Here is a 62,216-nt window from a genome sequence, read left to right as displayed (position 1 = left end):
GGGCATAAAACCCGAGACCCGAAACCCGGACCCGTTTTACCCGGACCCGGACCCGTTCTACCCGGACCCGACAGGCTTCGGGCTTCCCTCGGGTGGGCGAGCTAAATACCCGAAATTATATTGGGCTGCTCGGGTTTCACTGCCGGGTACCCGTTTAGCCCGAGCAACCCGATATATTATCCCAGCGTGACTTGAGCCTTGAGGAGTTGAGGCCCAGTGATCAATACGATTGATCAGCCCAGCCCAAAAAAGAATCCTCCCGAAGTAGAAAACCCTAGCCGAATTTCCCCCACTCTCTTTCGTGCCCAATTTCCCCCAAGCTCCTTCGTGCCGCCGAACCCTAGCTGCCAGCCCGCTACCGCCACTGCCAGTCCACTGCGCAGCGCCCAGCCGCCCACCACCATGTCCGTCGCCGTCGCCGTACCTTAGCCGCCTCACCGTGGCGCCACCCACTTCCAGTCTTCCACTCTCAGTTCTCTCATGATGGCGAGTTGGCGACGGCGCGAGGACGACAAGTGACCAGCTCCTCAGGACGAGAGGACGGCCGAGTCGCCGACGGCCCGACGCCATTCCTCCACGCCGACGACCCGACGCTAGTCCTCCACGCCGACGGACCAACGCGATGCAGTTCGCAGTCACGCTGTTCGTCAGCCACGGCTTCTTCTTCTACGACTGGAACTGAGGGATCCACTTCACGAGTGAGATCCCGTACAGCTGCAGTAACTGTGAGTTCTTCTCATTCTGGTGACCCTGAAATTTGTTAGTCTAACTCTGTTAGTTGTTAATTGTTGGCCTCGGTTACCAAATGCTAAACTGTTAGTGTTATTGTGTTATATTGTTATTGTTATTGTGTTAGACTGTGCCAAACTGCCAATGTGCCAATGTATTAGAAGGTTTGCTGTTAGTCTATCTCTGTTAGCCAATGTGCCAAACTGCCAATGTATCAATGGCCTTTGTTGTTAGTCTATCTCTGTTAGGTTTGATGTTAGTCTATCTCATGCTTTCACGCCACCTAGCGGTCCGCATATAGGAGAAATGAGGAAAGTGAACATAAAGTTGTAACAATTATTAACAGTGGCTAGATTTCTCTTTGTTCTTTCCTTGTATTTGAACTCATAGTAGGAGTGATCCTATCCTACATTCCTACTGTTATTGTCTAATTATTAACACCTCATCATATGCTTTTGGTAGATCTTTGGATGAGTACTATTCTTAATGCGCATAGTATAATGGATTAATGGTGTTGTGTTAATGTGCAATTGTGCATAGATAGTACAATGATGCTGCTGTCTAATTGTCTTGTAGATGTCGGAAGCTGAGGCTGACACTAGCATTGAAGATATGGATGCTGATTATACACCAATAGGTTCACATCCATCAGTTGGTGTTTCTTCACATGTGTCAACCAAAGAAGCAGCAGATGAAGATGAACCTAAGGCGCAGTAGCAAGCAAGTGCAAAGGATGTGATTGCTTTGGAGAAGGAGCCTGCTGCTAAAGCAAGGAAGGTCATGACATCACGGTCTGATATATGGGGGCATTTTGCGCAGGTGAAGAATGACGCCAATGTTGTCATTCATGGTACATGCAACTACTGCATGCGGTCAATCAAGGCTGATACGAGAAAGCATGGTACTTCATCATCGAAGAAGCACTTCTTGGCATGCAAGCGCAACCCTCATAGGAATGAGAAAGACCCAACTCAAGCCTTGCTGCAAACAACTCCGGGAGAAGCCCCTGGATATCATAAGTGGGACCCTGAAGCTGTTAGGCAAGCATTCACTGATGCCAAAACAGACTAGACAAGTATCTTGCTGAGGTATGCGAAGAGGCAGAAGTAAAGTTCGACATTCTTGGATGGTGGAAGCTCAACGCTCATCGTTTTCCGGTATTGGCTTCCTTGGCGCGTGATGTCCTTGCCATACCAATCACTTCAGTAGCTTCGGAGTCTGCTTTCAGCACTGGTGGCCGTATATTGGATGACTTCCGAACCTCACTTACTCCTTTCATGTTGGAAGCTCTTGTGTGCACACAAGATTGGCTTAGGAGGACTACTCCTATTGACATCCAAGAGAACATGGAGGAACTAGCTAAGATGGAAAAGGGTAAATAAAATGCTTCTTTGTATTTAGTTTGTTTCATTTCCATGCCAAAGTTGCCTACATTGTCGAATTGTCCACATAGTTTTAAAACCCGACCGGCGATCGAACCGGTAAAGCTATTGGTTTAGGTTTTTACTGGTCGGACCAGTGGTTCACCGGTTCAGTGTCTGGTTTTTTAGATATAAATTAATATATTTTTACTTATTTTGCATAAATAAATAATTATGTATAAGAAAATTATTTTACACAAGTCATTTGACATAATGGTTCACTTAATGATACAGCAGAGGAGTCAACCGCTGATCCACAAGGTTGTAACTTGTCACGTGCAACACTCATAGGCTCCCAGTTCTAAAACATAGCAAACATTTAAGCTATGATTTTTTTGTACAGAATGGAGCCAAGTATGTATAAGTGGTATGCAATGTGTTGGCAAGCAGCAAGCTAGCGATAGCAAATGATACCGTGTGTCAGTGTGTACATCAAGCAGCAAAGGTGAACAAAAAAGCAACAGCCGATCAAAATTTCATCCAAATGATAACGCGCAGATGATATATAAATACGTATCTCCATTCTCCACATACGTGAACGGCTGGCAGCTCAGTTGGCCTTCGTGCCGTGCGGCAAGCAAGCAATGTGCATGGTTCGAATCACTCCGGCAGCAAAACAATAATTTTTACAACTGAGTTGTCAATTCAGCTGCACCTGGAAAAGCACTAGTAAAAGGGGTGATGTGAAAGCAGCAGTAATATAAGAGCAATAGTAACAGTAACACAACATCAGTAGCAGTAACACAGAAGCAATGGCACCAGAAAATAGTTGATACTACTTCTAACGACATATAGGACCGAGTGAGTATTTGATGATGAAAGATGGACCGGGGTTCCCAGCTATCTACACTAGTGGTACCTCTCCAATAACAAGTGACAAATGTTGGGTGAACAAATTACAGTTGGACAATTGATAGGATTGAAATAGCATTAAGACAGAATATCAAGCTTATTAATCAAGTAGGCATGTTTTCCATATATAGTCATACGTGCTCGCAATGAGAAACTTGCATAACATCTTTTGTCCTACCACCCGGTGGCAGCCGGACCTCAAGGGAATCTACTGGTAATTAAGGTACTCCTTTTAATAGAGCACCGGAGCAAAGCATTAACACTTGGTGAAAACATGTGATCCTCATATCTAAGCCTCCCCCTCCAGTTACTCCAGTTGCTGTCACTCTGGGGCCTCGGGTTCCGTACATAGACATGTGCAAACAACTTGTAGATACAATCTAAGCAATAATTATAGAGCTTAAATCTAAGATCATGCTACTCGTGCACTATTGGCAAGCATTAAACACAACAAGATTGCAGCAACAATAAATTCACAAACTTTATAGATAGACTGATCATAATGTAACAATTCATCGGATCCCAACAAACACAACACCGATTACATCAGATGGATCTCAATTATGTAAGGCAGCTCATGAGATCATTGTATTGAAGTACATGGGAGAGAGAGAGTACCAACTAGCTATAGCTAGAACCCGTAGTCCATGGGGGAACTACTCACGGAGAATGATGGAGGCGGTGGCGTCGATGGAGAAGACTTCCGGGGGCACTTCCCCGTCCCGGCGGCGTGCGGAACGGAGATTCCGTCCCCGAAACGGAGTTTCGCGATGGCGGCGGCGCCCCTGGAGTCTTTCTGGAGTATGATTGATTCGTATAGGGTTTTCGCGTCGCGAGGAATATATAGGCGAAAGGGCGGCGCGAGGGGGTGCCTGGGGGGGCCACCCCATAGGGCGGCGCCCCCCCCTCTTGGCCGCGCCGGCCTGTGGTCTGGAGGCCGTGGGCCTCCCCCTGACTTTCCCTTCTGGCTCCGTGTGTCCCTCGGAGAAATAGGAGGTTTGGCTTTTGTTTCGTCGAATTCCGAGAATATTGTCCGAACAGCTTTTCTGGAACCAAAAACAGCAGAAAACAGGAACTGGCACCTTGGCATCTCGTTAACAGGTTAGTGCCGGAAAATGCATAAAATCATTATAAAGTGTGAGCAAAACATGTTGGTATTGTCATAAAACTAGCATGGAACATCAGAAATTATAGATACGTTGGAGACGTATCAAGCATCCCCAAGCTTAGTTCCTACTCGCCCTCGAGTAGGTAAACGATAAATTTTTTTTTTCTGAAGTGACATGCTACTAACATAATCTTGATCATACTATTGTAAAGCATATGAGATGAATGAAGTGACTCAAGGCAATGATCTATAGTTTGCTAACAAATAGATAACATATAGCAAAAACTTTTCATGAATAGTACTTTCAAGACAAGTGATACGTCCCAAACGTATCTATAATTTCTTATGTTCCATGTTAGTTTTATGACAATACTCACATGTTTTATATACACTTTATATCATTTATATGCATTTTCTGGCACTAACCTATTAACGAGATGTCGAAGCGCCAGTTCCTGTTTTGTGCTGTTTTTGGTTTCGAAATCCTACACAGAAATATTCTCGGAATTGGACGAAACGAACGCCCGTGGTCTTATTTTTCCACGGAGCTTCCAGAAGACCGAAGAGGATACGAAGTGGGGCCACGAGGCGCCCTAACCATAGGGCGGCGCGGCCAAGGAGGGGCCCGCGCCGGCCTATGGTGTGGGGCCCCCGTGCCTCCTCCAACTCTGCCCTTCCGCCTACTTAAACTCTCCGTCGCGAAAACCCTATTACCGAGAGCTACGATACGGAAAAAGTTCCACAGACGCCGCCGCCAATCCCATCTTGGGGGGTTCAGGAGATCGCCTCCGGCACCCTACCGGAGAGGGGAATCATCACCCGGAGGACTCTACATCACCATGATCGCCTCCGGACTGATGTGTGAGTAGTTCATCCTTGGACTATGGGTCCATAGCAGTAGCTAGATGGTTGTCTTCTCCTCATTGTGCTATCATGTTAGATCTTGTGAGCTGCCTATCATGATCAAGATCGTCTATTTGTAATGCTACATGTTGTGTTTGTTGGGATCCGATGAATATGGAATACTATGTCAAGTTGATTATTGATCTATCATATATGTGTTGTTTATGATCTTGCATGCTCTCCGTTGCTAGTAGAGGCTCTGGCCAAGTTGATACTTGTGACTCCAAGAGGGAGTATTTATGCTCGATAGTGGGTTCATGCCTCCATTGAATCTGGAACAGTGACAGAAAGTTCTAAGGTTATAGATGTGCTGTTGCCACTAGGGATAAAACATCAATGCTTTGTCTAAGGATATTTGTGTTGATTACATTGCACACCATACTTAATGCAATTGTCTGTTGTTTGCAACTTAATACTGGAAGGGGTGCGGATGCTAACCCGAAGGTGGACTTTTTAGGCATAGATGCATGCTAGATAGCGGTCTATGTACTTTGTCGTAATGCCCTAAGTAAATCTCATATTAGTCATCATGATATGTATGTGCATTGTTATGCCCTCTCTATTTGTCAATTTCCCAACTGTAGTTTGTTCACCCAACATGCTATTTATCTTATTGGAGAGACACCACTAGTGAACTGTGGACCCCGATCCATTATTTTACATCTGAAATACAATCTACTACAATCTCTGTTCTCTGTTGTTCTTCGCTAGCAAACATCATTCTCCACACCATACATTTAATCCTTTGTTTTCAGCAAGCCGGTGAGATTGACAACCTCACTGTTAAGTTGGGGCAAAGTATTTTGATTGTGTTGTGCAGGTTCCACGTTGGCGCCGGAATCCTTGGTGTTGCGCCGCACTACACTCCTTCACCAACAACCTTCACGTGGCATTCATCTCCTACTGGTTCGACAACCTTGGTTTCTTACTGAGGGAAACTTGCTGCTGTACGCATCACACCTTCCACTTGGGGTTCCCAACGGGCGTGTGCTTTACGCGTCAACAAGCTAAATTTCTGGCGCCGTTGCCGGGGAGATCAAGACACGCTGCAAGGGGAGTCTCCCACATCCAATCTCTTTACTTTGTTTATTGTCTTGCTTTACTTTACTTTATTTTCTGTTTTGTTTGCTTTCTTTATATCAAAAACACAAAAAAATTAGTTACTTGTTTTACTTTACTTACTCCCTCCGATTCATATTAATTGACTTCAATATGGATGTATCTAGACACATTTTAGTTCTAGATACATCCATATTAGAGTCAATTAATATGAACCGGAGGGAGTAATTTAGTTTGCTTTACTTGTTTTTATTACTGTTAAAATAAATACTCCTGAGAACACTAAGTTGTGTGATTTCACTAGCACCAATAATAATGATTTTATATGCACTCCTATTGCTCCACCTGCTACTACAGCAGAATTTTATGAAATTAAACCTGCTTTACTAAATCTTGTTATGAGAGAGCAATTTTCCGGTGTTAGTTCGATGATGTCTGCTGCCCATATTAATAATTTTGTTGAACTTTGTGAAATGAAAAATTATAAGGATGTAGATGGTGACATTATAAAATTGAAATTGTTTCCTTTCTCCCTAAGAGGAAGAGCTAAAGATTGGTTGCTATCTTTGCCTAAGAATAGTATTGATTCATGGACTAAATGTAAAGATGCTTTCATTGGTAGATATTATCCTCCCGCTAAAATTATATCTCTGAGAAGTAGTATAATGAATTTTAAGCAATTGGATAATGAACATGTTGCTCAATCATGGGAAAGAATGAAATTTTTGGTAAAGAATTACCCCACCCATGGACTAACTACTTGGATGATAATCCAAACCTTTTATGCAGGATTGAATTTTTCTTCACGGAACCTATTGGATTCAGCTGCTGGAGGTACTTTTATGTCCATCACTTTGGGTGCTGCAACAAAGCTTCTTGATGATATGATGATCAACTACTCTGAATGGCACACTGAAAGGACTCCTCAAGGTAAGAAGGTAAATTCTGTTGAAGAAACCTCTTCTTTGAGTGATAAGATTGATGTTATTATGTCCATGCTTGTTAATGGTAGATCGAATGTTGATCCTAATAATGTTCCTTTAGCTTCATTGGTTGCCCAAGAAGAACATGTTGATGTGAACTTCATTAAAAATAATAATTTCAACAACAATGCTTATAGGAATAATTCTGGTAACAACTATAGGCCATATCCTTCTAACAATAGTAATGGTTATGGTAATTCTTATGGTAATTCTTACAACAATAATAGGAGTGTACCCTCTGGTATTGAAGCCATGCTTAAAGAATTTATTAGTACACAAACTGCTTTTAACAAATCTGTTGAGGAAAAGCTTGGTAAAATTAATGTTCTTGCTTCTAAGGTTGATAATCTTGCTGCTGATGTTGATCTTTTAAAATTGAAAGTTATGCCTAATGAAGATAAAGATATTAAGTCATTTGCTACAGCAAACGCCATACAAGTTCGAATTAATGAAAATATTAGATTGATGGTTGAATTGCATGCTAGGTGGGAAAGAGAAGAAAAACTAGCTAAAGAGGATAATGTAGCTAAAGTTTGGACTACGAATGAAGCCCGGTGATCAGGGGGGTACGTGAGCACCCCCTAGCTGCTCAACACGTGTCTCACGCCGTGTGTTTGCCCGTTGGGCTGTGTACCTCCGCTCCTTGCCTGGCCGACAGCTTACATGTGGGTAGGCATGCCTCGATCAGTAAATGTACGATCGCTAGAGACAAAACATGTGCAGGCTAGACTGCATAAGATAGGAATATCCAGGTAGATTGCATACGACAGTAGTCTCACAGAGCATCAATATCATATATCCATCCACAGTAGTCTCACGACATATCAGTATTAGGGAGTACTAGTACTTTGTATAAATAATGTATCTCCCTCAGGAGTACTACTAGTACAGTTGCTTAAGGTCCCGAAACTCTCTTGGCTCTTGACCTCTCCAGCTCTTCCCCTAGCCTTGGACTGCGCCCCGGAATGGCTTCTTGATCTGCTCGATCCTCTATTCTCCAGCCTATCTAACATCAACCTTAAGTAGAGACCGGCTAATCACTTCCTTATCTATCTTTAGCTAGCTAATCATCCGTCGACCATGGTCGCTGTGAACAACTGGCTGGGATTCTCCCTCTCCCAGCAAGAGCTCCCGCCCTCCGGCACCGTCTCCGGTGACGTCTCGGGCGCCGACGTCTGCTTCAATATCCCCCAAGGTAAATACATATATACACAGAGTCACAGATGGTTAACTGCATCAAAGAGTAGTACTTGACTACTGGTGAAGTGGTAAGCGGAATATGAAATCTTGTGCTTGATTTGATGTGCAGATTGGAACATGAGGGGATCGGAGCTATCCGCGCTGGTGTCGTCGGAGCCGAAGCTGGAGGACTTCCTCGGCGGCATCTCCTACTCCGACTACCACCATCACCAGCACAAGGCCACGACCGGCAACATGGTCGTTCCCGCAGGTAGCGGCAACGCCAGCGGCGCTAGCTACGCCAACTCCGGCGGCAGTAGCGTCAGCTATCTGTACCACCCCAGCTCCGCCTCTCTCCAGTTCGCTGACTCCGTAATGGTGGCCTCATCCCCCGGCGTCCACTACAACGGCTTTGGCGTCATGGAGAACGCCACAGCCAACAATAGCAATGGTGACGGCATAGGGTTGTCCATGATCAAGAGCTGGTTGCGGAGCCAGCCGGCGCCAGTGCAGCAGAGGGTGGAGATGGCGGCCGAGGGCGCGCAGGCGGCGGCGCAGGGGCTTTCTCTGTTCATGAACATGGCGGCAGGGATGCCGCAAAATCTCGGCGGAGAGCGAGGTGTGTTGGAGAGCGTGTCCACGTCGATGCAGGGAGGGATGGCTGCTCGGAAGGAAGACGCCATCGGTGCCAGCAGCACTGGTTCCGGCGCCGTGGTATCCGGGTGCTGATAGCACAGGCGGCAGCGGTGGCACAGCGATGGCACAGTGGTGGCACAGGAAGAGTCGCGTGGCGCCGATCCACCGGATGAACACAAGCATTTTCCTTTTTTATTCTGTCTCCACACGACGTGAGCATCACACTGCCACACACAGCAGCAAAACGATAAGGTGGCAGATTTGACGGCGTTTCATTGCTGTTTATGAAGTCACAATCTTGAAACAAATCCAACGGTAGAGAGAGGGTGCACACGTATCCCCCTGATCACCAAATCCACTCTCGTTTGGACTATTACCACCACTAGTAATAATGATGCTTCACATGTTGCTAAACCTCCTACTATCAATGGTAAAATAATTGGTGTTGGCAATGTTTCTACTTCTAGTGCAAAGCGTGCAAAATTGCCTGAAACTGCTGAAACTGCTGAAACTGTTTGTGATAAAAGTGATGAATTTTTTCAGAATATTGGGGGCATCGATCCCATTGCTTTAGATCATAATGGTTTAGATTTTGATGATTGTCATATCTCTGAAGTTATTAAGTTCTTGCAAAAACTTGCTAGAAGTCCTAATGCTAGTGCTATAAATTTGGCCTTTACAAAACATATTACAAATGCTCTCATTAAAGCTAGAGAAGAGAAATTAAAACTTGAAACTTCTATTCCTAGGAAGTTAGAAGATGGTTGGGAGCCCATCATTAAAATGTGGGTCAATGATTTTGATTGTAATGCTTTATGTGATCTTGATGCAAGTATTTCTGTTATGCCTAAGAAACTCTATGATATGCTTGACTTGCCACCATTGAAAAATTGTTATTTGGATGTTAATCTTGCTGATAATTCTATAAAGAAACCTTTGGGGAGGATTGATAATGTTCACATTACGGTTAACAATAACCTTGTCCCCGTTGATTTTGTTGTCTTGGATATTGAATGCAATGCATCTTGTCCCATTATTTTGGGAAGACCCTTTCTTTGAACTGTTGGTGCTATTATTGATATGAAGGAAGGAAATATTAAATATCAATTCCCGCTCAAGAAAGGTATGGAACACTTCCCTAGAAAGAGAATGAAGTTACCTTTTGATTCTATTATTAGAACAAATTATGATGTTGATGCTTCATCTCTCGATAATACTTGATTTGCACTTTCTGCGCCTAGCTGAAAGGCGTTAAAGAAAAACGCTTATGGGAGACAACCCATTATTTTACTACAGCAATTTTGTTTTATATTTGAGTCTTGGAAGTTGTTACTACTGTAGCAACCTCTCCTTATCTTTATTTTACTGCATTGTTGTGCCAAGTAAAGTCTTTGATAGTAAGGTTAATACTAGATTTGGATTACTGCGCAGAAACAGATTTCTTGCTGTCACGAATTTGAGTGGGCCTCTCTGTAGGTAACTCAGAAAAATCTGCCAAAGTTCGTGTGTGATCCTCAGATATGTACGCAACTTTAATTCAATTTGAGCTTTTTCATCTGAGCAAGTTAAGTGCCCCTAAAAAATTTGTCTTTACGGATTGTTCTGTTTTGACAGATTCTGCCTTTTTATTTCGCATTGCCTCTTTTGCTATGGTGAATGGATTTCTTTGTTCCATTAACTTTCAGTAGCTTTGGGCAATGTCCAGAAGTGTTAAGAATGATTATGTCACCTCTGAATATGTGAATTTTTGATTATGCACTAACCCTCTAATGAGTTTGTTTTGAGTTTGGTGTGGAGGAAGTTTTCAAGGATCAAGAGAGGAGGATGATACAATATGATCAAGAAGAGTGAAAAGTCTAAGCTTGGGGATGCCCCCGTGGTTCATCCCTGCATATTTCAAGAAGACTCAAGCATCTAAGCTTGGGGATGCCCAAGGAATCCCCTTCTTCATCGACAACTTATCAGGTCACCTCCAGTGAAACTATATTTTTATTCCGTCACATCTTATGTGCTTTACTTGGAGCGTCTGTATGTTTTTGTTTTTGTTTGTGTTTGAATAAAATCGGATCCTAGCATTCTTTATGTGGGAGAGAGACACGCTCCGCTCGTTCATATGAACACTGGTGTTCTTAGCTTTACTTTTAATGTTCATGGCGAAGGTTGAAACTGCTTCGTTCATTGTTATTTGGTTGGAAACAGAAAATGCTTCATGTGGTAATTGGTATATTGTCTTGAATAATTTGATACTTGGCAATTGTTTTGCTCAATAGATCATGTTTAAGCTCTTGCATCATGTACTTTGCACCTATTAATGAAGAACTACCATAGAGCTTGTTGAAATTTGGTTTGCATGATTGGTCTCTCTAAAGTCTAGATATTTTCTCGGTGAAGTGTTTGAACAACAAGGAAGACAAGTGTAGAGTCTTATAATGCTTGCAATATGTTCTTATGTAAGTTTTGTCTGTATCGGTTCATACTTGTGTTTGCTTCAAACAACCTTGCTAGCCAAAGCCTTGTACTGAGAGGGAATACTTCTCGTGCATCCAAATCCTTGAGCCAAAACCTATGCCATTTGTGTCCACCATACCTACTGATAACGCGTGAAGCACACGTCCGTTGGGAACCCCAAGAGGAAGGTGTGATGCGTACAGCAGCAAGTTTTCCCTCAGTAAGAAACCAAGGTTATCGAACCAGTAGGAGTCAAGGGCCACGTGAAGGTTGTTGGTGACGGAGTGTAGTGCGGCGCAACACCAGGGATTCCGGTGCCAACGTGGAGCCTGCACAACACAATCAAAATACTTTGCCCCAACATAACAGTGAGGCTGTCAATCTCACCGGCTTGCTGTAAACAAAATATTAAACGTATGGTGTGGAGAATGATATTTGTTTGCGAAGAACAACAGAGAACAGAGTTAGCAGTAGATTGTATTTCAGATGTAAAAGAATGGACCGGGGTCCACAGTCACTAGTGGTTTTTCTCCAATAAGAAATAGCATGTTGGGTGAACAAATTACAGTTGGGCAATTGACAAATAAAGAGGGCATAACAATGCACATACATATCACGATGACTAATATGAGATTTAATTATGGCATTACGACAAAGTACATAGACCGCTATCCAAGCATGCATCTATGCCTAAAAAGTCCACCTTCAGAGTTAGCATCCGCACCCCTTCCAAGTATTAAGTTGCAAACAACGGACAATTGCATTAAGTATGGTGCGTAATGTAATCAACACAAATATCCTTAGACAAAGCATTGATGTTTTATCCCTAGTGGCAACAGCACATCCACAACCTTAGAACTTTCCGTCACTCGTCCCGCATTCAATGGAGGCATGAACCCACTATCGAGCATAAATACCCCCTCTTGGAGTCACAAGTATCAACTTGGCCGAGCCTCTACTAGCAACGGAGAGCATGCAAGAACATAAACAACACATATATGATAGATCAATAATCAACTTGACATTGTATTCCATATTCATCGGATCCCAACAAACACAACATGTAGCATTACAAATAGACGATCTTGATCATGATAGGAAGCTCACAAGATCTAACATGATAGCACAAGAGGAGAAGACAACCATCTAGCTACTGATATGGACCCATAGTCCAAGGATGAATGATACACGTACAGCACGCGTCCGTTGGGAACCCCAAGTGGAAGGTGTGATGCGTACAGCAGCAAGTTTCCCTCAGTTAGAAACCAAGGTTTATCGAACCAGTAGGAGTCAAGAAGCACGTTGAAGGTTGATGGCGGCGAGATGTAGTGCGGCGCAACACCAGAGATTCCGGCGCCAACGTGGAACCTCGCACAACACAACCAAAGTACTTTGCCCCAACGAAACAGTGAGGTTGTCAATCTCACCGGCTTGCTGTAACAAAGGATTAGATGTATAGTGTGGATGATGATTGTTTGCGTAAAACAAGTAGAACAAGTATTGCAGTAGATTGTATTTGATGTAAAAGAATGGACCGGGGTCCACAGTTCACTAGAGGTGTCTCTCCCATAAGATAAATAGCATGTTGGGTGAACAAATTACAGTCGGGCAATTGACAAATAAAGAGAGCATAACAATGCACATACATGATACGATGAGTATTGTGAGATTTAATTGGGCATTACGACAAAGTACATAGACCGCTATCCAGCATGCATCTATGCCTAAAAAGTCCACCTTCGAGGTTATCATCCGAACCCCTTCCAGTATTAAGTTGCAAAACAACAGACAATTGCATTAAGTATGGTGCGTAATGTAATCAATAACTACATCATCGGACATAGCATCAATGTTTTATCTCTAGTGGCAACAGCACATCCACAACCTTAGAAATTTCTGTCACTGTCGCAGATTTAATGGAGGCATGAACCCACTATCGAGCATAAATACTCCCTCTTGGAGTTAAGAGTAAAAACTTGGCCAGAGCCTCTACTAATAACGGAGAGCATGCAAGATCATAAACAACACATAGGTAATAGATTGATAATCAACATAACATAGTATTCTCTATCCAACGGATCCCGACAAACACAACATATAGAATTACAGATAGATGATCTTGATCATGTTAGGCAGCTCACAAGATCCGACAATGAAGCACATGAGGAGAAGACAACCATCTAGCTACCGCTATGGACCCATAGTCCAGGGGTGAACTACTCACTCATCACTCCGGAGGCGACCATGGCGGTGAAGAGTCCTCCGGGAGATGAATCCCCTCTCCGGCGAGGTGCCGGAGGTGATCTCCGGAATCCCCCGAGATGGGATTGGCGGTGGCGGCGTCTCGCAAGGTTTTCCGTATCGTGGCTCTCGGTACTGGGGGTTTCGCGACGAAGGCTTTAAGTAGGCGGAAGGGCAACGCGGGGGCCACACGAGGGCCCCACACGCCGGGGCCGCGCGGCCGGGGCCCGAGCCGCGCCGCCCTGTTGTGTCGGCGCCTCGTGGCCCCACTTCCTTTCCCCTCGGTCTTCCGGATGCTTCGTGCAAAAATAGGACCCCGGGCGTTGATTTCGTCCAATTCCGAGAATATTTCCTTTGTAGGATTTCGAAACCAAAAACAGCAGAAAACAACGAATCGGCTCTTCGGCATCTCGTTAATAGGTTAGTGTCGGAAAATGCATAAATACGACATATAATGTGTATAAAACATGTAGATATCATTAATAATGTGGCATGGAACATAAGAAATTATCGATACGTCGGAGACGTATCGGCATCCCCAAGCTTAGTTCTGCTCGTCCCGAGCGAGTAAACGATAACAAAGATAATTTCCGGAGTGACATGCCATCATAACCTTGATCATACTATTGTAAACATATGTAATGAATGCAGCGATCAAAACAATGGTAATGACATGAGTAAACAAATGAATCATAAAGCAAAGACTTTTCATGAATAGTACTTTCAAGACAAGCATCAATAAGTCTTGCATAAGATTTAACTCATAAAGCAATAAATCAAAGTAAAGGTATTGAAGCAACACAAGGGAAGATTAAGTTTCAGCGGTTGCTTTCAACTTATAACATGTATATCTCATGGATAATTGTCAACATAGAGTAAAATAACAAGTGCAATATGCAAGTATGTAGGAATCAATGCACAGTTCACACAAGTGTTTGCTTCTTGAGGTGGAGAGAAATAGGTGAACTGACTCAACATAAAAGTAAAAGAAAGTTCCTTCGCAGAGGAAAGCATCGATTGCTATATTTGTGCTAGAGCATTTATTTTGAAAACAAGAAACAATTTTGTCAACGGTAGTAATAAAGCATATGTATCATGTAAATTATATCTCACAAGTTGCAAGCCTCATGCATAGTATACTAATAGTGCCCGCACCTTGTCCTAATTAGCTTGGACTACCGGGATCATCGCAATACACATGTTTTAACCAAGTGTCACATAGGGGTACCTCCATGCCGCCTGTACAAAGGTCTAAGGAGAAAGCTCGCATTTTGGATTTCTCGCTTTTGATTATTCTCAACTTAGACATCCATACCGGGACAACATGGACAACGAGATAATGGACTCCTCTTTAATGCATAAGCATGTAGCAACAATTAGTATTCTCATATGAGATTGAGGATATATGTCCAAAACTGAAACTTCCACCATGATTCATGGCTTTAGTTAGCGGCCCAATGTTCTTCTCTAACAATATGCATGCTCTAACCATTAAAGTGGTAGATCTCCCTTACTTCAGAAAAGACAGACATGCATAGCAACTCACATGACATTCAACAAAGAGTAGTTGATGGCATCCCCAGAAAACATGGTTATCGCACAACAAGCAACTTAATAAGAGATAAAGTGCATAAGTACATATTCAATACCACAATAGTTTTTAAGCTATTTGTCCTATGAGCTATATATTGCAAAGGTAGAGAATGGAAATTTTAAAGGTAGCACTCAAGCAATTTACTTTGGAATGACGGAGAAATACCATGTAGTACGTAGGTATGGTGGACACAAATGGCATAGTGGTTGGCTCAAGGATTTTGGATGCATGAGAAGTATTCCCTCTCGATACAAGGTTTAGGCTAGCAAGGTTTATTTGAAACAAACACAAGGATGAACTGGTGCAGCAAAACTCACATAAAAGACATATTGTAAACATTATAAGACTCTACACCGTCTTCCTTGTTGTTCAAAACTCAATACTAGAAATTATCTAGACTTTAGAGAGACCAAATATGCAAACCAAATTTAGCAAGCTCTAGGTGTTTCTTCATTAATGGGTGCAAAGTATATGATGCAAGAGCTTAAACATGAGCACACCAATTGCCAAGTATCAAATTATTCAAGACATTTTAGAATTTCTACATGTAGCATTTCCCAATTCCAACCATATAACAATTTAACGAAGAAGATTCAACCTTCGCCATGAATACTATGAGTAAAGCCTAAGGACATATTTGTCCATATGCAACAGCGGAGCGTGTCTCTCTCCCACACAATGAATGCTAGGATCCATTTTATTCAAACAAAACAAAAACAAAAACAAACCGACGCTCCAAGCAAAGCACATAAGATGTGATGGAATAAAAATATAGTTTCGGGGAGGAACCTGATAATGTTGTCGATGAAGAAGGGGATGTCTTGGGCATCCCCAAGCTTAGACGCTTGAGTCTTCTTAGAATATACAGGGGTGAACCACCGGGGCATCCCCAAGCTTAGAGCTTTCACTCTCCTTGATCATATTGTATCATCCTCCTCTCTTGATCCTTGAAAACTTCCTCCACACCAAACTCGAAACAACTCATTAGAGGGTTAGTGTACAATAAAAATTAACATGTTCAGAGGTGACACAATCATTCTTAACACTTCTGGACATTGCATAAAGCTACTGGACATTAATGGAACAAAGAAATTCATCCATCATAGCAAAAGAGGCAATGCGAAATAAAAGGCAGAATCTGCCAAAACAGAACAGTCCGTAAAGACGGATTTTATTGAGGCACCAGACTTGCTCAAATGAAAATGCCCAAATTGAATGAAAGTTGCGTACATATCTGAGGATCACGCACGTAAATTGACATATTTTTATGAGCTACCTACAGAGAGGCAAGTCGAAATTCGTGACAGCAAAGAAATCAGTTACTGCGCAGCAATCCAAATCTAGTATGAACCTTACTATCAAAGACTTTACTTGGCACAACAATGCACAAAACTAAGATAAGGAGAGGTTGCTACAGTAGTAAACAACTTCCAAGACTCAAATATAAAATAAAAGTACTGTAGTAAAAACATGGGTTGTCTCCCATAAACGCTTTTCTTTAACGCCTTTCAGCTAGGCGCAGAAAGTGTATATCAAGTATTATCAAGAGGTGGAGCATCGACATCATAAGTTCCCCCATCTGTAGTGGTACTAAGGGCTTTGTCAATTTTAGGCCTATAATAATATTTTTTTGGTTTAGGCACTTTAGAGACATACATAAACTTTTGCTCCTTACCCACATAAGCTTTCTCCTTATATTTAAGAGAAGAAAAAGTTGAACCCAAGGTTCCCATAGCTTTTTCAAGTTCACTAATCCTTTGGGTTTGATTATCATGGTTAGCACAAGATTCTAAGATGGTGATTCTCTCATTCATTCCACCTAGAGATTTATCAAGTTTATCAGTGCTATCAAGTAACATTTCCAATTTAGTTTCAACACTTGGAAATTTTTTCTCTATGGTTTCCAATTTTTTCATAACATCTTCAAGAGAGGTTTCAATTTTAACTTCATTAACAGGTGGTGTTCCAAATAAACTCTCAATAATGCAACTAGCTTCTAAAGCAGGAGCGCCTAGGAAGTTACCTCCGGCGAGACAATCAAGAACATACCTATTCCAGCTAGAGATACCAACATAAAAATTCCTGAGTAGGATAGTGGTGGAGTGTTTCTTAGTGCACCTATTATGAGCATCACTAATTCTATACCAAGCATCTTTTAAACATTCTCCCCCTTGTTGCTTAAATGAACGAACTTCAACTCCAGGATTACTCATTTTAGCAGTAGTAAACAAAGCAAACTAGATAAAATAAATGCAGGTAACTAATTTTTTTGTGTTTTTGATATAGAGTGCAAGACAGTAAATAAAGTAAAACTAGCAACTAATTTTTTTTGTGTTTTGATATAATGCAGCAAACAAGTAAGTAAATAAAATAAAGCAAGACAAAAACAAAGTAAAGAGATTGGATTGTGGAGACTCCCCTTGCAGCGTGTCTTGATCTCCCCGGCAACGGCGCCAGAAATTTATTTGCTGGCGTGTAGTTGACGTGGGAGTTAGAAATCTTTGTGGTGTAACTTTTCTTCAGTTCCCCGGCAACGGCGCCAGAAATTTATGCTTGATACGCGTACATCACGCGTCCGTTGGGAACCCCAAGTGGAAGGTGTGATGCGTACAGCAGCAAGTTTCCCTCAGTAAGAAACCAAGGTTTATCGAACCAGTAGGAGTCAAGAAGCACGTTGAAGGTTGATGGCGGCGAGATGTAGTGCGGCGCAACACCGGAGATTCCGGCGCCAACGTGGAACCTGCACAACACAACCAAAGTACTTTGCCCCAACGAAACGAGTGAGGTTGTCAATCTCACCGGCTTGCTCGTAACAAAGGATTAGATGTATAGTGTGGATGATGATTGTTTGCGTGAAAACGAGTAGAACAAGTGTTGCGATAGATTGTATTCGATGTAAAAGAATGGACCGGGGTCCACAGTTCACTAGAGGTGTCTCTCCCATAAGATAAATAGCATGTTGGGTGAACAAATTACGGTCGGGCAATTGACAAATAAAGAGAGCATAACAATGCACATACATGATACGATGAGTATTGTGAGATTTAATTGGGCATTACGACAAAGTACATAGACCGCTATCCAACATGCATCTATGCCTAAAAAGTCCACCTTCGAGTTATCATCCGAACCCCTTCCAAGTATTAAGTTGCAAGCAACGGACAATTGCATTAAGTATGGTGGGTAATGTAATCAATAACTACATCCTCGGACATAGCATCAATGTTTTATCCCTAGTGGCAACAGCACATCCACAACCTGAGAACTTTCTCGTCATCGTCCCGGATTTAATGGAGGCATGAACCCACTATCGAGCATAAATACTCCCTCTTGGAGTTAAGAGTAAAAACTTGGCCGAGCCTCTACTAATAACGGAGAGCATGCAAGATCATAAACAACACATAGGTAATAGATTGATAATCAACATAACATAGTATTCTCTATCCATCGGATCCCGACAAACACAACATATAGAATTACGGATAGATGATCTTGATCATGGTAGGCAGCTCACAAGATCCGACAATGAAGCACATGAGGAGAAGACAACCATCTAGCTACTGCTATGGACCCATAGTCCAGGGGTGAACTACTCACTCATCACTCCGGAGGCGACCATGGCGGTGAAGAGTCCTCCGGGAGATGAATCCCCTCTCCGGCAGGGTGCCGGAGGTGATCTCCAGAATCCCCCGAGATGGGATTGGCGGCGGCGGCGTCTCAGTAAGGTTTTCCATATCGTGGCTCTCGGTACTGGGGGTTTCGCGACGAAGGCTTTAAGTAGGCGGAAGGGCAACACGGGGGGCCACACGAGGGCCCCACACGCTAGGGCCGCGCGGCCGTGGCCCGAGCCGCGCCGCCCTGTTGTGTCGGCGCCTCGTGGCCCCACTTCCTTTCCCCTCGGTCTTCCGGAAGCTTCGTGCAAAAATAGGACCCCGGGCGTTGATTTCGTCCAATTCCGAGAATATTTCCTTTGTAGGATTTCTAAAACCAAAAACAGCGAGAAAACAACAAGCGGCTCTTCGGCATCTCGTTAATAGGTTAGTGCCGGAAAATGCATAAATACGACATATAATGTGTATAAAACATGTAGATATCATCAATAATGTGGCATGGAACATAAGAAATTATCGATACGTCGGAGACGTATCAATGAACTACTCACACATCAGTCCGGAGGCGATCATGGTGATGTAGAGTCCTCCGGGCGATGGCAATCTCCTGCATCCCCCAAGATGGGATTGGCAGCGGCGACGTCTCTGGAACTTTTTCCGTATCGTGGCTCTCGGTAATAGGGTTTTCGCGACGGAGAGTATAAGTAGGAGGAAGGGCAGAGTCGGGGGGCTCACGTGGGGCCCACACACTAGGGCGGTGCGGGCCCCTCCTTGGCCGCGCCGCCTTATGGTGTCGACGCCCCGTGCCCCCACTTCGTATCTCCTTCGGTCTTCTGGAAACTCCGTGGAAAAATAAGACCCTGACGTTTGTTTCGTCCAATTCCGAGAATATTTCCGTTGTAGGATTTCTGAAACCAAAAACAGCACAAAACAGGAACTGGCGCTTCGGCATCTCGTTAATAGGTTAGTGCCGGAAAATGCATATAAATGATGTAAAGTGTGTATAAAACATGTGAGTATTGTCATAAAAGTAGCATGGAACATAAGAAATTATAGATACGTTTGAGACGTATCAAGCATCCCCAAGCTTAGTTCCTACTCGCCCTCGAGTAGGTAAACGATAACAAGGATAATTTCGAAGTGACATGCTATCATAATCTTGATCAATACTATTGTAAAGCATATGAGATGAATGAAGTGATTCGAAGCAATGGTAAAGACAATGACTTAAACAACTGAATCATATAGCAAAGACTTTTCATGAATAGTACTTTCAAGACAAGCATCAATAAGTCTTGCACAAGAGTTAACTCATAAAGCAATAAATTCTTAGTAGAAAGTTTTGAAACAACACAAAGGAAGATATAAGTTTCAGCGGTTGCTTTCAACTTCAACATGTTTATCACATGGATGTATATCTCATGGATAATTGTCAACACAAAGTAATATGATGAATGCAAATAAGCAAGTATGTAGGAATCAATGCACACAGTTGACACAAGTGTTTGCTCCCAAGATAGAAAGAAGTAGGTAAACTGACTCAACATAAAGTAAAAGAATGGCCCTTCGCAGAGGGAAGCATGGATTACTATTTTTGTACTAGAGCTTTTCATTTTGAAAACATAGAAACAATTTTGTCAACGGTAGTAATAATTCATATGTGTTATGCATAAGACATCCTATAAGTTGCAAGCCTCATGCATAGAATACCAATAGTGCTCGCACCTTGTCCTAATTAGCTTGGATTTACATGGATTATCATTGCATAACATATGTTTCAACCAAGTGTCACAAAGGGGTACCTCTATGTCGCCTGTACAAAGGTCCAAGGAGATAGATCACATTTGATTTCTCGTTTTTGATAAATCTCAACTTAGGACATCCATACCGGGACAACATAGAAAACAGATAATGGACTCCTCTTTAATGCTTAAGCATTCAACAACAGATAATATTCTCATAAGAGATTGAGGATTAATGTCCAAACTGAAACTTCCACCATGATTCATGGCTTTAGTTAGCGGCCCAATGTTCTTCTCTAAAAATATGCATACTCAAACCATTTGATCATGATAAATCACCCTTACTTCAGACAAGACGAACATGCATAGCAACTCACATGATATTCAACAAAGGTGTAATAGTTGATGGCGTCCCCATAAACATGGTTACCGCTCAACAAGCAACTTATAAGAAATAAGACACATAAGCTACATATTCAATACCACACTAGTTTTTAAGGCTATTTTCCCATGAGCTATATATTGCAAAGACAAGGAATGAAATTTTGAAGGTAGCACTCAAGTAATTTACTTTGGAATGGCAGAGAAATACCACATAGTAGGTAGGTATGGTGGACACAAATGGCATAGTTTTTGGCTCAAGGATTTGGATGCACGAGAAGTATTCCCTCTCAAGTACAAGGCTTTGGTTAGCAAGGTTGTTTGAAGCAAACACAAGTATGAACCGGTACAACAAAACTTACATAAGAACATATTGCAAGCATTATAAGACTCTACACTCGTCTCCTTGTTGTTCAAACGCTTCACCGAGAAAATATCTAGACTTTAGAGAGACCAATCATGCAAACCAAATTTCAACAAGCTCTATGGTAGTTCTTCATTAATAGGTGCAAAGTACATGATGCAAGAGCTTAAACATGATCTATTTGAGCACAACAATTGCCAAGTATCAAATTATTCAAGACAATATACCAATTACCACATGAAGCATTTTCTGTTTCCAACCATATAACAATGAACGAAGCAGTTTCAACCTTCGCCATGAACATTAAAAGTAAAGCTAAGAACACCAGTGTTCATATGAACGAGCGGAGCGTGTCTTTCTCCCAAACAAAGAATGCTAGGATTCGATTTTATTCAAACAAAAACAAAAATAAAAACATACAGACGCTCCAAGTAAAGCACATAAGATGTGACGGAATAAAAATATAGTTTCACTAGAGGTGACCTGATAAGTTGTCGATGAAGAAGGGGATGCCTTGGGCATCCCCAAGCTTAGATGCTTGAGTCTTCTTGAAATATGCAGGGATGAACCACGGAGGCGTCCCCAAGCTTAGACTTTTCACTCTTCTTGATCATATTGTATCCTCCTCCTCTCTTGACCCTTGAAAACTTCCTCCACACCAAACTCAAAACAAACTCATTAGAGGGTTAGTGCATAATCAAAAATTCACATATTCAGAGGTGACATAATCATTCTTAACACTTCAGTACATTGCACAAAGCTACTGAAAGTTAATGGAACAAAGAAATCCATTCAACATAGCAAAAGAGGCAATGCGAAATAAAAGGCAGAATCTGTCAAAACAGAACAGTCCGTAAAGACGGATTTTTCAGGGGCACTTAACTTGCTTAGATGAAAAAGCTCAATCTGAATGAAAGTTGCGTACATATCTGAGGATCACACACGTAAATTGGAAGATTTTTCTGAGTTACCTACAGAGAATTCTACTCAAATTCGTGACAGCAAGAAATCTGTTTCTGCGCAGTAATCCAAATCTAGTATTAACCTTACTATCAAAGACTTTACTTGGCACAACAATGCAATAGAATAAAGATAAGGAGAGGTTGCTACAGTAGTAACAACTTCCAAGACTCAACTATAAAACAAAAGTGCAGAAGTAAAATAATGGGTTGTCTCCCATAAGCGCTTTTCTTTAACGCCTTTCAGCTAGGCGCAGAAAGTGTGAATCAAGTATTATCAAGAGATGAAGCATTAACATTATAACTTGTTCTAATAATAGAATCAAAAGGTAACTTCATTCTCTTTCTAGGGAAGTGTTCCATACCTTTCTTGAGAGGAAATTGATACTTAATATTCCCTTCCTTCATATCAATAATAGGACCAACAGTTCGAAGAAAAGGTCTTCCCAAAATAATGGGACAAGATGCATTGCATTCAATATCCAAGACAACAAAATCAACGGGGACAAGGTTATTGTTAACCGTAATGCGAACATTATCAATCCTCCCCAAAGGTTTCTTTATAGAATTATCGACGAGATTAACTTCCAAATAACAATTTTTCAATGGTGGCAAGTCAATCATATCATAGAGTTTCTTAGGCATAACAGAAATACTTGCACCAAGATCACATAAAGCATTACAATCAAAATCATTGACCCTCATCTTAATGATGGGCTTCCAACCATCTTCCAACTTCTTGGAATAGAAGTTTCAAGTTTTAATTTCTCTTCTCTAGCTTGAATGAGAGCATTTGTAATATGTTTTGTAAAGGCCAAATTTATAGCACTAGCATTAGGACTTCTAGCAAGTTTTTGTAAGAACTCAATAACTTCAGAGACATGAAAATCATAAAAATCTAAACCATTATGATCTAAAGTAATGGGATCATTGTCCCCAATATTTTGAAAAATTTCAGTATCACAAACAGTTTCAGCAGTTTTAGCAGTTTCAGGCAATTTTGCACGCTTTACAATAGGAGTAGAAACATTGCCAACACCAATTATTTTACCATTGATTGTAGGAGGTTTAGCAACATGTGAAGCATCATCATTACTAGTGGTGGTAATAGTCCAAACTTTAGCTACATTATCCTCTTTAGCTAGTTTTTCTTCTCTTTCCCACCTATCATGCAATTCAGCCATCAATCTAATATTGTCATTAATTCGAAATTGTATGGAGTTTGTTGTAGCAAATGACTTAATATATTTATCTTCATTAGGCATAAATTTCAATTTTAAAAGATCAACATCAGCAGCAAGACTATCAACCTTAGAAGCAAGAATATCAATTTTACCAAGCTTTTCTTCAACAGATTTGTTAAAAGCAGTTTGTGTACTAATGAATTTTTTAAGCATGACTTCAAGACCAGAGGGTACATTCCTACTATTGTTGTAAGAATTACCATAAGAACTACCATAACCATTACCAATATTAGAAGGATATGGCCTATAGTTGTTACCAGAATTATTCCTATAAGCATTGTTGTTGAAAATATTATTTTTAATGAAGTTCACATCAACATGTTCTTCTTGGGCAACCAATGCAGCTAAAGGAACATTATTAGGATCAACATTAGATCTACCATTCACAAGCATAGACATAATAGCATCAATCTTATCACTCAAGGAAGAGGTTTCTTCAACAGAATTTACCTTCTTACCTTGTGGAGCCTTTCAGTGTGCCATTTAGAGTAATTGATCATCATATCATCAAGAAGCCTTGTTGCCGCCCCCAAGGTGATGGACATAAAAGTACCTTCAGCAGCTGAATCCAATAGGTTCCGCGAAGAAAAAATCAATCCTGCATGAAAGGTTTGGATGATCATCCAAGTAGTTAGTCCATGGGTAGGGCAATTCTTTACCAAAGATTTCATTCTTTCCCATGCTTGAGCAACATGTTCATTATCCAATTTCCTAAAATTCATTATGCTACTTCTCAAAGATATAATTTTAGCGGGAGGATAATATCTACCAATGAAAGCATCTTTACATTTAGTCCATGAATCAATACTATTTTTAGGCAAAGATAGCAACCAATCTTTAGCTCTTCCTCTTAAGGAGAAAGGAAACAATTTTAGTTTTATAATGTCTCCATCTACATCCTTATACTTTTGCATTTCACATAGTTCAACAAAATTATTAAGATGGGCAGCAGCATCATCAGAACTAACACCAGAAAATTGCTCTCTCATAATAAGATTTAGTAAAGCAGGTTCAATTTCATAAAATTCTGCTGTAGTAGCAGGTGGAGCAATAGGTGTGCATAGGAAATCATTATTATTTGTGCTAGTGAAGTCACACAACTTAGTATTCTCAGGAGTACCTGTGATAACCCTGATTTTTAAGTTATTAATTATTGTGAGTTGTAAAATAATTAGTTTTGAATCGTTTATTTTTTTTGGCTAATCTTTAGTATTCAAATTGGGTGTTGATTTCTATATACAAAATAAATTATAGAGTTTATAAAGATGATAAGATGACTTTTTGTGCATGACTTATGGTACTACAAATGCATGCATCGATGGAGCTACTACTTCGTATGTGCATGTCCGAATGTATTTAAATAAGTATGCTTGTCTAGTGTACTAGCTATAGTAGAGTATGATCTTTGACTTGCCTGAAGAAGCAACGTGGCTCGGTGTGAGAAGGTCTAGATGATGTGTTGGCAGCATTCTAGTGGGCTTGAAGTAGCTAGTATATGCCTGGATTTCTGCATGACAGCCAGCTTGAAGAGCTAGTAGCACTTGGTCAGCTGCAGGGACGTCGGCCTGATATCTAAAGGTATAAACGTTGCACCCCCATGGGGCATGGAGAGACTATCCACGATAGGGCAAGTGGCGCGTGATGCTTGGGCGCTGGCCTCGTTTTGTCTCCACCAGTTGGGCCACGCGTCACAATGCGATTTGATTAGCAGTTACATTAGAGGAGAAAAGGGGGTCTGCGTCTCTCTCAATCCCCAATCCTCTCGATTTCGTTTCTCCCCAATCCCCTCCACCTCTGGACCAAGGAAGGAGGAGCACGGAGCTGCGCCCGCTGTCCCCGCCGTCCTCACCAAAGGACGCCAGGACGGAGGTGTTGCGGTCGAGGTGGGAGCCTCCAGCTTGTGCTGCTCCACGCGAGTAGAAGCAGTGCTCCATGGGCAAGGCGGCTGATGCAGAGAGAGGAGAGGAGATGAAGCAACGCCGTCTCGTCATCGCCGGGAGTAGTTTGGCCTCACGCCGCCGTGCTGTCGCCCGGAGCAACGCTACCTCGCACCGCTGATGTAGCCCCCAATCTCAGTCTCCACCGGACCCGAGCAACAGTGAGGGGAGCGGCGCCGTCGGCGGCCTCATACCTCACCGTCCCAGCTGACGATTCGAGGTGACGGCCATTATGCTTACTCTCCTTCTCGATCCCGTAGTTTTTTCGATTTTCTTTTCTTCTATTATCTTGAGGGAAACCCTACCTCTTTTGAGGGAAACCCTAGCTCTAATTTCCTTCTTAACAGAAACCTGCTACACGTTTACTTGTTGAAGACAACGGTCAGAGAAGAAGATGCTGACATGGAATTAGATGGTACAAATTTATGAAAAATTTGGCACATCGGTATAGATCTGGAGAAGGCTGGTTTGAATACATGTAGTGCTTGAATTTGTCTTCTGGGCTTATTTTATCCTCCAAACGATATTCGAGCCAGTCAGGTTCGACAACTATGGCAGCGGCAACCATGTGTTCGATTTGTTGGCTTCAGGCATGGCACCTCGGCCCGGAGATCAATGGTGATGAGGAGCAGGTGCAGTCATCTTTGCGGCACTTGCGCTGATCCGACAGTGAGGCACGTTCAGCCAGGACCAAGGTAAAGCCCCCCTTCTTCCTCGCTCTACATTCATGTTGGTTCTTCTTTGTGAATCATTTTGCTATCAATGTTATTTTTTGGGGCCTAGCAAGGTAACTTACCAAATCCCAATTTATGCTCTACTTGTGTGTGACCATGTGTGCTTGCTACTACGCGTGTGTGCTTCGCTAGCTGTCTGCTTGTTTGCTTGCTGGTGTGCTAATGCTCTACTGACTTGCTTGCTGCCTACTAGGTTGGTTTTTCGACATGGACTACTAGGTTGGTGATTGATGCTCCTGTTATTTTACTTGAGGTGTGCATGGTTCAGGATGGATTTCTGGTTTGGGGTGATCTGTTTGGTTAAGGAGCACCAATTTGCCAATGTACCATGACATCGAGAAGAGATGATGATCTCTTCCTCCCTATTTACATCCTCATCTAACCTTTGACTATGTTTTGATTTAATCCCCGCAATTGTTCATGAGATCATGAGAGCATTAATCCATGTAGTGATTTAATCGACAAGCTGTAGGTTAATACCCACTCTATTTGATTTCTTCATGTGAATTATTGTGGCCAGATCTAGAAGATATCAAAAGATTATTGATTTTCAATTATGCAATGCAGAGACGGGAGGCTGCAGGGCTCTGCCTCCTCCAACCCCACCCTCATCGGCGCCCATGGAGGTAAATTAATACAACGATATGTTGAGCCGATGTGAGCTCTTGTCAATTCACAACAAAATGCAGAGAATTTTTTTTTCCACACTCTAAAATTATTTAGTTTCTCTAAATATATTTGCACACATGGGTTAAGTTCTCCTTGCCACTGATTATGCAAGCAATTTGTTCCTCCTGGGTCCTAGAAAGATTTTGAATTATTTAGTTTCTCTAAATAGATGTGCACCCATGGGTTCAGTTCTCCTTGCCACTGATGATACAAACAATTTGTTCTTGGGTCCTAGAAAGATTTTGAAATACAGTGGCTACTACTTGATTTGTTAGGGAAGCATGGTTTCAATGCTCGTGGAATTATGTTTTGTAACATCGCCAAGAAACTATAACTCATCTTTCCCGAATTGAATTTATTTGTAGTTGTACAGCTGCATACCTGCAGTGGTTATGATTTAAGATTCTGGATGTGTGATTAAAATTTATCAGCAGAGGCTAATTTTACTAAATATTCAGTATTTCAGTTCCTTTGTGAATCAGTTCAGCATTAGTAGTGGAATTTCTAGCCAGAATCTTGCTCTTCACGCTGGTAAAGGTTGGACCTTTCTGGTTCGAACCATAGAGATGATTGGGATGTGTCTTCTTTTCTAGAAAAGTATACTTGCAGCTATATCCTCTCATTCAATTGTTTTATGTGTTGCAAAATCCTTCAGGTAATGAAAAGCACAATTTAGTTATCTTCTATACTGCAGATTTTATATTATTTCATTAGCATAAATATGGAAATGCAGGTTCATGGAGAACACTAGGTGGATTTGCTCGCAGTTTTGGACATGGACCTCATCTGTAAGGTAAGGATTTAAAGGTATAACTCGAATCTTGGTTATTTTTTTGAGTATGTACTTCCCTCCCATAGTTTTGAGTATTAAATCTAAAGGTGGTTGAAACTGTATATGAGTCTCTTACCTAAAGTATGCAAGGCGCCAATTAGCTTGAGGTGATAAATAATATCTCATGATCAATACATTTGCTTCTTTGGTAGCATGTTACTGCCTATTTTTCGGATCTTCTTGAGTTGTAATTATAGGAAATACTCAGTTGACAATTATAAATCTTTTTCAGAATGCCTTTAGGTTTCACTAAACAGGCATTGCCTATATGGTTTTTCCTTCCACTGCAGTGGGCCGCATGATACCGTCAGATGTACTAATAATCTCTAAGGTGGTCTCATTATGCGATTCTAAGTGCACTATGTTTCTCAGTTTGTAAGTACGACTCCATCAATCCAAAAGACGTGCACAGTGAGTGCTTCTGCTGTGTTTAAGTGGTGGTTAGTTATGTTTTTCTTGCTCACCCATTTATATAGCTAAATGTCTTCTTGGTCCTGCTTTGGTTTTGTAGGTTACATGATAGGGTTCTTGCTATCCATGATGTTTCTCTTCCAGGTCAGACGAATGCTAAGATTAGTGCGCAACTTGACGTTGAGACAGAGACAAGATGGTAACTCTAAATATCTGAGACCGGTTAGCACCTACAGTGCTATGTTCTGATTATTGTACATGTCTATTACTGTAGGCAACTTGACTTTGAGACAAACACAAGATGGTAACTCTAAATATCTTGAGTCTTCCTCACTGAAATTATCTATTTTTCCTCTGTTCCTTTTATAATCACCTTGCCCGCTTGCTTAATAAAACTAGTCGTCAACCTGTGCACTGCACGGGCTAGAAAGTTTTTGGTGAAGATTAATAAATTTATTGTGCATGGCAGTTTGCAGGATTCAAATATCTTAGGAACATAGAAACACTTCCTATTTTTATATTTTAATTAGTAGTTTCCATCTTTTATTCACTGGTTAATAATCATTTATATTCATACTCTTATTTAATGCAAGAGACATATGATATTCAATTCTGTTACACCTATATCTATGTATTTTTAGTTGTATTGGGTTATAGGAATCTAATTATTCAAAATACATATAATTACTTTTTATGAGATTCAGTAAGATAATTTATTATACAAATTAACGGATTATATGTATTCTATTATCTAAATGTTTCCTGGCCCATAAATACCTATCCGTAGTTTGTGGCATGAGCGATGATGTTTTAGCAATACACATCTACGAACAAATTACATCATGTGCAACAACTAATCACGCGCATGTGCGCTATTTTTTCTCAGAATATTATGCTCGGTATTTCCTTGAAACCCATAATTTTCTTGGATCCTCACAGCATGGGCCAGAAATTATATATTTACTTTTTCTTGTTTTATTAATTCTACAAATAACCAAATATATAAAGTTATGAAATAACAACTTTTCCACAAATTAACTTTACTTCCATATATAACTGTTGTTAACTCTAATTAGCTCTATTAGTTGTTAACCCATGCATTTGCGTGGGCTAGCTTTATTTAGTATTTCTTAGATGCAAAAGTTTGTAAAATTAGAAATATGAAACTGGCATTGATCTAATGTTTCAGCAGTTTTAGACATGAAGTAGTACTATATAAGTTGATAGAGATAAATTGGCGGCACTCTTTTATTTTCTTATGGAGTAGGATGGATCCTTTTTTCTATGACGCTTCAAGAAGAAACTGAAGCTAATTTTAAAAAGTTACTAATCATAAATTAGTACTCCCTACGTCCCATAAAGGATGTCTTGATGTTGTCTACTCTTAGATGTATCCATACACTAAATCGCGTTTAGATAGATCAAAATTTAAAAGAAGTTCAGATATCCTTTGTGTGATGGAGGGAGTATGATTTTACTATCAACATTCTACATTTTTTTTACAAAATTATAACTAAACTGAAACTTTTCATGCTTTATTTCGTGTCATTTTTAGATCACATGTAAAATAACACAATTTTTGTGGGGTTCATTCTTGTGCTCTTTTTTCTAGAAAATCGAAGTTTTTTATTACTTACATCGCAATTGCATGCAACCTAATTTTTTCATATATTCCCTGTACCCAAGAATAGAACACAAATCAAGTCATATTTTTTCTTATCCTTGAAAAAATAAAAATACTTCGTATGTAGTATACTGATCATCCCATATGCAAAAGAAGTTAATTAAAATAGAAAGAGTGCATCATACTATCGATTTTTTCTGGTTAATTTAACATGTATATAAACCTATTCTCGTGTCGAAGTCCGAGAATATTGCCTATCATAAACAATACACGTCCTTTCAAACCGAGCACTGAGTTTGTATGGCAATTTTTGTTTCCATGTATTTTTGTGGGAGAATATGTATCCGACAAATTTTTGAAAGGACTGTCCGTCAGGCAGTGATGCCCAAATCCACAGATATTACCTATCGTGAGAATTACACTGTCTCTTTAGACAAAGCGCAGAATTTGTATTAATATAATTTTTGTTTGCATGTGTTTTTATGGAGAACGCGTACCTGATCAATTTAAAGGTACCTGAACTATTTTCAAAAGCAGCGTACGTACCCAGGACTTATAGACTTCCCATAATTTGCAGGAAAAAAAAACTTAGGAACCATATATACACGGTAGAAGTAGTAATCTGCCGGGACTCTTATGGCCGGCCGGTACAACTTTCCAAGAATCCCTGCGGGAGGGATATCTTGGCTGTTTACGTGAACATGTGTCTACCACTTAAATTTATGTCTCCTCAGAGTTAACGTGAGACGTTTTATTGTGGAATAAATAAATTAGTTAACGTGTCTACGTAACAACCTATGTGACATTAAAAATTGCGACTTTCTAAATTAATCACAGCCGTAAATTCTAGATCTAATTGTCTTAATTATTCTGATGATGTGGATTAATGTGGTGTCTCGTATGGTGCCTCCAATTAGTAAATATAAGATAGCGTGGTCACAAACAAATAAGATGGGTTTATGTGCCTGGTCTGCCTGCTATTGAGATCACAAAGAATCTCTTTGTTGTAGCCACTAAGAATACACTCGCCGTTTTTCCTACAACCTTATTTGCTAAATTTGATTTTATTATTCATATACCATGCGCTGATAGATTGTTAGTTCACATGTTTAGGTTGTTTGTTCTTCAGAGGTTATTTCTTAGATTTTTATTTATTATGGATCAAAAGCAAATATCTTAATGTAAAACAAGAAACATTGATGATTAGAAAGACATACTAGCTTGGACCCAAATACGATTATTAGAGCATACTATATATTGTGAGCCTGTTGCTGAAATAGACCGGGTCATAAGTGAAAGTTTACAACTGATTGATTTTCTTTTGTTCATATGAAACCCAGTTTTTGATAGTACCAAGAAGAGAAATATAATTAGTGCCTCTACAGAGTGACGAATAGGCAGCTTACCTATAGTTTAGTATTTCTTTATAATTGAGTTTTTGAACTAATCCGCTACTATTTCCTTTTTTGACTCTTTTGTAGGTTCAGGTTCTAATAAATATTTGCCTTGGTCAAAGCAAAGCAGTTACAAAGTTGATACCCATTTTGCTAGAATATCCAGCTTCGGTTTTGGTTATCTGCACGTTTCTCATATCCTTTTGTGAGCCAACTTAACTTTTGAATATTCATTCTTGTATTGGAAGCTAACCACAATCTTTTGGGGCGTCTGTTATGCTTTGGATTACTTGCAAGATCGCGGATGTTTCAAGATAGTGGACACGGGTCACATCTTCCCTTGTTATGAAGGATTTTGTTGCTGAAGTTATACAACTTGGTCATAGGTGGCTCTATGGTGTTCTGGCCTTGCGAGCTTGTGGTCGGCCAGCGCAGAAAAGGTGTGCTGCAGCCTGAAATGCCAGCATGCAGCCGGCGGCCGTCGAGGAAACTCAAGCACACTTGCCTCTTCTACTGTAGACCAAGGTATATGTTCTCTCTGGTACTATAATTTTCGTCTCTTATAAATTAAATTATGAACACTTGCTGCACATCAACAAGCAATGTTTTTCAGCAATCAAACTTTTATATGCTCTGCAATTGTAAGCTTTTTAATCGATCTGAATTTCGCATCTACACTTCTTCCTTTTAGTTAATTGGTTCTCTCTCCACAATTGGTGTGTGCTGCTACGTATGACTGCAAACCTAACATAATTTAGCTTTCTCTTAATTCTCCATTAGATTTACTTCTATTCTCTGTTATATTTCCAAGTCTATTTAAGCATGATCACAGTTACTAATTTTCTTGCGTTTAGCTTTCTCTTACTATCCCCATTATATTTACTTCCATGGCATTTCTCTCTAAGAAGCTATTACTTGCCAAATTTTATCTTTGCACTATTATATACTCTGAGGGATATCGCTGGAAATTTTGGTTCTTTGACTAAAAAGGGTTTGATTCATTTGTGCGACTTTTCTTAGAATCCGTGTGACCTGCAAAGCACTCATCTGTGCGACCTACAAAACTGTCATGCATGTTATTCTGAATTATTTGGACTGGTTGGTCTAAAAGGTAACGAGTAACAACACACGTGTATGGATGCTCAAACAATCAACTCCTCATTGATAGCTCATTTTCACGGCCACACATTCAATTCACTGAGGTTAGATTTCTAATTCTTTTGGTGTTGATTATGCAGTAATGTTGCTTGTGCATCTCAATTCAGTAGGGGTCATCTGCAAAGGTCATTTTTGTTTCTAGAGGCATATGCCAAACCCATGACTTAAATAATTTGAGACCACTGGATTTTTAAGATTTTTAAACTGTTCTTCGCCATTGTTCTGTGTCTGAAAACTGTTCGTGTAGCCTATGAGGGAACCTACTGAACAGTCGTATCAGTCATGCAATTTCATGTGTAGTGATTGCTCTCTTTCCTACCGAGATAGATGCTATTGGTGTGTATACTTATATGTGATGATGCCATGATTGTCTACCCTCTAATGCTTGATTATTTTTTGAACATGCGCTTTCTTGCATAATTTCGATTTCAGAAGTAAAGGGGATTGAAATTATATTTTCTTGTTTCATTTTAATTTAGGTGACATAGGATTGTGACCAATTGGTACATAGACAATGCCATTTCTGACCTGAAGGGGAAATGAGAATAAGAGTGCAGTCCGTATCAATTATATTTAGCCAACTTGGATGTCCACTAAAACTAAATCCATCTGTCATGTATATCAACTGTGATCCTATTAACTTTATGTCAGAAAATACCAGGTTGCTTAAAAGGGTGGATTTCACCGATTTGAAATTCAGCTTGTTTTTCTTGGTTATGAGCTAAAAGCTTCTACTGATAGGCTGAAAAGTAAATCACTTGACCATATCAATTTACATCAATCAAAAACACTTATGGTTGCCAATGCCGTTAGGATTTGTCTGCAGCTCCTGGTGATCTTGGCCAGCAGATCAGATGGACTTTTGGGCAAAAAGATACCTTCAGATCACTTAGTATATTTATTATTCTTCAATGTTCTCCTTTGTTTTTTAGAAATGCTTTATGATTTTGATGTTGTTTCTTTTTCCGTGATCTTAAATAAGTTCTGGTTTAGTTATCTGTTTTGGTTTTTGTTAGTATAAGAAAACTACACAGATGGTCATGCTCTCAATCCTTCTTTGTTCAACTTGATTTTTATTTCTCAGGTTAATCATGTGCTCTTTACATAGATATTTCAGAAGCATATCACAGGGTTTCTCCGCTTGAACTGGTAATGATAAATCTCCACAGCTGTATTTTTTTTTTGTTCCCATATATCCAGTCGTCCAAGATACACCTATTAGTTAGACTTACAGAGTTTTTGAGTAGGTGCACTATTTTTTTTACAGGTTAAGTGTTGGTTTTCATCATTCTGTGGGACAGAAACATTTCACTGTCAATTTTTGAAAGCATACCATCTATCATCGGTGAGATTATCGTACAACCATGTGTGTATATGTTTTGTTTGCAGATGTCAACTCCACTATTTCATCCTCTGTTCTATCATTTAGTTCAGATATATGACTAATATAATCTTTCCCTCTTTCACTGCCACTCCCTTTATTTTGGAGAGTTGTTATAAATAATCACCATACTAACTCTCTGTATGTAGTGCAAAAATTATTTAGTTCACATTCAAACCTAGGGTGGCATTAAGTAGCTGACGTTTGTCGATCTACCAACCCAATATATAAATAATTTGTTCTATTCTTGATAGAAATTTCAATACTAGGTACCTTAAATGCAGAAATATTTTATTTGATATCCCCATCTCTCACAGATGCTCCAGACAATAGGTACATATCACCCGGGAGCATATGCTCCCGGTTTTCAAACTTTGTTTTAAATAAACTTTGTTTTAAATACGCTTTCAAAATGTTTAAAATATCAAACACAAAATTTAGTGGGTACATCTCAAAATTGTACACGTTCACAAAGTGGTTTGTTTGTAAAAAGACAAATTTTTCTGTAAAAAAGGTTCTGTACGAGATGGGTTGTTTGTCTTTTTCACACAAGTCACAAAAAATGTCGTTCTTTTGCAAAACTTGATGTGCGCACGTAAAATGTCGATACGTAAGCGAGAAAATTTTGTTAACATATCAAAATGTTTTTTCGGTGGCAGGAGCATATGCTCCCATTTGCCGAATTGAATTCCTGCATATCTCTAACCTATCTTTTAGAGTTGCCCCATACAATAGATATATATCCTGGAGTCTTCCTTCCATGAAGTGTAGGGTGTCAAGCGGCGTCCCGCATAATCAAAACTAGAGCAAACTGAACCTGTAACTGATGCAAAATTAGCAGTGTTAGTGAAAAGATTTGTCCCGCATCCCGCCCTGCTTGACACCCTACTGAAGATCAATTTCCCAGTTTATATGATCCAGAATATGGGTAACAGGGTGTGCGCTACTTGTGTATATGTATTGTCTCTTATATTCCTGCTTTAGCTTTTACGAACCATATGGATGAAGTGTTCTATCCTTAAAAATTAAATATGTCAATAAAACATCACTATTTTTCTTCCCGTCCTCATGTCCTGTAAAATAGACTATTGCCAACCTTTTCTTTATCCATTCAACACGATATTGTGCTGCTCTTGACTACCGTATGGTATGATATCACCTGAATATTGTCTTTGTTGTTACTTAACAGTCAGCTGTTACATGGAGGTTGTCAAAATTCTAACCAATGTCATGATCCAAGTCATGCTCCATGCTCCAGGACATGCTGAAGAAACTGCAACTGCCCAATCAAATAGCAGTCGGACCACAAAATATATGGTGCTGAGTGAAAGGAAATACTGAAAAATTATAACCAGAATGGGCTTGTCATTAAAGATTATGCTACCGCTTCTATGTACAATATATTTCTCTACATTTCCTTTACGTCTATTTATCACTAATTACTACTTATTATCAGCTTGTACTGCTTAACTAATCTGTGTAATTTTGTGTTGGTCCCAGTAATTAAGTCAACTACATTCTCTTTGTTCCCTTTTCGAAAAATATAATATTTTACAAAACATTAATCAGTGTGGAAGATAATTTTATTAGCTATGTCGAGTCCTCTAAAGACTGTCCTTTGTAATTGACATGTACATACGAATTAGGTTCCCGCTGCAAGTCCCCTTATCCAACTGTGTGGATATTGCTTTTGCCATTCGTTCTTGCTAAGTTATTTTTGTACTTCCCTTTTTAAACGACTAAGTTCTGTGTATCTTCGCTACTGCCTACTCACATTAGATTTTCATATACATGGTTAATATAGTGGTTGCCAAATTATTATTTATCAGTGCGAAAGTCAGAGAACGTGCTCCAAGGCTCGTCCCTGAAATACTTTTTTCCTACTCCATTTGTAATTTTGTGTTATTTATCCCAAGTTCATCCCTATTGGCTTCATTTTATAAAACTAATAAGAATTATTATTATTATTATTTTTTCACCTAAATTTTATTGTGGTTATAGAAAGTGTACATCGGCACGAGTTTCACGGGATCGTGCGCCAAGGCGCACTTCTAAATCTAGTTTTATGAGCCCAGGGGTCACACAAAGCGTCTAAGCGGCAAGGCGGCGAACGGCCAGGTCCAGTTCACCTTAGATATTTAGTCGATGTCCACACTCTCTGCTTCCTATAAATAGCTGCTGAAGATCGTTACTTTCTCTGCCTACGCACACACTAACACCACGTCGATCAGCTGTTTCAATCGAGAAATAGAGTGCACGCTTGAAAGAAGAACCGGAGTGAAGAGCTGGAGTATTCTTAGACGCATGATCTAGAGTAGCATAGCTGGGGTGTATCTAAACCACGGATGAGGCGTTGCTGGAGTCCATCCACAGAACTAGACCGTATTATTTTACGCTGCGGTTGTTTTGTTGGAGTTCTTGTATTTGAGATAAATTCAGCTGGATTAAGATCTTTCACCGAGGCAAGTAGACCTCTTCCTAATCTTTGACTCCTACAAGTAGTTCCTTTGCTACTTGTTGATATTCTGTTGAGGTGCTAGTACTGCTACTTGCACCATATTCTGTTAATCCTGCTTAATCCTAAGGTTGTTATTCATTCTATTTCTTATTTGATTTGTTATCGTACCTGATATTGTTGCACTGAGATTATTGGTCATGTTTGATCATTGTGTTGTTGGAGAGAGACGGGTAGTCATCTCCGACTTTCAGAGTCGTATTATTTGCGGGAGCTCATGTGGAGCCTTGAGGTTATTGACGTAAAGATAGTGATTTGTATCACTTACCTGCGAATATCCTAATCTTGTTGTATTGGTATCACGACGGCAAACATATTGTACCGGTCACAGTTCAGGTATGGGACTGTCTGTGTTCTCCACTGGGGACGGCCTCTGTTCGGGAACGTGTCGGTGATGGATCCGTAGGAGCGATCGACATCAGTAGGTCAGAGCGTCCGGGTCTTAGCGGGTAAAAAGGGCACTGCTTAGCTAGCGTCGGTGGAGCTAGTCAAGACTGTCGATGTCGGAGTACCCCTCTACAGAGCGTATAAGTGTGGATATTCACCCCTGTGACTCCCGGGTTGGGAAGCTTGCTGTCATGTGTGATGCTAATATATTCCTTGTCCATTTCCATTAAGTTCCATTCCTTTGTTATATCCATGATATCCGGTTCCGACTGACAGTTTGTTATTCTCCTTTGATTCCGCTAATCCCTTGATCATCTCTTGTTTCCTTGTTGTATCTACTTGCTGAGTATGCCCTCATACTCACCCTTGCCTCTTCCATTTCTTTTGCAGAATTAGGTCTTGTTTGAAGATGATGGCAAAGCGTAGACTTAGTGTACGGGAAGGGAAAATAAATATGTATTATGACTTGTGTAATAGAAAAGATAGGAAATAAAGTGTTCTTTAGCTTGTAAATATGTTTTTCTTTGAGCCTTACATGTTTATAATCGTGAGGTTATAAGTATGTGGCGTTGTCACGACTAGGCCCGGTTTCGGGGCGTGACAATTTAGTGGTATCAGAGCTTAGGCTAAATAAGAAATAAAATTTTGCAACCAATGTGGGTTTAACTAATGGGGTAGTTTAGGCACGTGAGCTAGAAGCGTTTGATTTATATGTGTTGTATGTTGATCTAGCTTTCTTTGCATAGCTAAATCTTTTGTTTCATTGATGTTTTTATTAAATAAAATCGTGAATGTTAGTCTTAGAAAATATTTGTTTGTTTTGGTGTGGGAATTTCGAGGACGAAATTCAAATAAGGTGGGTAGGATGTGATAACCCTGATTTTTAAGTTATTAATTATTGTGAGTTGTAAAATAATTAGTTTTGAATCGTTTATTTTTTTGTCTAATCTTTAGTATTCAAATTGGGTGTTGATTTCTATATACAAAATAAATTATAGAGTTTATAAAGATGATAAGATGACTTTTTGTGCATGACTTATGGTACTACAAATGCATGCATCGATGGAGATACTACTTCGTATGTGCATGTCCGAATGTATTTAAATAAGTATGCTTGTCTAGTGTACTAGCTATAGTAGAGTGTGATCTTTGACTTGCCTGAAGAAGCAACGTGGCTCGGTGTGAGAAGGTCTAGATGATGTGTTGGCAGCATTCTAGTGGGCTTGAAGTAGCTAGTATATGCCTGGATTTCTGCATGACAGCCAGCTTGAAGAGCTAGTAGCACTTGGTCAGCTGCAGGGACGTCGGCCTGATATTTTATGAGCCCAGGGGTCACACGAAGCGTCTAAGCGGCAAGGCGGCGAACGGCCAGGTCCAGTTCACCTTAGATATTTAGTCGATGTCCACACTCTCTGCTTCCTATAAATAGCTGCTGAAGATCGTTACTTTCTCTGCCTACACACACACTAACACCACGTCGATCAGCTGTTTCAATCGAGAAATAGAGTGCACGCTTGAAAGAAGAACCGGAGTGAAGAGCTGGAGTATTCTTAGACGCATGATCTAGAGTAGCATAGCTGGGGTGTATCTAAACCACGGATGAGGCGCTGCTGGAGTCCATCCACAGAACTAGGCCGTATTATTTTACGCTGCGGTTGTTTTGTTGGAGTTCTTGTATTTGAGATAAATTCAGCTGGATTAAGATCTTTCACCGAGGCAAGTAGACCTCTTCCTAATCTTTGACTCCTACAAGTAGTTCCTTTGCTACTTGTTGATATTCTGTTGAGGTGCTAGTACTGCTACTTGCACCATATTCTGTTAATCCTGCTTAATCCTAAGGTTGTTATTCATTCTATTTCTTATTTGATTTGTTATCGTACCTGATATTGTTGCACTGAGATTATTGGTCATGTTTGATCATTGTGTTGTTGGAGAGAGACGGGTAGTCATCTCCGACTTTCAGAGTCGTATTATTTGCGGGAGCTCATGTGGAGCCTTGAGGTTATTGACGTCAAGATAGTGATTTGTATCACTTACCTGCGAATATCCTAATCTTGTTGTATTGGTATCACGACGGCAAACATATTGTACCGGTCACAGTTCAGGTATGGGACTGTCTGTGTTCTCCGCTGGGGACGGCCTCTGTTCGGGAACGTGTCGGTGATGGATCCGTAGGAGCGATCGACATCAGTAGGTCAGAGCGTCCGGGTCTTAGCGGGTAAAAGGGCACTGCTTGGCTAGCGTCGGTGGAGCTAGTCAAGACTGTCGATGTCGGAGTACCCCTCTGCAGAGCGTATAAGTGTGGATATTCACCCCTGTGACTCCCGGGTTGGGAAGCTTGCTGTCATGTGTGATGCTAATATATTCCTTGTCCATTTCCGTTAAGTTCCATTCCTTTGTTATATCCATGATATCCGGTTCCGACTGACAGTTTGTTATTCTCCTTTGATTCCGCTAATCCCTTGATCATCTCTTGTTTCCTTGTTGTATCTACTTGCTGAGTATGCCCTCATACTCACCCTTGCCTCTTCCATTTCTTTTGCAGAATTAGGTCTTGTTTGAAGATGATGGCAAAGCGTAGACTTAGTGTACGGGAAGGGAAAATAAATATGTATTATGACTTATGTAATAGAAAAGATAGGAAATAAAGTGTTCTTTAGCTTGTAAATATATTTTTCTTTGAGCCTTACATGTTTATAATCGTGAGGTTATAAATATGTGGCGTTGTCAAGACTAGGCCCGGTTTTGGGGCGTGACAGTACCCGTTTTAACAGTAATAAAGATAAGTAAAGCAAACTAAATAAAGTAAATGCAAGTAACTATTTTTTTGTCTTTTTGATATAAAGAACGTAAACAAGAAACTAAATAAAGTAAATGCAAGTAACTAATTTTTTTTGTATTTTTGATATAGAGAAAGCAAACAAAGCAGTAAATAAAGTAAAGTAAAGCAAGACAAAAACAAAGTAAAGAGATTGGATGTGGGAGACTCCCCTTGCAGCGTGTCTTGATCTCCCCGACAACGGCGCCAGAAAAAGAGCTTGATAACGTGTGAAGCACACGTCCGTTGGGAACCCCAAGAGGAAGGTGTGATGCGTACAGCAGCAAGTTTTCCCTCAGTAAGAAACCAAGGTTATCGAACCAGTAGGAGTCAAGGGCCACGTGAAGGTTGTTGGTGACGGAGTGTAGTGCGGCGCAACACCAGGGATTCCGGCGCCAACGTGGAACCTGCACAACACAATCAAAATACTTTGCCCCAACGTAACAGTGAGGTTGTCAATCTCACCGGCTTGCTGTAAACAAAGAATTAAACGTATGGTGTGGAGAATGATGTTTGTTTGCGAAGAACAACAGAGAACAGAGTTTGCAGTAGATTGTATTTCAGATGTAAAAGAATGGACCGGGGTCCACAGTTCACTAGTGGTGTCTCTCCAATAAGAAATAGCATGTTGCGTGAACAAATTACAGTTGGGCAATTGACAAATAAAGAGGGCATAACAATGCACATACATATCACGATGACTAATATGAGATTTAATTAGGGCATTACGACAAAGTACATAGACCGCTATCCAGCATGCATCTATGCCTAAAAAGTCCACCTTCAGGTTAGCATCCGCACCCCTTTCAGTATTAAGTTGCAAACAACAGACAATTGCATTAAGTATGGTGCGTAATGTAATCAACACAAATATCCTTAGACAAAGCATTGATATTTTATCCCTAGTGGCAACAGCATATCCACAACCTTAGAACTTTCTATCACTGTCCCAGATTCAATGGAGGCATGAACCCACTATCGAGCATAAATACCCCCTCTTGGAGTCACAAGTATCAACTTGGCCAGAGCCTCTACTAGCAACGGAGAGCATGCAAGAACATAAACAACACATATATGATAGATCAATAATCAACTTGACATTGTATTCCACATTCATCGGATCCCAACAAACACAACATGTAGCATTACAAATAGACGATCTTGATCATGATAGGCAGCTCACAAGATCTAACATGATAGCACAAGAGGAGAAGACAACCATCTAGCTACTTATATGAACCCATAGTCCAAGGATGAACTACTCACACATCAGTCCGGAGGCGATCATGGTGATGTAGAGTCCTCCGGGCGATGATTCCCCTCTCCGGCAGGGTGCCGGAGGCGATCTCCTGAATCCCCCGAGATGGGATTAGCGGCGGCGGCGTCTCTGGAACTTTTTCCATATCGTGGCTCTCGGTAATAAGGTTTTCGCGACGGAGAGTATAAGTAGGCGGAAGGGCATAGTCGGGGGGCTCACGAGGGGCCCACACACTAGGGCGGCGCGGGCCCCTCCTTGGCCGCGCCGCCTTATGGTGTCGGCACCCCGTGGCCCCACTTCGTATCTCCTTCGGTCTTCTGGAAGCTCCGTGGAAAAATAAGACCCTGGGCGTTTGTTTCGTCCAATTCCGAGAATATTTCCTTTGTAGGATTTCTCAAACCAAAAACAGCACAAAACAGGAACTGGCGCTTCGGCATCTCGTTAATAGGTTAGTGCCGGAAAATGCATATAAATGATGTAAAGTGTGTATAAAACATGTGAGTATTGTCATAAAAGTAGCATGGAACATAAGAAATTATAGATACGTTTGAGACGTATCACCTACCTTCTATGTGGTATTTCTCTGCCATTCCAAAGTAAATTACTTGAGTGCTACCTTTAAAACTAGCCTTATGGTAAAGAATATTCGCATGTTCCATGCTAGTTTTATGACAATACTCACATGTTTTACATACACTTTATATCATTTATATGCATTTTCCGGCACTAACCTATTAACGAGATGCCGAAGCGTCAGTTCCTGTTTTGTGCTGTTTTTGGTTTCAGAAATCCTACACAGGAAATATTCTCGGAATTGGACGAAACGAACGCCCAGGGTCTTATTTTTCCACGGAGCTTCCGAAGACCGAAGAGGATACGAAGTGGGGCCACGAGGCGCCCTAACCATAGGGCGGCGCGGCCAAGGAGGGGCCCGCGCCGGCCTATGGTGTGGGGCTCCCGTGCCTCCTCCGACTCTGCCCTTCCGCCTACTTAAACTCTCTGTCGCGAAAACCCTATTACCGAGAGCCACGATACGGAAAAAGTTCCAGACGCCGCCGCCGCCAATCCCATCTCGGGGATTCAGGAGATCGCCTCCGGCACCCTGCCGGAGAGGGGAATCATCACCCGGAGGACTCTACATCATCATGATCGCCTCCGGACTGATGTGTGAGTAGTTCATCCTTGGACTATGGGTCCATAGCAGTAGCTAGATGGTTGTCTTCTCCTCATTGTGCTATCATGTTAGATCTTGTGAGTTGCCTATCATGATCAAGATCGTCTATTTGTAATGCTACATGTTGTGTTTGTTGGGATCCGATGAATATGGAATACTATGTCAAGTTGATTATTGATCTATCATATATGTGTTGTTTATGATCTTGCATGCTCTCCGTTGCTAGTAGAGGCTCTGGCCAAGTTGATACTTGTGACTCCAAGAGGGAGTATTTATGCTCGATAGTGGGTTCATGCCTCCATTGAATCTGGGACAGTGACATAAAGTTCTAAGGTTATGGATGTGCTGTTGCCACTAGGGATAAAACATCAATGCTTTGTCTAAGGATATTTGTGTTGATTACATTACGCACCATACTTAATGCAATTGTCTGTTATTTGCAACTTAATACTGGAAGGGATGCGGATGCTAACCCGAAGGTGGACTTTTTAGTCATAGATGCATGCTGGATAGCGGTCTATGTACTTTGCCATAATGCCCTAAGTAAATATCATATTAGTCATCATGATATGTATGTGGATTGTTATGCCCTCTCTATTTGTCAATTGCACAACTGTAATTTGTTCACCCAACATGCTATTTATCTTATTGGAGAGACACCACTAGTGAACTGTGGACCCCGGTCCATTATTTTACATATGAAATACAATCTAGTGCAATCTCTGTTCTCTGTTGTTCTTCGCAAGCAAACATCATTCTCCACACCGTACGTTTAATCCTTTGTTTTCAGCAAGCCGGTGAGATTGACAACCTCACTGTTAAGTTGGGGCAAAGTATTTTGATTGTGTTGTGCAGGTTCCACGTTGGTGCCGGAATCCCTGGTGTTGCACCGCACTACACTCCTTCACCAACAACCTTCACATGACCTTCATCTCCTACTGGTTCGACAACCGTGGTTTCTTACTGAGGGAAACTTTCTTCTGTACGCATCACACCTTCCACTTGGGGTTCCCAACGGGTGTGTGCTTTACGCGTCAACAACAAGCATCAAAAATTCTTACATGAGAGTTTACTCATAAAGCAATAAATTCTTAATAAGAGGTTTTGAAGCAACACAAAGGAAGATTTAAGTTTCAGCAATTGTTTTCAACTTTCAACATGCATATCTCATGGATAATTGTCAACACAAAGTAATATGATGAATGCAAATAAGCAAGTATGTAAGAATCAATGCACAGTTGACACAAGTGTTTGCTTCTAAGATAGAAAGGAGTAGGTAAACTGACTCAACATAAAGTAAAAGAAAGGCCCTTCGCAGAGGGAAGCGAGGATTGAATCATGTGCTAGAGCTTTTTAAGTTTTGAAATCATATAGAGAGCATACAAATAAAGTTTTGAGAGGTGTTTGTTGTTGTCAACGAATGGTAGTGGGCACTCTAACTACCTCATCAACCAGACTTTCAAGAGCGGCTCCCATGAAGGACGTTATCTCTACCAGCAAGGTAGATCATCCCTCTTCTCTTTTGTTTACACATGTATTTTAGTTTTATTTATAGATGACACTCCTCCCAACCTTTTTCTTTCACAAACCATGGCTAACTGAATCCTCGGGTGCCTTCCAACATTTCACATACCATGAAGGAGTGTCTATTTGCAAAATTAAGTTGCTTACTGATGAATCAGGGGAAAACATGTGAAGAGAATTATTAAGGAAGGTTAATTAATTGGGGCTGAGAACCCCGTTGCCTGCTCTTTTTGCAAAATTATTGGATAAGCGGATAAGCCACTAGTCCATTGGTGAAAGCTGCCGAACAAGATTGAAAGATAAAACACCACATACTTCCTCATGAGCTATAAAACATTGACACAAATAAGGAGTAATAAAGTTTTGAATTGTTTAAAGGTAGCACATGAAGTATTTACTTGGAATGGCAGTAAAAATACCACATAGTAGGTAGTTATGGTGGACACAAATGGCATAGGTTTTGGCTCAAGGTTTTGGATGCATGAGAAGCATTCCCTCTCAGTACAAGGCTTTGGCTAGCAAGGTTGTTTGAAGCAAACACAAGTATGAACCGGTACAACAAAACTTACATAAGAACATATTGCAAGCATTATAAGACTCTACACTGTCTTCCTTGTTACTCAAACACTTTTACCAGAAAATATCTAGACCTTAGAGAGACCAATCATGCAAACCAAATTTCAACAAGCTCTACGGTAGTTCTCCACTAATAGGTTTAAACTACATGATGCAAGAGATTAAACATGATCTACTTGAGAGCACAAAATAATTGCCAAGTATCAAATTATTCAAGACAATATGAAGCATTTGTTGTTTCCATCCAAATAACAATAAGTGCTGCGACCTTCAGCTTTCGCCATGAATATTAAAGTAAATTAAGAATACAAATGTTCAAATGAAAAAGCGGAGCATGTCTCTCTCCCACACAAGGGTTGCTAGGATCCGAATTTATTCAAACACAAACAAAAATAAAAACACACAGCCGCTCCAAGTAAAGCACATGTGATGTGACGGAATAAAAATATAGTTTCATTAGAGGTGACCTGATAAGTTGTTGATGAAGAAGAGGATGCCTTGGGCATCCCCAAGCTTAGACGATTGAGTCTTCTTGAAATATGCAGGGATAAACCACGGGGGCATCCCCAAGCTTAGACTTTTCACTCTTCTTGATCATATATCATCCTCCTCTCTTGACCCTTGAAAACTTCTGCCACACCAAACTTCTCATAAACTTCATTAGAGGGGTTAGTACTCAAAAAACTTTAATCCACTTTAGTCCTGTAGTGACACATTGCAAGAAATCAATAAAACATTAGCTACAACTCTCCACGTCTAGAAAGCCTTACTTAAAGTCCACAAAAGACAATGCAAAAAACAGAGACAAAATCTGTCAAAACAGAACAGCCAGTAAACATGAATTTTTTAGAGGTACTTACGTTGCTCAAATCAGAAAAATCAAAACTAATGAAAGTTGCGTACATATCTGAGGAACACGCATGAAATTTTGCAGATTTTTTAGAGTCTCCTACAGAGAGATCTACTCAAATTCGTGACAGCTAAAAATCTGTTTCTCGCGAGAAATCCAAATCTAGTATCAACTTTATATTAGAGACTTTACTTGGCACAACAATGCAATAAAATAAAGATAAGGAGAGGTTGCTACAGTAACAACTTCCAAGACACAACAAAACAGTAGAAAAATAAAAACATGGGTTATCTCCCAAGAAGTGCTTTCTTTATAGCCATTAAGATGGGCTCAGTAGACTTTAATGATGCGCACATGGAAAATAGAAAATGAAGCAAAAGGAGCATCAAAAAGCAAATTCAAAACACATTTAAGTCTAACCCACTTCCTGTGCATAGGAATCTTGTACACAAACAAATTCACGAAGAACAAAGTGACAAGCATAGGAAGATAAAATAAGAGTAACTTCAAAAGTTTCAGCATATAGAAAGGTGTTTTAGTACCATGCAAATTTCTACAACCATATTTTCCTCTCTCATAATAATTTTCAGTAGCTTCATGAATAAACTCAACAATATAACTATCACATAAAGCATGCTTTTCATGATCCACAAACACATAATTTTTATCAAGCTCAAAAATAATAGGATCAAAACTTTCAAAACCACTTTTATCAATAATATAACAAGATGATTGATCAATCTCAAAAGATATGGGACTCCTAGATAAAGTCAAGACCTCTCTAATCCCATTTTCATTAGTAGTACAATTAATATTATCAAGTAACTTAGGACCATCATCTAGAGCTTTATCATAAACATTTGCTAAGCAAAACTCTTTAGTACCATGCATTTCGACATCAGGCACAAACAAAGCATTATCATAAGATTTTTAAAAATAACATGGATTATCATAGATAACAGTAGCATAATTATTCTCACAAGTTTTACTCATAGGGAATATTTCTAGAGAATCCACAGGAATAACATTCATCCTCCTTTGGTAAGCATGGAGGACAATCAAATAGTGTAAGAGATAAAGAGTTACTCTCATTAGAAGGTTGGCATGGGTAGCTAATCCATTCTTTCTCCTTTTGTTCATCACTCTCCTCCTCTTTTTCATCCAATGAGCTTTCAGGTTCATCAATTTCTTCTTTCACAGGTTCTTGCAAATTGTGAGTGCATTCTTGTGCATGAACGAGTCTCTCTTTATAATCAATGATATAAGGATTATTGCTGTAATGTTCTACGCAAAAATCAAGGATAGAAGAGACATAATCTTTAAGGTCCTTACAAGCAACACAGGTTTCATAATTTTTAGACATGAAGGATTCTATTTCAGAAGCTCCCATAAATAAAACAAATTGTTCCACTTCTTCGAACCCAAGATGAATATAGTTATTCCAATTATAGTTCACAACTAAAACTTCTTCACTAAAGCCACATTGGAATTTAAGATGTTTAGTATCCTGTTTAGAGCAACAGTTTATATCATGGCGTTTAAGCAAGATTTTAGCAATTGTATTCAATTTTTCTATCACAACACTCATGACTTTACCCTTTCTTGATTCTCTATAATTCATATATAATTCTATAAGCTCCAAATAGGTTGTGGGTTCTTCCATAACAACAGTTTTTTAATTTTTAGGTTTTTCAAATTTTTATGGATTTTCGGGTATATAAGAAAAATAAAACAAGACAAAAACAAACTAGACAAAAGTAAACTAAGCAAAATAATACTAGACAGAAATAAACTAAGCACACATAAACTAGAAAAAAGTAAACTAAGCAAAACAAAAATAAAAACAGAGAGAGAGGTAGAGTGTACTCCCCAGGTGAACTTATGAGTAGAGCTATGCCTCCCCGGCAACGGCGCCATAAAATAGTCTTGATAACCCACAAGTATAGGGGATCGCAACAGTCTTCGAGGGAAGTAAAATCCAAATTTATTGATTCGACACAAGGGGAGACAAAGAATACTTATAAGCCTTAACAACCGAGTTGTCAATTCAGCTGCACCTGGAAAAGCACTAGTAACAGGGGTGATGTGAAAGCAGCAGTAATATGAGAGCAATAGTAACAGTAACACAGCAGTAGTAGCAGTAACACAGAAGCAATGGTACCAGAAAATAGTTGATACTACTTCTAATGACATATAGGACCGAGTGAGTATTTGATGATGAAAGATGGACCGGGGTTCCCAGCTATCTACACTAGTGGTACCTCTCCAATAAAAAGTGACAAGTATTGGGTGAACAAATTACAGTTGGGCAATTGATAGGATTGAAATAACATTAAGACAGAACATCAAGCTTATTAATCAAGTAGGCATGTTTTCCATATATAGTCATACGTGCTCGCAATGAGAAACTTGCATAACATCTTTTGTCCTACCAGCCGGTGGCAGCCGGGCCTCAAGGGAATATACTGGTAATTAAGGTACTCCTTTTAATAGAGCACCGGAGCAAAGCATTAACACTTGGTGAAAACATGTGATCCTCATATCTAAGCCTTCCCCTCCAGTTATCCCAGTTGTTGTCACTCTGGGGCCTCGGGTTCCGGACATAGACATGTGCAAACAACTTGTAGATACAATCTAAGCAATAATTATAGAGTTTAAATCTAAGATCGTGTCACTCGTGCACTAGTGACAAGCATTAAACACAACAAGATTGCAGCAACAATAATTTCACAAACTTTATAGATAGACTGATCATAATGTAACAATTCATCGGATCCCAACAAACACAACACCGATTACATCAGATGGATCTCAATCATGTAAGGCAGCTCATGAGATCATTGTATTGAAGTACATGGGAGAGAGAGAGTACCAACTAGCTACTGCTATAACCCGTAGTCCATGGGGGAACTACTCACGGAGCATGATGGAGGCGGTGTCGTCGATGGAGAAGGCTTCCGGGGGCACTTCCCCGTCCCGACGGCGTGCCGGAACAGAGATTCTGTCCCCCGAAACGGAGTTTCGCGATGGCGGCGGCGCCCCTGGAGTCTTTCTGGAGTATGATTGATTCATATAGGGTTTTCGCGTCGCGAGGAATATATAGGCGAAAGGGCGGCGCGAGGGGGTGCCTGGGGGGCCCACCCCATAGGGCGGCGCGCCCCCCTCTTGGCCGCGCCGGCCTGTGGTCTGGAGGCCGTGGGCCTCCCCTTGACTTGCCCTTCTGGCTCCGTGCGTCCCTCAGAGAAATAGGAGGTTTGGCTTTTGTTTCGTCGAATTCCGAGAATATTGCCTGAACAGCTTTTATGGAAGCAAAAACAGCAGAAAACATGAACTGGCACCTTGACATCTCGTTAATAGGTTAGTGCTGGAAAATACATAAAATCATTATAAAGTGTGAGCAAAACATGTAGGTATTGTCATAAAACTAGCATGGAACATCAGAAATTATAGATACGTTGGAGACGTATCAATCTTCTAAAACTACCGCAGCATCCAAACCTTGAAGAGTTGAAGATACTAATGGTACTGTTTCGTGTTCACTGCTTGCCTGCTTCCATTATGTTCAATTTCAGTTGTTCGCTGACTTTACTGTTTCACTATGTGAAGTAGCCGATTATGTGGAGTGTGGACTGGTCACTGGTGGTGGTGATGCCGTGGTGGTCACTGGTGGTGCCGATTGTCTTTTTAAGTCTGAACTTTGAACTGTCGCAGTGCTGCGGTGCCGCCTATCTATTTGTACTTTGTAGTTTGAACTTTGAACTGTTGCTGTTGGATTTCATTTACTTGTTTGTTGTTGGCTGTCGCCCAAACTTTGAACTGAAATGTTGTAGACTATTGTGCAAGAAATGCAGCCCAAACGCTATGCTGTGAACTTGTGATGTTTATTATGAAGTTATCATACATAAATCATAAATGCTTTGTTATTAGTCTGTTATATATTATGATATCGATTTGGTGCAGAAATGCTCCCCAAATGCTTTGCTGTTGCCATTTTTTCCTGGCATTCTGTTAATATGTGTCATATGTCGGGTCTTTCAGGCTTACCCGGACCCAAATTTCCGGGTACCCGAATTGTCGGGTCTCAACTTTTTTAGAGAATTTTCGGGTGTTATTTCCTGGAACCCGAATTTGTCTTAACCCGAAAAACCCGACCCGAACAATTCGGGTTACCCGAACGCCCATCGTGAGGTGTTAGCTCCTCTCTTTGTTCATACTCCCTATATGGTATTATCTTCGTTAAATTCCAAGACCGGGCGCTTGCTCGGGCGATACCACGCGATGTTGCGGGATGCACTCCTAGGTTCAACTCACTGCTCTTCATCCAATTAAAAAAGCTTCGGGGTTCCTCCCCGCTAATAGTTTTCGTGGAAGTCCGGGTCATTGAAACACGTATATGCCATGATTTTGTGAAATGATGTCGTGTAGCGCTAATGTTTAGTTCCAACTTCAATATGGAAGCTATGAGCCTACGATCAATATTATGTAAGATAAGCATAGCGAAAAAAGAAACATGCTATCTTGCTTTTCATTCTTTCGTGTGTGAAGATTTGTGTGTATGGATTATGTTGAGAATATGCTTATACAATGTATGAACTTGGTGGGCCTTGACGGCAATAATCTGACCGCTTCAAAGGGAAAAGAGGAGATGGCTTTCTTTCATGAGTAGGAGGAGAGCTAAAGAACCATGTGTAAGAAAAAAACAGGGTTCCGACGACCGTACGACCATGGCTACAATACTCATGTTAAAAAAACCGGTGCGTGTTTTTCACGACCATGACACGTGGGACACCAGTGGTTTTCAACACCTGGTGGCTGTTCTGATGGAAGGTGCAAAAACTTAGTCTTTCCTTGGGTGGGCGTTGAAAGTTTACGCGAAAGCATTGCCCGGTTCCCCACGCCCGTGAGTGCGGTTTTCCTTCGTGGAGGCGTTGGCGTGAAGTTTCCCGTTTGAACTCTGGAGGCTCGTCTGCTCACTAGCATAGTTAGCTAGTTCCCTGGGTGTTGGTGGTCCTTTGTGAGCCAGGCTGCTTAGTGTGCCACTTCAGTTTGATGGTTCCTGATACGTTAACGTATCTATAATTTTTGATGCTCCATGCTTGTTTTACACAGATTCATATCTGTTTTGCTCACACTTCGTTGCACTTTTATACATTTTCTGGCACTAACCTATTAACAAGATGCCACAATGCCAGTTTCATGTTTTCTGTTGTTTTGTATTTAAAAAAAGTTGTACTGGAAATATTCTCTGAATTGGACGAAACAAAAGCCGAAGTCAATATTTTACCGTAACAAAGATAGAGTCTAGAGGGGGGGACGAAGAGGAGCCACAGGGTGGCCAGACCATGCCTTGGCGCGGCCAGGCCTAGGCCTGCACCAAGGGGTGGTGTGGCCCCACCTAGCCTCCACCGACCTCGCTGTTCCGCCTATTTATTCACGATCTCGGGAAAGACGTAAACACCCGAGCCTCCATCCACGAAAAGTTCCGTCGCAGCCGTCATCGCAGACCCTAGCTCGGGAGGGTTCTGAAGCTCTTCCCGACACCCTTCTAGAAGGGAAGATCATCACCGGAGGCCTCTACATCGCCACGCATGCCTCCGAAGTGATGCATGAATAGTTCGTCCCTGGACTATGAGTTCATAGCAGTAGCTAGATGGTTGTCTTCTCCAATTTGTTCCTCATGTTTAGATCTTGTGAGCTGCCCTACATGATCAAGATCATCCTTATGTAATGCTACATGTTGTGTTTGCTAGGATCCGATGAATATTGAATACTATGTTAAGATCGATTATATGTTCTTGTCATATGTTATTTGTGATCTTGCATGCTCTCCGTTGCTAGTAGTTGCTCTGGCCAAGTAAATGCTTGTGCCCCTGGCTTCCACCGACCTCGCCTTCCGCCTATTTATTCACGATCTCGGAAAAAACCTAAACACCCGAGATTCCATCCACGAAAAGTTCCGTCGCGACCGTCATCGCATACCCTAACTCGGGAGGGTTCTGAAGCTCTTCCCGGCACCCTTGAGTATTCACTGAATTACATCTTGGGTATGCATAAATTTCTCAAATTCAAATTTCACTAACTAGAGCAACAATTCCTAACTAGGCAATTACATGGTCAACCGTTCCAGCAAGAGGTGTCATGAACAATAACAAGCATTATTACACAAGGACACGGTTCAGGTCTTAGGGAGAGAGATGAGAGGGGGGTAAGCTAAGTTGCCACACACACATTGATCATACAAGCCATAGTGTTTCCTCGAAAATGAAATCAATAAACAATCTCATGTTACTCCTCGAGACGCAATTTGATTTGTCCGCTAGCCGGCTGGGTAAACCTTCCTGACGATCCAGAGAATAACGCTCCACCTGGGCTTCTTCTCCTTGGCCACCTGATCTTTGCCTTTCTTTCCTCTGTGCTGCGGCTCGCCTTTCAGAGCAACAGCAGCTGCTGCTTCGTACGCCATTGCCGGCGGTGGCTTCGGATGCTAAGCTTATTTGTTTTGCTCTGATCTGGTTGAGACTTTAAAGAATGCGTCCACCACCGCGGGGGACAAGAGCACCGACAATATTGATTGGCCTAGGGTACGCCGTTTCAATGACTCTATCGCCGCCATGGCGCTGCGGGAGATCAACCGGGCTGGGGCCCGATACACGTGGACCAACCGACAGCTTAACCCGATCAGATGCGTCCTGGATCGGGTCTTCGTGTCCACGGCCTGGGAGGCTCGCTTTCCCCTTTGCTCGGTCACAACGGTTACGAGGATTGGTTCAGACCACAACCCGCTCCTGCTGGACAATGGGGAGGCGACGAGATGTCCACCGCCACGGTTCTTCTTCCAAACCTGGTGGTTCTCTGTCCATGGCTTTGGGGAGCTTGTGAGCGCCAAACTCAACCACTTTCTGCTAGACTTGGGTCCGCATCGGGATTGCATTGATCTATGGCAATGCGTGGCTCGCAACCTACGGCAATTTTTCAAGGGCTGGGGAGCCAACCTGGGCAAGGAGAAGCGGCTCTTCAAAGAGAAAATGCTCACCCAGGTCGAGGAACTTGACCGCCAGGCTGACGGGACGGGTTTGGACGAAGAGGGGTGGGCCCTCAGGTACCACTTGGAAGATCAGTTGGTCATGATCGACCGGATGGAGGAGGAATATTGGAAGCAACGGAGTAGGGTGCGCTGGACTTTGGAGGGGGACTCCTGCACCAAATACTTCCATGCCATCGCCAACGACCGCCGGAGGAAATGCTCTATCCCGCGGCTGATTACACCACAGGGGGAGGTGGACGACCAACGGGACCTGATGGAGCATGTGTATGACTTCTATCGGGGGCTCATGGGGGCGCCCGGGGAGGACAGGGTGTTCTCCTTGGCTCCCGACCTCTGGGAGAGGGACAAGAGAATCGCAGATGGGGAAAACCGGGCGCTGGAGCTCACCTTCACGCCAGAAGAATTAGATGAGGTTCTCTTGAGCATGAAGCCGGACTCGGCTCCGGGGCCAGACGGCCTTCCGGTTCTGTTCTTCAAGAGATTTTGGGGAATCTTGCGAGGACATATTCTCTCGCTTCTGAACGACTTTGTCCTTGGAAGGGTGGATGTGGCGCGTCTCAATTTTGGGATTATTACGCTGATCCCCAAGGTCAAAGGAGCGGACACTATCAAGCAATTCAGGCCCATAGCTCTTATTAAGGTTATTTTCAAATTTTTGGCTAAGGCCTTTGCTATTCGCCTTGCGCCGCTTGCTCATAGGACGATCGATCGTAGTCAAACTGCATTTATCCACGGTAGATGTTGATACGCGTACAGCACGCGTCCGTTGGGAACCCCAAGAGGAAGGTGTGATGCGTACAGCGGCACGTTTTCCCTCAGAAAGAAACCAAGGTTTATCGAACCAGGAGGAGCCAAGAAACACGTTGAAGGTTGATGGCGGCGAGATGTAGTGCGGCGCAACACCAGGGATTCCGGCGCCAACGTGGAACCCGCACAACACAACCAAAGTACTTTGCCCCAACGAAACAAGTGAGGTTGTCAATCTCACCGGCTTGCTGTAACAAAGGATTAGATGTATAGTGTGGATGATGATTGTTTGCAAAGAACAGTAAAGAACAATAGCAGCATATTGTATTTAATGTAAAGAATGGACCGGGGTCCATAGTTCACTAGAGGTGTCTCTCCCATAAGATAAATAGCATGTTGGGTGAACAAATTACAGTCGGGCAATTGACAAATAGAGAGGGCATGACAATGCACATACATGATATAATGAGTATTGTGAGATTTAATTGGGCATTACGACAAAGTACATAGACCGCTATCCAAGCATGCATCTATGTCTAAAAAGTCCACCTTCAGAGTTATCATCCGAACCCCTTCCAGTATTAAGTTGCAAGCAACAGTACAATTGCATTAAGTATGTTGCGTAATGTAATCAATAACTACATCCTCGGACATAGCATCAATGTTTTATCCCTAGTGGCAACAAGCACATCCACAACCTTAGAACTTTATGTCACCGTCCTGCATTTAATGGAGGCATGAACCCACTATCGAGCATAAATACTCCCTCTTGGAGTTAAGAGCAAAAACTTGGCCAGAGCCTCTACTAATAACGGAGAGCATGCAAGATCATAAACAACACATAGGTAATAGATTGATAATCAACATAACATAGTATTCTCTATCCATCGGATCCCGACAAACACAACATATAGAATTATAGATAGATGATCTTTATCATGTTAGGCAGCTCACAAGATCCAACAATGAAGCACATGAGGAGAAGACAACCATCTAGCTACTGCTATGGACCCATAGTCCAGGGGTGAACTACTCACTCATCACTCCGGAGGCGACCATGGCGGTGAAGAGTCCCCCGAGAGATGATTCCCCTCTCCGGCAGGGTGCCGGAGGCGATCTCCTGAATCCCCCGAGATGGGATTGGCGGCGGCGGCGTCTCTGGAAGGTTTTCCGTATCGTGGCTCTCGGTACTGGGGGTTTCGCGACAAAGACTTTAAGTAGGCGGAAGGGCAACGCGGGGGGCCACACGAGGGCCCCACACACCAGGGCCGCGCCGCCCTGTTGTGGCGGCGCCTCGTGGCCCCACTTCCTTTCCCCCTCGGTCTTCTGGAAGCTTCGTGCAAAAATAGGACCCTGGGCGTTGATTTCGTCCAATTCCGAGAATATTTCCTTACTAGGATTTCTGAAACCAAAAACAACATAAAACAGCAACTGGGCTCTTCGGCATCTCGTTAATAGGTTAGTGCCGGAAAATGCATAAATACGACATATAATGTGTATAAAACATGTAGATATCATCAATAATGTGGCATGGAACATAAGAAATTATCGATACGTCCGAGACGTATCAGCATCCCCAAGCTTAGTTCTGCTCGTCCCGAGCGGTAAACGATAACAAAGATAATTTCTGGAGTGACATGCCATCATAACCTTGATCATACTATTGTAAGCATATGTAATGAATGCAGCGATCAAAACAATGGTAATGACATGAGTAAACAAATGAATCATAAAGCAAAGACTTTTCATGAATAGTACTTCAAGACAAGCATCAATAAGTCTTGCATAAGAGTTAACTCATAAAGTAATAAATCAAAGTAAGGGTATTGAAGCAACACAAAGGAAGATTAAGTTTCAGCGGTTGCTTTCAACTTATAACATGTATATCTCATGGATATTGTCAATGTAGAGTAATATAACAAGTGCAATATGCAAGTATGTAGGAATCAATGCACAGCTTCACACAAGTGTTTGCTTCTTGAGGTGGAGAGAGATAGGTGAACTGACTCAACATAAAAGTAAAAGAATGGTCCTTCAAAGAGGAAAGCATCGATTGCTATATTTGTGCTAGAGCTTTTATTTTGAAAACATGAAACAATTTTGTCAACGGTAGTAATAAAGCATATGTATCATGTAAATTATATCTTACAAGTTGCAAGCCTCATGCATAGTATACTAATAGTGCCCGCACCTTGTCCTAATTAGCTCTGGCTAACACGGATTATCATTGCATAGCATATGTTTCAACCAAGTGTCACAAAGGGGTACCTCTATGCCGCCTGTACAAAGGTCTAAGGAGAAAGCTCGCATTTGGATTTCTCGCTTTTGATTATTCTCAACTTAGACATCCATACCGGGACAACATAGACAACAGATAATGGACTACTCTTTAATGCATAAGCATTTATCAACAGTTATTATTCTCATAAGAGATTGATGATTAGTTGTCTAAACTGAAACTTCCACCATGAATCATGGCTTTAGTTAGCGGCCCAATGTTCTTCTCTAACAGTATGCATACTCAAACCATTTGATTGTGAAAACCGCCCTTACTTCAGACAAGACGAACATGCATAGCAACTCACATGATATTCAACAAAGGTAAAAGAGTTGATGGCGTCCCCAGAAAACATGGTTATCGCACAACAAGCAACTTAATAAGAGATAAAGTGCATAAGTACATATTCAATACCACAATAGTTTTTAAAGCTATTTGTCCCATGAGCTATATATTGCAAAGGTAAAGAATGGAAATTTTAAAGGTAGCACTCAAGCAATTTACTTTGGAATGGCGGAGAAATACCATGTAGTAGGTAGGTATGGTGGACACAAATGGCATAATGGTTGGCTCAAGGATTTTGGATGCATGAGAAGTATTCCCTCTCGATACAAGGTTTAGGCTAGCAAGGTTATTTGAAACAAACACAAGGATGAACCGGTGCAGCAAAACTCACATAAAAGACATATTGTAAACATTATAAGACTCTACACCGTCTTCCTTGTTGTTCAAAACTCAATACTAGAAATTATCTAGACTTTAGAGAGACCAAATATGCAAACCAAATTTTAGCAAGCTCTTCGTGTTTCTTCATTAATAGGTGCAAAGTATATGATGCAAGAGCTTAAACATGAGCACAACAATTGCCAAGTATCAAATTATTCAAGACATTTTAGAATTACTACATGTAGCATTTCCCGATTCCAACCATATAACAATTTAACGAAGAAGATTCAACCTTCGCCATGAATACTATGAGTAAAGCCTAAGGACATATTTGTCCATATGCAACAGCGGAGCGTGTCTCTCTCCCACACAATGAATGCTAGGATCCATTTTATTCAAACAAAAACAAAAACAAAAACAAACCGACGCTCCAAGCAAAGCACATAAGATGTGATGGAATAAAAATATAGTTTCGGGGAGGAACCCGATAATGTTGTCGATGAAGAAGGGGATGCCTTGGGCATCCCCAAGCTTAGACGCTTGAGTCTTCTTAAAATATGCAGGGGTGAACCACCGGGGCATCCCCAAGCTTAGAGCTTTCACTCTCCTTGATCATATTGTATCATCTCCCTCTCTTGATCCTTGAAAACTTCCTCCACACCAAACTCGAAACAACTCATTAGAGGGTTAGTGCATAATAAAAATTCACATGTTCAGAGGTGACATAATCATTCTTAACACTTCTGGACATTGCATAAAGCTACTGGACATTAATGGAACAAAGAAATTTATCCACCATAGAAAAAGAGGCAATGCGAAATAAAAGGCAGAATCTGTCAAAACAGAACAGTCCGTAAAGACGGATTTTATTGAGGCACCAGACTTGCTCAAATGAAAATGCCCAAATTGAATGAAAGTTGCGTACATATCTGTGGATCACGCACGTAAATTGGCATATTTTTCTGAGCTACCTACAGAGAGGCAGGTCGAAATTCGTGACAAGCAAAGAAATCATGTTATCGCGCAAGTAATCCAAATCTAGTATGAACCTTACTATCAACGACTTTATTTGGCACAACAATGCACAAAACTAAGATAAGCAGAGGTTGCTACAGTAGTAAACAACTTCCAAGACTCAAATATAAAATAAAATTACTGTAGTAAAAACATGGGTTGTCTCCCATAAGCGCTTTTCTTTAACGCCTTTCGCCTAGGCGCGTAAAGTGTAAATCAAGTATTATCAAGAGATGATGCACCGACAGCGGGGTTTGGAGTTTTCTCAACTATGCATTGTATCTTATCTATGTAAGTTTCAGAGGCTCCCTTTTCATTAGTCTTAGGCTTGCTATTCTCATCAAACAAATTTTCGGGAACAAGCCAAGCATAATTATTTTCTAGTGCCTCGCACATTCCTAAGAGTTTGCACGGTATTGAGGTTTTAATATCCCCCTCATAATTAACTTGATTAGTATACTTTTGTCTATCTTTTTCTATTTTTTCAAGGGTACTGGCAAAATTGGTATAAGAGCCTAACATATTATATTTAGTGAAGACTTTTCTAGCTTCTCTTGCTACTCCCCCAAATTCTTTAAGAAGGGTTTCTAATACAAAATCTTTCTTTTCCCCTTCTTCCATATCAACCAGTGTGAGAAACATGTGTTGGATTATAGGATTAAGATTAACAAATTTAGTTTCCAACATGTGAACTAAAGAAGCAACAGCAATTTCATAAGTAGGAGCAAGTTCTACCAAGTGTCTATCTTCAAAATCTTCAGTGGTACTAACATGAGTGAAGAAATCTTCTATATTATCTTTCCCAATTATAGACCCACGTCCTACCGGTATATCTTTCAGAGCAAACTTAGGAGGAAACATGATGAAATAAGTAAAGCAAATGCAATAACTAATTTTTTTGTGTTTTTGATATAGAGTGCAAGACAGTAAATAAAGTAAAACTAGCAACTAATTTTTTTGTGTTTTGATATAATGCAGCAAACAAGAAAGTAAATAAAGCAATACAAAAACAAAGTAAAGAGATTGGATTGTGGAGACTCCCCTTGCAGCGTGTCTTGATCTCCCCGGCAACGGCGCCAGAAAATATGCTTGATACGCGTACAACACGCGTACGTTGGGAACCCCAAGAGGAAGGTGTGATGCGTACAGCGGCAAGTTTTCCCTCAGAAAGAAACCAAGGTTTATCGAACCAGGGGGAGCCAAGAAGCACGTTGAAGGTTGATGGCGGCGAGATGTAGTGCGCCGCAACACCAGGGATTCCGGCGCCAACGTGGAACCTGCACAACACAACCAAAGTACTTTGCCCCAACGAAACAGTGAGGTTGTCAATCTCACCGGCTTGCTGTAACAAAGGATTAGATGTATAGTGTGGATGATGATTGTTTGCAGAAAACAATAAAGAACAATAGCAGCAAATTTGTATTTCAGATGTAAAGAATGGACCGGGGTCCACAGTTCACTAGAGGTGTCTCTCCCATAAGATAAATAGCATGTTGGGTGAACAAATTACAATCGGGCAATTGACAAATACAGAGGGCATGACAATGCACATACATGATATAATGAGTATTGTGAGATTTAATTGGGCATTACGACAAAGTACATAGACCGCTATCCAGAATGCATCTATGCCTAAAAATTCCACCTTCAGGTTATCATCCGAACCCCTTCCAGTATTAAGTTGCAAGCAACAGACAATTGCATTAAGTATGGTGCGTAATGTAATCAATAACTACATCCTTAGACATAGCATCAATGTTTTATCCCTAGTGGCAACAGCACATCCACAACCTTAGAACTTTCTGTCACTGTCCCGCATTTAATGGAGGCATGAACCCACTATCGAGCATAAATACTCCCTCTTGGAGTTAAGAGCAAAAACTTGGCGAGAGCCTCTACTAATAACGGAGAGCATGCAAGATCATAAACAACACATAGGTAATAGATTGATAATCAACATAACATAGTATTCTCTATCCATCGGATCCCGACAAACACAACATATAGCATTACGGATAGATGATCTTGATCATGTTAGGCAGCTCACAAGATCCAACAATGAAGCACATGAGGAGAAGACAACCATCTAGCTACTGCTATGGACCCATAGTCCGGGGGTGAACTACTCACTCATCACTCCGGAGGCGACCATGGCGGTGAAGAGTCCTCCGGGAGATGATTACCCTCTCCCGGCGAGGTGCCGGAGGCGATCTCCCGAATCCCCCGAGATGGGATTGGCGGCGGCGTCTCCGGAAGGTTTTCCGTATCGTGGCTCTCGGCATCGGGGGTTTCGCGACGAAGGCTTTAAGTAGGCGGAAGGGCAACGCGGGGGGCCACACGAGGGCCCCACACACCGGGCCGCGCGGCCAAGACTCGGGCCGCGCCGCCCTGTTATGGCGGCGCCTCGTGGCCCCACTTCCTTTCCCCTCGGTCTTCCGGAAGCTTCGTGCAAAAATAGGACCCCGGGCGTTGATTTCGTCCAATTCCGAGAATATTTCCTTACTAGGATTTCTGAAACCAAAAACAGCAGAAACAAAGAATCGGCTCTTCGGCATCTCGTTAATAGGTTAGTGCCGGAAAATTCATAAATACGACATATAATGTGTATAAAACATGTAGATATCATCAATAATGTGGCATGGAACATAAGAAATTATCGATACGTCGGAGACGTATCAGATGTCTACATGAGGGGGTGCTGGCCTTACATGAGATTATGCACGAGCTTCGAGTTAAGAGGCTTGGGGGCCTTCTTCTCAAGCTTGACTTTGAGAAAGTATACGACAGAGTCAACTGGGATTTTCTCCAGGAGGTGTTGCTGAGAAAGGGATTCTCGGCCATGGTGGTTCATCGCTTGATGCAGTTGGTCAGGGGTGGCCAGACTGCCATCAATGTTAATGGAGAGGTGGGACCTTTCTTCCGGAACGCGCGGGGCGTTAGACAGGGAGATCCTCTCTCCCCGATCCTCTTTGATTTCCTTGTCGACGCGTTGGCGGCCATGCTCACTAAGGCTAACTCGGCAGGCCACATCAAGGGGGTGGTGTCGCATCTGATCCCAGGGGGTCACCCATCTTCAGTATGCCGACGACACGATGATCCTGATCGAACCTACGGATCTTGGCATTGCTAACCTCAAGTTCCTCCTCCTATGTTTCGAGAACATGTTGGGTATGAAGATCAATTTTGACAAGAGCGAGGTTCTGGTGACAGGGGTCCCAGATGAGGAGAAGCGCAGGCTGGCTAACCTGCTAAACTGCAAGCTGGGGACTTGCCCTCTACGGTACCTTGGCCTTCCGGTGAGCGGAGGTCCGCTTAGGGTTGCGGACTGGGAGTTCCTCCCGGAGAAGGTGGGACATCGGGTGGATCCGTGGCAAGGCTGTAACGGCCCAGGGTAGCACCCCTATTAGAATTGTTTGTTGTTTTTCTTTTGTGCATCATCATATCATCATGCAGCATATCATCCATGATTTTATTAAATAAAACTATTTTATAAACCCTCCCTTACGTTTCACTCTAAATAAACCCTAATCTTTCTCTCCCATAGTTCTTATTTTATAACTAAGTTTTCAACTAAAAAAGTTTTGAAATATAAATGTGCCTTTGTTTTGATTAAAAATGAATTAAATATTTTTGAAAGCTATTTTAAATACTCACTCTCATCCTTGGTTCAAATCAAAACTAAAAGGGTTTTGAATTCAAAAGGGTTTAAATAAAAACAGAAAAGTTTGCAAATCCTAACCCCTCTAACCCAGCAGCCCATCCCTGGCCTTTCTTTCTCCTTCCCGGCGGCCCACTTCTTTTCCTCCTTTGGTCGAGCCCGATTCCCCCTCCACCCCGGCGGCCCAGTCCAGCAACTCGGCCTGTACCCCTTCGCCAGCCTAGGCCTCCTTCTTCCCCTTTCATCGTCCCTGGACAACGACAGGAGAGGTCACGCACCTTGCGTGAGCTCAACCACCGCGCTGTGGTCCTTCCTCCCCCACCTGCTCCCTTTCCCCTCCTTTAAATTCCTCTCCTGGAAACCCTAGCCTTCTCCCTCCCTCGCGCCGCCGCCCCTTTCTTTTCCTTCTCTTATCTGTGAGGAACACCAACACCACCGAGAGGGCCGCCGTCGAACCTTGACCATGCCGTCGCCATGGCCACTCCCTCGACGAGCGGAGACTACCAACAGAAGCGCACCGTCGTCCTCTACCACCTTGTGCAAGGAATCGCCCCGGGGCCCCTCAAATCATCGCCAATCCGCCGTTCCCTTCTCCGGCCCCGAGCAGAAATTTCTCCAATTCCAGCCGCTCCCTTCCCCCTCGTGGCCTAACCGAGCACACGTGCGTGTTTCTGGTAAGGTGGCGCCCCTCCTGGACCTCCTCTTCCCCTCCGTTGCTTCTGCTATCTGCTTCTCACCGTGGTGGCAGACACCTCCTTTGCAGACGTCCGTCGTCGGCGAGCCTCCGGCGACCTCCAGGGAGCAGCTCCGCCACCATCTGATCCGCGCCAGCGAGACGAAGCCAGCGAGCCTACGCGCGCTTCCTGGAACGTCCTGCAGCGCCCGCACGCGCGACGCCTGCGTGGTCACCGCCGCGCCCCATGACGCGCGCGGCATCCCCCCATCGAACACCTTCCGGGCGCGCGGGCAAGCTTGCCACGTCGCCGCCACGTCTTTTCCTCTTCCCCACCTGTCAGCCTGTGGGCCAGTTCCATCCCGGTGAGAAACTCTCCCAGATCTAGATCCGTTTCTTTGCATAAAGCCCCCTTCAATGTTTCTTCATGAACCCGGCGTTCCTAGCTTGGAGGCTTTACAACATAACCCCCCTGGAAGTTTTATAAACCAACCCGGGGTCCCTCCCCGGCAACAGTCTTATTTTCGGGTCCTTCCCCAATTAAAATAAAACCTGTTTATCTATTTTAAATCATAAAAACTAATCTGTTAATATCTTTTAAATGACAACTCGAAATAAAAAGTGTTATATATGAAAATTGATCAGAAAAATGAGAGGAACAAGAATATGCCATCCATGCTTGCTGTTACCTTATGCATCATATAAATTCGTGATAGTTTGCATTATCACCTAATATGGAACATATGGAATATGTGGGATATTATATATATGTTGTCCCGGTTCCATTTAACTTTGATGTAGCTCACCCCTGCCATGTTTGCCATGCTAATCCACCCTTCAATTTGGCGGTAGAAATGCAACTCCAACCCTAATTTGTTTGTCCGGGGTTCCAATCCCGCTTAAATTGGATAATTGCATTGCACCATCAATTGCCATGTCATGCATATCATCTTGATCATGCTGGATCTTCTTTATCCGTAGTAGTAAGATTTGCATCCGTTGTGTGTTCCAGCATTTGCTTCTTCCCGGATAGGATCACGAAGTGTTGATGTGAGATACGACAGGTTCTTCTGCAGCTTTTCACAGGCGAGCCCTCTCTCTTCACCTATTTTACTCTCTCCCTCGCACTGCTATCCTTATGTTGCGATTCTTTATCGAGTCACGTGTCCTATTCCACTTGTTTACCATAACAATCCTATATGTATCATTCCTTACCCATAGCCGTTGCTTGATGTTTGAGCCTTGCGAGTCGTAGGCGTGTTTAGGCTCGTTGTTTATCTCGATCCGTTATCGGGATATGTTGGGTTCTTGGGAGGTTATCACATGCTATATCGGTTGTTGGAGATACACATGTTTTACTTAATTGTTAACAACTAAAATTGTAAGCGAGGGCATCTCGTGAGCCCCTTTGCGAAAGCATCGGAACTTTGACTTGCTAA

At 41.6% G+C, this 62,216-nt stretch overlaps 2 long non-coding RNA genes across 7 annotated transcripts; both read left to right on the top strand.

The window, feature by feature from the left end:
- Positions 1-25,245: 25,245 nt before the first annotated feature.
- LOC124687921 lies at positions 25,246-31,228 on the top strand. Of its 6 annotated transcripts, XR_006998357.1 has the most exons (7): positions 25,246-25,611; positions 25,767-26,086; positions 26,693-26,751; positions 27,528-27,601; positions 27,917-28,037; positions 28,138-28,341; positions 31,143-31,228. It is a non-coding gene; the product is annotated as an uncharacterized LOC124687921 (long non-coding RNA). The 6 variants fall into 6 exon arrangements; XR_006998354.1 differs by having other exon boundaries at positions 25,246-26,086; XR_006998362.1 differs by lacking the exons at positions 25,246-25,611; positions 25,767-26,086 and adding an exon at positions 26,100-26,597.
- Positions 31,229-33,324: 2,096 nt separating this feature from the next.
- Positions 33,325-35,183, top strand: LOC124687914. Its single transcript, XR_006998350.1, has 2 exons — positions 33,325-33,362; positions 34,801-35,183. It is a non-coding gene; the product is annotated as an uncharacterized LOC124687914 (long non-coding RNA).
- Positions 35,184-62,216: the final 27,033 nt, after the last annotated feature.

This window comes from Lolium rigidum, chromosome 1 (genome assembly GCF_022539505.1).
Source record: "Lolium rigidum isolate FL_2022 chromosome 1, APGP_CSIRO_Lrig_0.1, whole genome shotgun sequence".
In the NCBI taxonomy this organism is placed as follows: Eukaryota; Viridiplantae; Streptophyta; class Magnoliopsida; order Poales; family Poaceae; genus Lolium; species Lolium rigidum.
This window is presented reverse-complemented; position numbering and strand designations above follow the sequence as displayed.